General features: G+C 53.9%; 6 protein-coding genes across 6 annotated transcripts; 2 read left to right on the top strand and 4 right to left on the bottom strand.

Moving 5' to 3' along the window:
- Positions 1-12717: 12717 nt before the first annotated feature.
- Positions 12718-13785, bottom strand: LOC120708811 (zinc finger protein STOP1 homolog). The gene has a single exon (XM_039994229.1). The coding sequence runs from the start codon at positions 13783-13785 to the stop codon at positions 12946-12948; it is 840 nt and encodes a 279-aa protein (XP_039850163.1). The 3' UTR covers positions 12718-12945.
- A 4303-nt stretch (positions 13786-18088) lies between these two features.
- Positions 18089-19649, bottom strand: LOC120710277 (predicted GPI-anchored protein 58). The gene is made up of 2 exons (XM_039995915.1): positions 18989-19649; positions 18089-18099 (listed from the first exon to the last, which is right to left on the bottom strand). Exons 1-2 carry the CDS (start codon positions 19647-19649, stop codon positions 18089-18091), a joined length of 672 nt encoding a protein of 223 aa, XP_039851849.1.
- A 118-nt stretch (positions 19650-19767) lies between these two features.
- LOC120710796 (serine/threonine-protein phosphatase 7-like) lies at positions 19768-20989 on the top strand. Its single transcript, XM_039996372.1, has 3 exons — positions 19768-20314; positions 20397-20486; positions 20571-20989. Exons 1-3 carry the CDS (start codon positions 20228-20230, stop codon positions 20646-20648), a joined length of 255 nt encoding a protein of 84 aa, XP_039852306.1. The 5' UTR covers positions 19768-20227; the 3' UTR covers positions 20649-20989.
- Positions 20990-31361: 10372 nt separating this feature from the next.
- LOC120710276 (vegetative cell wall protein gp1-like) lies at positions 31362-37283 on the bottom strand. The gene is made up of 2 exons (XM_039995914.1): positions 36688-37283; positions 31362-31455 (listed from the first exon to the last, which is right to left on the bottom strand). The coding sequence occupies exons 1-2, from the start codon at positions 37281-37283 to the stop codon at positions 31362-31364; spliced, it is 690 nt and encodes a 229-aa protein (XP_039851848.1).
- A 640-nt stretch (positions 37284-37923) lies between these two features.
- Positions 37924-38776, top strand: LOC120708810 (serine/threonine-protein phosphatase 7-like). The gene is made up of 3 exons (XM_039994227.1): positions 37924-38101; positions 38184-38273; positions 38358-38776. The coding sequence occupies exons 1-3, from the start codon at positions 38015-38017 to the stop codon at positions 38433-38435; spliced, it is 255 nt and encodes an 84-aa protein (XP_039850161.1). The 5' UTR covers positions 37924-38014; the 3' UTR covers positions 38436-38776.
- A 15482-nt stretch (positions 38777-54258) lies between these two features.
- Positions 54259-55330, bottom strand: LOC120708808 (zinc finger protein STOP1 homolog). Its single transcript, XM_039994224.1, has one exon. The coding sequence runs from the start codon at positions 55324-55326 to the stop codon at positions 54487-54489; it is 840 nt and encodes a 279-aa protein (XP_039850158.1). The 5' UTR covers positions 55327-55330; the 3' UTR covers positions 54259-54486.
- Between the last annotated feature and the right edge of the window lie 844 nt (positions 55331-56174).

The raw sequence follows: 56174 nt of genomic DNA, 5'->3' as shown, positions 1-56174 counted from the left end.
GCGGTCGCCATTGCTGTCGCAGCTCACGGTAAGTGGAAGACACGACGGCGCCGACGAGCACGGTGGAAGGGGCCTGGAACGCGCATCTAGGGCCGTGGCGGCGATGTTCTGGTTCGGGGGGGGGGGGTGCGGTGGACGAAATAGCGTCGGGGGTGGACGGTATTTGAAATACCGTCCACCCTCAATCTCCAAAGACGTTGGATCTAAAATATGCGGTACCGATCAAAGTTAAGGTATCGAGACTTTTCCTTCTTCCCCGCTTGACCGCAGTCCTCCTCGACGACGCGCTGGGCTCCGGTGCGCGGGTGTGATGGTTATCTCGCCGGAGCCGACGAGGGGGGATCGAATGGTGGTGGTTCAAAAGCCATTGCTGCCCGTGTGGAGCAGGGCCGTGAGCGCGAGCGACGGCGTGCCGACGCAGAGGTCGACGAGGTTCGTCGCCGAGCTCGCGTGGACGGCCGCCGTCGCTCCGTATCGCCGAATGCGGAGGGCGGCGAGGAGGCCGCTCGCCCGGTGGCGCGACGGACCCGGTCACCGCCGCGAGGAGACCGCGGGCGTCGACATGCGTCAGGTCGAGCCGGATGCCACGGCCTGGCTTGCTGGGAAGTGTTAAGAACGGCAATTGGAACAGCAGGCAGAGGAGAAACCACCGCTTGGAGGCGATGAGACATGGTACGAAGGGTTTGGTCATTCCTGCTGTATGGATCGATTCTTGACGAGCATGGTTAAGGCAAATCGATTGACAGACAGCCGGACCTCGGTGCCGTGCGGCATCGAGCGCACGCTGTCTCATGGTGTCATGCTTGTGAAGGCTCTCGCCATCGCCGGAGGCAGGCTCGCCGCAACGCCGCCGGCCATGGCACCACCGTGCCATTCCACCTCCCTTGTCCGGCGGATTAAGCATCCCAGTACCTACAAAGCTTCTTGGAATTCGGAAGTGATTCTTGCAGCCGCCGTACTCTGGCTTGTTGGGCGACGCGCGGCTCGGAGAGTCGGATCTCACCGCGCTGTTTAGGAGAACATCGGCAGCAGCCGAGCGAGGAAGAAGGAAAGGGCCTCCTCTGTCATCGGAAATCTAAAGAGGATAGGTGGCCGTACGTGTACAACCTGACGGCCAGAAGAAGCCCAGGGGGTGGACGGTATTTGAAATGCCGTCCACCCGGACGGTATTTCATCTACCGTCCCCACAGGCGTCATCAGGCACCACGCGCCGCCGGGCACCTAGCCGGTATTGTCGCCGCTATGGGCTCGAACGCGAGCTCAAAACCTGCCACGAGCGCGTTCCAGGCCCCGTCCACCGTGCTGGTGCACAGGCCGGCGCGGCTCGTCGGTGCCGTCGTGACTCCCACTTACCGTGAGCTGCGACAGCAATGGCGACCGCGAGCTCCGCTGACGTTCCGCACTTCCGCTGCACAGACCGACGGTCGGGTCGAGAGCTCATCATCTCGCCATCCTGCCTGCGGATGCTGTTCCTGGCTTCCTGGTACCCTCCTCACTTTGCCAGAGGCATCCGATCCGGGTAACACCGCCGTCCAAATGTGCAGCTGCAGCGGCTCCGGCCTGGTCCATGTCGATCGATGTCGGGGACACGATCGCTGACCCGCCAAGGCTGCCTCTGTGTCGTGCAATGTCGGCACCATCTTTTTAGTGCCTGGTTCCACACTCCGGAAAGATAAGAGGCATCGAAAGAGGATTCACAGCACGGGCGACGGCTTGGCACTGTCCCTGGGCGTGAACTCCAACAGGCAACAAGATTGGGACATTGGACGGTGCCGAGAAGATGGGGATGTTGATTCGGATTCCTTTCTTCGTACAGGATGCTGTCGCCAACTCGCCATGACTCTTTGGTGCCACCAGAAGCTCAATGACCTTTTTATTGTCAACAGAGCTCTATGACTTCGGGGGTCATTTGATTGATCCAAAATCCATTCAATTGAACTAATCTAAGACTTTAAGGTAAGAAATGTGAAAATGAAATAGCTAACTGACACACTAAGCGCTACCCTTTGGTGTCACCACTCTATCTAGTTATCAGGATCTTAGGCCAAGCAAATATTCTATTTTGATGGTATCAACGAAAGTCGATACAGTAAGCTGTCATAAACTAAGGCCCCGTTTGGGAGGGTTTCTCCCAAAACGGCTTCACCTGTGAAGCTAAAGCCAGTGAAGCAAGATAAAAGGCTTCATCTGGCTTCTAGTTTATTTTTATCTCGATTTACAAGACAACTTCACGCTATAGTGATTCGACTTTCGTGAAACGGGTGAAGCCGAAGCTGGTAAAAGCCCTCCCAATTTCCCAAATGAGGCCCAAGTATTACATGTACTGCTTGAACTGCATAAATTCATAAAGCACTCCAAGAATTTTTTTTTTGGATAGCAGCACTACTAGAAAATTAAGAAGCAGACAATGCGACACTTCAGGCTGAATACAGAACAGCGACATGTATTACATGTATTTTCAGTTTCATTGTACTTTGATTTCTTTTTCCTAAAAGAAACTTTTGGACAATTGGACACAGCGGCACTCTTCCAATCTTGCTTTCTTCTTCTTTTTTCTGAGAAACTTCTTCCAATTTTGTCCCTCTGCCATTTTCAGCGCATTGGCAAGCACATTCAGGATAAGGCGCTGGCTAAATGGCTATATAATGAAAAGGCAAAATAGCCAATCTCATTCTCAAACTATTGCACGTGGGTCAACTTGGTCCCCAAACTTTCACGAAGTCCAAATCAGTCCCTCAACTTATACTCTCCGGACCAACTCTATCCTTGAGCCGAGCTGGACAACCACATCGGCTTACCACGCCGCCACGCCATCCCTCATCTTACAAGAAATATCCAATATGCCCTTCTTTCATTTGGTTTACCACAGCCGCCGGGCGAGCCCCACCGCGGCCGCCCGCGCCTTCCCCCGCCGGGTGAGCCCTTGCGGCGGCGCGGCAAGCTCTACCGAGCCATGCGCCAACGGCCTCATCGCCAGCCACTGCTTGCCTCTGTCCCTCCGCCTCAAACTCCGCGAGCTCCTACCCCCTCAGCCTCCGCCAGCCTCTGGCTCCCCGACGCAGGTGGCCTCCATGTCCGTGGGACCCTGCGTCGGCAGCCTCTACGGGCCCTGTGCCGCCACCTTCGCGAGCCCCTACGCCGGTGGCCTCCACAGAACCCTGCTCCGCGGCCTCCACCTCATCATTGCCACGCGAGTCCTGCTGTGGCACCCTGCTCTTATTAGGGTGTGTTCTTCGAGCAACCGTTGGAGCTGCCAACAGCAAGTGATTTTGGTATGAAACGTAGTACAGGAAGTAACCAATTTCAACGCCAATCAAGCTCGCAAATTTCCAGCTTGGGGCAAAAAAAAAATCAATGCCTAACCTCCGTATCTGCATGCATGTAGTCTGATTCCTCGACGCCATGTGGTCTTCCTTCCATTCTAGCACAAATCCATTCCTCCGACGGCCACCACAAGCCATCAGCGCTCTCGATTGGCACTACTGTGGAGGCGGAAGGGGAAACTGAGAGGAGAACAGAAAGGAGGCGTCTGCACGGGAGCATCCAGAAAATGAGAAGCGCATGCTGTGGTGGACCCATAGAGCTAAAGGGCAATATTGACTTTTAACACACGTATGAATACCCTGACATACAGCTGGATGACGTGGAACGCCGATGTGGCTGTCCAGCTCAGCTCGAGGATGAAGTTGATGCCGAAAACAGAAGTTGAAGGACTAATTTGGACTTTGCGAAAGTTAGAGGACCAAGTTGACCCGCAGACAAAAGTTAGAGGACGAGATTGGCTATTTTGCCTAACAAAACAACCAAACCTGTAAGAGATGCGCGCCTTCTTTCTCCAACCCGAGCATCCACGCCTCCTCGACGCTTCTCTCAGCCATGTCGAACGCCAGCAGCTTCCACGGCGACCACTGATACACCACCTCACTCTCCGGGTGGAACGCCATTCATTGGAAAGTGATGGCTGGGCTCGAGCCGCCGGGAACACCGTCACCGATCCCCATCTCGTGCTTCAGTGCCCACTCGCCCGCCCCCCGCATCCTGGAGCTCCCAGATCCTGGGGCGCGTGCCGACACTAGACGAGAACCGCTGGAGGCCACGGGCACACGCCACACGGCAGTGCTCGACATCTTGCCGGGCCCCGCGCCGCGCTCGGAGTCGAACAACTCCATGGCCGCGCACCAGCGCAGCCAACCCACGAAGCAGAGCACCTTGAAGCGCTGGGAGATGCAGGGGTCTGAACAACAGCACGGAGCACCGCCCTCGCGCGCGGCGCAGGAAGCGCGGCCCGCCGCCCGCCGCCGCGTGGTCGGGTCCACGACGTGGAACGCCGCCGGCCGGGTTGCGTAGTGGAGCAGCAGGCCGTTGCAGCCGTCATGGCTCGGGGGAAGAAGCCCATTTCGCCGGCCTCCGCGACGCCGCCGTCCGGTATACGGCGACGCGCTCCTGGCCGGGGCGGCGATCAGACCCGGCCCGGGGATGGACGGTAATAAATGAACCGAGGCGGGGGACGGTATTTCATTTACCGTTCACCCCCGATCTCTAAAGACCGTTGGATCTCAAATATGCGGCACCGATCAAGTCGCCGGGCTCGCGTGGACGGCCGCCGTCGCGCCGTGACCGCGGCGAGGATGCCCCTCGCCCGATGGCGTGGCGGACCCGTCAGCCGCCGCGAGGAGACCGCGGGCGTCGAGCCGTCGACATGCGTCAGGTCGAGCCAGATGCCACGGCCTGGCTTGCTGGGAAGGGTGAAGAACGGCAATTGGAATAGCAGGCAGCGGAGAAACCATCGCTTGGAGGCGATTGGTGGACATGGTACGAAGAGTTTGGTCAGTCCTGCAGTATGGATCGATTCTTGACGAACATGGTTAAGGCAACTAAATAGTCAGACAACCTCATGGTGTCATGCTTGTGAAGGATCTCGCCGTCGCCGGAGGCAGCCTCGCCGCAGTACTCAGAACGCCAGGAACCGCGCCGCCGCCGGCCATGGCACCACTGTGCCGTTCCACCTCCCATGTCCGGCGGGATAAGCATCCCAGTACCTACAAAGCTCTCGCAACTATTGGAATTCGGAAGTGATTCTTGCAGCCGCTAGACTCTGCCTCGTTGGACGACGAACGGCTCGCAGTGCGAGGTTAAGGAGACCAGCAATCGAGCGAGGAAGGAGGAAAGGGCCTTCACTGTCGTCCAAAATCCGATGGCGTACATGTGCGATCTAACGGCCACGAGAGGCCAGGGGTGGACGGTAATTGAAATACCGTCCACCCGGCCGGTATTTCATCTACCGTCCCCCCAGGCGTCAGGCACAACGTGCCGCTGGCCACCCGGTCGGGATTGGGGACCAGATGTTCGCCGCCACGGCCTCGAACGCGAGCTCAATACCTACCATGTGCGCGTTCCAGGCTCCATCCACCATGCTGGTGCACGGGCCGAGGCGGCTCGTCGGCGCCGTCGTGGCCTCCACCGTGAGCTGCCACAGCAATGTCGACCTCCAGCGCCGTCGCTCTGTACCATCGATGCGGAGGGCGCCGTGACCTCGGCGAGAAGGCCGCTCATCCGAAGACGCGGCGAACGCGGTCGGCCGCCGCGAGAAGATCGCGGGCGCGGAGGCGCGTCAGGTCGAATCGGATGCCACGGCCTGGCTTGCTGGGAACGGTGAAGAACGGCAATGGGAATGGGAACGGCAGGCACCAGGTAGGGAGAAACCATCGCTTGATACTGCGCTTGCTTGGGGATGGGTAGTTGTCATGCTTGTGAAGGCTCTCGCTGTCGCCAGAGGCAGGCTCGCCGGCTCGCCGCAGTACTCAGAAGGCCAGGAACCGCGCCGGCCACGGCGCCAAGGTGCCATTCCACCTCCTTTGTCGGGCGGGATAAGCACCCCTACAAAGCTCAGTAATGGTTGAAGATTCCATAAAATGTTTACTAAATTATGTGAAATGTATATACCTTAATGATAGCAGAAAGTCATTCATCTGCAGAGGACATAGAAAGAAATATGAAAGCTGGTATTTAGCTTAGAAACATCTTCTTGTATCTGAACTAGCTTGTCTGGTCCAGCGTCTGAGACTGATAGCAGCACAACGTGCTGACCACAACTCTCTTATGGTGCATGTTTTGTTGCTAGGCAACAGTGTGTGTACTAGTTTGTGCGCAAATGCATAGGCTGTGGTTAGAAACAAAATCAAAATTCCATGGATGTCTCCTTATGAGTTCTGAGCATTATGTAGCTATATGTCAGTATGTTCATCGCCGGGATGTGAACGTTGAGCATCTGCTTCTGCAGTGTCTTTCGATTGTTTTTTTTTACAAAAGCACACATTTACCCTCCTTGTCATATTTCCGATAAAATACAGCTTCCAATAAATATGAACCGTTTCTATGGAGCTACAGTATATTTAAGTATTTTAAGTAGATCGTTAACAAGTTGTCTGAACCATTCAAAGAAACGAGGACTAAGGCTAAGATTCCCAAACTGAATACTAATCAGTAAAGGTGTAGCACTTAAGGGCTTTGAAACACTCCACTGGGCATAATCTTCTCCGAAAAGAATGGTACATAAGACAATCCTTTGAATTTCTAGCTCATCTGTAACATTGCAACTTGCAACCTGAAGGATATGATATTTCGATCAGTTTATCCAGGGATATTGTTTACATGCACTTCTGTGCTGGGATTGCTTTCAAGATTTGCTTAAAGTAGTGTCTCCTACCAATCATACCCATTTGCAGGTCGCAGAACACAATAACTTATAATTGATTAATTACCATGGACGAACACTCTGCAGTTGGTGTGGGCTAATGCAATATAGAACCAATGCTGACTCCATTGCTGTATAATAAGCATACATTTAATTTCAAGTTAATAATGTAGGATCCTTTTTGTTCGCTTATTCATGCAACAATCAGTCTTAAGTGATTGAAGTTTCTCCTTTCAAATGGTAGCCTGTTTCACAGCTCCTCCCTGCATTGCAGTGCTGGAGCTTTGGCCAGAAAAAGGAAGAATAGAAAACCATGTAGAAGAGTAAAATTTTAGTCATGAGAAGAAAGGATCAATTTAAGTCTTTTACTAGATTTTTTTCAGAAGACATTAAGAAATTATAATGAAGTTTGCCACTCAAATGGAGCCTGCAACCCTTCTTGGACACACTGTTACATATATCCTGTTTCGAATGTATAGCCATAATTACGTATATAAAAGGGAAACGTCTTTCACAGCTTGCTCTGACTACACTTTATTGATTTTACTGAAATATTTTTTCGATTGCTCCTTTTGCAGCAACAGGCCACATCAGCTATACCATAATCATGAGTCTAGTTTGTCTAGTATGCCATGGAATGATTTCTCCCAGAACTTAGCCCGACTACCATTACAGATACTGACAACAGTGCTAACTCTGTGCTTTTCTCTTAATGAAAAACGTGCTCAGGCACGGTTGCGAAAAAAACAGTGCTAACTCTGAATAACTGGAGGTCAACATTGTCACAAGGTGGTGTAGTGCCAACCCAGGGTATGTCAGGTTCGAATTTTTTTAATACATTTTTTTACTCAAATTACAGATTAATACTCTGCATCGTAGGAATTTCAAAACTAGATCATGGTTGTCTGCTGGCTGGACGAAATCAGGAAAGTAATACACCCTCGCAGTACCAGTTATCCTTTATTTGTTTGCTCGACGCTCTACTCGGAGTTCCAGATGTAACACAATACTGTGACACACATATAAAACAACATTGAAATCGTCAAATTTGGGGGGGGGGGGATCAAACTAAATTTCGTCTAACGGGTAGACGAAATTTCAAATTTCATCTGCCCAACGGACGAAATTTAATTTCGTCTACCCATTAGACGAAATATAAATTTCGTCATGCAAAGGTACACGAAAACAGTAATAAATTGTTAATTCATGAATTTTCGTCTGCCCACTGGACGAAATATAATTTCGTCCGATAGCTAGACGAAATTCTTGTATTTCGACTACTGAAACGACGAAATCTAAATTTCGTCTGACGGTCAGACGAAATTACCGTATTTCGTCCTCCCACTGGACGAAAATCATATTTCGTCCAACCAGCGGACGAGTATAACCTAGTTTTGTAATTTGAAAATTTTATAGTATTTTCTGTAATTTGAGTAAAAATTTGTATTAAAAAAAACAACCCACTCAAACCACAACCATCTTACTATCTTAGTTGCAACGCCCTTCTGAAAGCCTGAAGATCAAGGACCCCTAGACGACCCATCTGTTTTGGTAGCAAAACTTTCTTCCGAGCAACAAGACTGTGACCCCCACTGGCATCCTCCTCTCCTTTCGACAGAAAGCTCCTTCTGATCCTATCAATTCTTTACAGAGCCCATATTGGTACTGAAGTCAGAACTGATAGCACTAGTGTTAACCTTCCAGCCTTGTCTAGTAATTTTCCCTTCCACGATGGTAGTCTGTCTTCAATCTTGTCTATCAATGGCTGAACTTCCACTCCTTTCAATTTTCTTATACTCAATGGCAGCCCTAGGTAAGTGCAAGGGAAGCACTTAACCTGACAGGGCAGACTCTGCAGAACTGTATCAAGATTTATTGCCTCACATCTGATCGGGTATTCTCCACTCTTGTCTAAATTTTTGCATAAACCTGAAGCTTCCCCAAAGGCTGCAAACACTTCTTTAAGCACTTCCGCATCTTCTTTCAATGGATTGATAAATACTGCCGAATCATTTGCATAGAGGCTAATCCTGAACCTCGCTGCTTTACATTGCATCGGTGTCATTGCAGATGTTGATCGTGCCTTCTCAAGTAACTTTTGTAAAGATTCTAGTGCTAGGATAAAGAGCATTGGTGAGAGGGTGTTGCCCTGTCTCAACCCCGTGCGATGTTTGAACTTTCTTCCTTTGGTTCCATTTGGTAAAACTGACGAAGTGGCTGTGGCCACCAAGTTTATGATCCATCCTCTCGACGTCACTCTGAAGCATCTAGTGGCGGCACCTGAAGAACATGTCTTTTTCGCTGAACCTGAACAACTGCAACCTGTAATTATTAGTACGGACCACCACAGCAGTTCTTATGCGGCACATCATCGGACATTGCCAAGATAGAAAAACCTCTGATGACAAACTTTCAACATTCATTTTGAATTGGGAACATGAGACTCCTTGGATGTTTGAGCAGCAATATCCATGTCACGGTAAACGCTTCAAAAATCTGAAGTCACATGGTGTTGGCTGCAGAATCGGAGCAGCTTAGCATCGAATCCCTTGCACGTGCTGGGCGAGATCAAAGCAGACAATCCCAGCAACGCCGGTCGATGCATTGCCGGTGCCCCCACCGGCCGCTTTCGCTGGCATGACAGCCTCCTCGCAATCAAATTTGTGATGGCTCTAGCTAGTTAGCCTTGCCGATGCATCCGAATCAACGTCGCCGCCGTCCACGGGGCATCAGAGGTCGCACCGCTGCTCGCTCTTGCTCCTCGGCCCTCGGCGGTGCTCTATCGGCGACTGCTACTTTTGGCCCTCGCCCTCGCCGGAGGCAGGCACACGCCGTAGAACTCAGAACACCTGGGACGGAGCCGGCCATGGCGCCGCCACACCGTTCCACCTCCCAAGTCTGGAGGGATAAGCATCCCACCTGCCAACGAAGCTCTCAAAACGCCGAAGTGATTCGTACGGCCACTAGACTCTGGCTCGCGTTGGTCGACGCGCGGCGGATCGGAGGCTCGGAGCTCCGCGCATTGTCGAGGTTTCCAGGTCCAGGAGAACGGACAGTCGAGCGAGGAAGAAGCAAGGGCCTTCTTCGCTGTCTTCGAAAATACGAAGGGGATCGGTGGCCGTACGTGTATGATCTGACGGCCAGGATACGCCCAGGGTATGGACGGTATTTGAAACTCCGTCCACCCGGACGGTATTTCATCTACCGTCCCCCCAGGGATCAGGCGCGTGGCCACCTGGCCGGGATTGCGGCCCAGAACTTCGCCGCCATGGCCTCGAATGCGAGCTCAAAACCTGCCAGGTGCGCGTTCCAGGCCCCACGCTGGTGCACTGGCCGGCGGGGCTCTTCGGCGCCGTCGTAATCTCATGCACTGAGGTTCTGCTGCCGCTAGCGGCCACGGCTGACGGCAGTGCCCGGCATCTGACGGGGCACGCCGCGCGCCACGCTTGCAGTCGAACACCTCGATGGTCGCGCCCCGAGAAAGCCAGCCCGCGAAGCAGAGCACCTTGTAGAGCTGGGAGACGCAGGGTTCGAACGACAACACGGAGAGCAGCACTCTCGCGCGCGGCGCAGGAAGCGCGGCGGCGTGGTCGGGTTCACTACGTGGAACGCCGGCGGCCGGGACGCGTAGTAGAGCAGCAGACTGTTGCATCCGTCGATGATGATCGACGCGTCGTGGCGCGGGAAGAAGCCCATGTCGCCGGCCTCCGCGCCGCCGCCGTCCGGTATACGGCGACGCGCCCGTAGTAGTGGCGGCGATCAGGCCCACCCTGGTGATGGACGGGGTGGACGGTATTTCATTTACCGTCCACCCTTGATCTCTTAAGACCGTTGGGTCTCAAATATGCGGCACCGATCAAGTCAAGGTAGGTAGACTTTTCCTCCTTCCCCGCTTGACGGCAGTCTTCCGCGACGACGCGCTGGGATCCGGTGCGCGGGTGTGATGGTTATCTCGCCGGAGCCGACGAGGGGATCGAACGGTGGTGGATCAAGCGCCATTGCTGCCCGTGTAGAGCAGGGCCGTGAGCGCGGGCGACGGCGTGCCGATGCGGAGGTCGACGAGGTTCGTCGCCCGGCTCGCGTGGACGGCCGCCGTTGCCGTGGCAGTGGAAGTGCCAGCGCCGCCGCTCCACATCATCGATGCGGAGGGCGCCGTGACCGCGGCGAGCCGGCCAGGAGGCCGCTCGCCCGGCGGCGCGGCGGACGCGGTCGGCCGCCGCGAGGAGACCGCGGTCGTCGACTTTCGTCAGGTCGAGTCGGATGCCATGGCCTGGCTTGCTGGGAACGGTGAAGAACGGCAATTGGAACAGCAGGCCGATGAGGAACCATTGCTTGGACACGATTAGACACGGTACGAAGGGTTTGGTCATTCCTGCTGTATGGATCGATTCTTGACGAGCATGGTTAAGGCAAATTGATAGACAGACAGCCGGACCTCGGTGCCGTGCGGCAGCGAGCGCACGCTGTCCAGCTGCCGAGCTACGGTAGCACAGAGTCTAGTGTCCAAGTCAATGTAGTGGTCGTAGCCAACAAGTAGCCTGTCATGCTTTTGGAGGCTCTTGCCATCGCCGGAGGCAGGCTCGCCGCAGTACTCAGAATGCCAGGAACAGCGCCGCCGGCGGCCATGGCACCACCGTGCCATTCCACCTCCCATGTCCGGCAGGTTAAGCATCCCAGTACCTACAAAGCTCTCGCAACTATCAGAATCGAACGTGATTCTTGCAGCCACAGGATTCTTGCTCGTTGGGCGACGCGCGGCTCGGAGCTCAGCGCGACGTCGAGGAGAACAGCAGTCGAGCGAGGAAGGAGGAAAGGGCCGTCGCTGTCTTCCGAAATCCAAAGGCGGTAGGTGGCCGTACATGCGCGATCTAACGGCCACGAGAGGCCAGGGGCGGACGGTATTTGAAATACCGTCCACCCGGACGGTATTTCATCTGCCGTCCCCCCGGTCGTCAGGCACCCCGCGCCGCTGGCCACCTGGCCGGGATTGGGGACCAGATGTTCGCCGCCACGGCCTCGAACGCGAGCTCAATACCTGCCAGGTGCGTTTTCCAGGCCCCATCCACCATGCTGGTGCACGGGTCGAGGCGGCTCGTCGGCGCCGTCGTGGCCTCCACCGTGAGCTGCCACAGCAATGTCGACCTCCAGCGATCGTCGCTCCGCATCGTCGATGCGGAGGGCGCCGTGAGCTCGGCGAGGAGGCCGCGGGCGCCGACGTGCGTTAGGTCGAGTAGGATGCCACGGCCTGGCTTGCTGGGAACGATGAAGAACGGCAATGGGAATGGGAACAGCAGGCAGGGAGAAACCATCGATTGGAGTTGGAGGCGATCAGAGCCACGAGGGGGGGGGGGGGGGGGGGGGGGGCGATGGGTAGTTGTCCCTCAGGCCTCAGCTTAAGGGCCGCCTGAGCAGTGGGCTTGCTTGGGGTACGACTGCTGTGAGTCCACGACCCGAGTTGCACTAGCGAGTCTGCAATAATGCAGTGGAATAGGAGAAGGTGGTGCAGCAATGGTGCTAGTTGGTGGGTGCGTGTTTTGTTAGGTTTGGGAGGTCGGAAAAATTAGGCTTCAATTTTTTCGTGATTTCCCCATCTCGCTTCGATTAGGCTTCAATTTCTACAAGCCTTCCTTATTAGCTGTCCAGAATGACCTTCCCTCCCCCCAGCACGCTTGCAAATTCACAGCGTTCAGTATTCAGACGTCAGCGAGGAAGTCAGTCAGAGAAAGAGCAAAAAGAACTCTCTGTATCCATCGTCATCATTATCAATTTGTCAGGTGCAGTAGCGAAAGGAAACTACACCATATCAAGCTCTGCACAAATCTAGCACCGCAATGTTTCGATAGAAAGATCACTCGCTGGTAACTCATGCAGCTCTTTACCAGCAATAACAGAACCAGATTAGCAGCTGGGCAACTTGTTATCGCTGATCTGTGTCATGGGAAATCACCCAGCTAAACGATAGTCTATTTGTCCTGCTATGACAAATTCCCGGCACTACAAACATGTCGCAAGGTCAGCAAAAATGACACAGTAAATCTTGCATGTATATACTGAAAATTGGGGCTATCTCGGTCCGTACGAAATGCTAAAAGTGCTCATTATTGATGACCACCAAATGAAGTACACTTAAGAAAAAAGAAGGCATAACCTAAAATGACTCTTGAATATAGCAAGAACCAGACTAGCATCATGCGTACGCCATACATAAAGGCTGCCAGTGCCCTTGTCGTCATTATCAACGGTGACCCCCATCAGTTGTCTCCATTCTGCTGTACATAACTGCATCCCGAAGGCAGAAAGGAGAAGGGATCCTCAGAGATGTCGAATCCAGGGCGAGTAAAGTCATCCAGTGCGCCAAAGCAAGGATCAAAGCTCAGTGGCGAGTAATAGCCGCGTGCATCATCAGCCATTTTCATGTCAAGGTTTGAAATGCCATCAGACGAGCTGCAAGTGAAGCACCCCATGCTCCTCGAAATTTCATTCATAGGCTCGCTGTCCTGCTGTTGCTCTGATGCTTCTGATACCTTGACGTCATCCATGGGGAGCGCAGGTGTGTGGCCCTGGAAAAGTGCAACATGCCCGAAAAGCTTGTCCTTCCTAGAGAAGGTTGTTCCGCAAGAACAGAGCCACTTGTCACGACCACAATGCTTCTCATGAGTCTTCAAGTCAGCAATCACAGAAAACTTTTTAGTGTTGCAACGGCTGCAGGTGTAGCTCTTGTCACAATGGCTTCGCTTGTAGTGATTCTTCACACACAAGATTGTCTTGAGAGGTTGGAACTTCTTGTGCTCTTTGTTCCGCTTGCAACCCACAAATGGGCATGAGTACCTTGTAACTGGTGCATGATCTGAACCAGAATCCTTCGTGGGCTTGGCAAGAGCTGCGGCAGTCTTGTACTCGTCTCCATGGCCCCTCATGTGCATCCTTAGGTTCGCATCTCTCTTGAAGCCCTTCCCGCAGATCAAGCAGAAATGAGTATGTGGTGCTAAAATCTCCTCCTTTTCCAATTGCAATACTACATAAGAACCAGGGGGTAGATTCTCTCCCTCATGTTCACCATCATCACTCTCCTTTACATCATGGTCTTCCATCGGCTCTGGTGTAGGCATCGCAGGAGCCTCCGGAGCAGGAGGCGACGCCGATGTCGGCACCGAACGACGCCGGTACACCTGCACCGGCTCAGCGTACCGCGGCGGCGCCGGTGTCGGCGCCGAACGCCGTCGGTACACCTGCACCGGCTGAGCGTACCGCGCAGGTGCAGGGGAAGGCACCGGGGCCGCGCGTGGCGCAGCAGGAGACACCGGGTCCGTGCGCGGCACGATCGGAGGTCCGGGGGCCGCGCGTGGCGCGACTGCGGGTACCGGGGCCGCGCTCGGCGCAGCAGGGATCACCGGAAATGGTGCCGGTGTATCGGGAAAATCTGCAGGGAAAGGACAGACAGGTAACGGTGGCTGAACCACCGGGTCAGTCGAAAATAGAGACTCCAACTCGGGGTCAGGAGAAGGTGTGGAGGAGGTGGAGTAGGGGAAATCCGACTCGTCAAAGACGACGTGTCGAGAGATCAGAACGCGGTGAGAGGTGAGGTCAAAGCATCGGTACCCCTTGTGGTCAGGGGAGTACCCAAGGAACACTCAACGAGTCGAGCGGGGCGCCAGCTTGTGAGAAGCGGTGGCGGAGGTGTTAGGGTAACACGCAAACTGTAACACCCAGGTGTTAATCACCTGTAATTAGGGTTAATCATATGTTTAACATAATGATTAGTATTAATGTTAATCATGTAAAGGCATCCAATAAAGTTTGTTAGTACTTTAACACATGAAATGACGAGTTCTTCAATTACAGTTTTTAAACATTTAATTTATATTTCAAACCGTAACAAATAGATTTAAAAATAAATTTCAAACTGTTGCTTAAATAGACTTTTGCCTAGAACCAATGTTATAGGTTTTCGAATGATGAACAACTTTCGTGTTCAAAATTTTTCGAGTTGCCACACAAAAGGCAGAAAGGAGAAGGGATCCTCATAGATGTCGAATCCAGGGCGAGTAAAGTCATCCAGTGCGCCAAAGCAAGGATCAAAGCTCAGTGGCGAGTAATAGCCGCGTGCATCATCAGCCATTTTCATGTCAAGGTTTGAAATGCCATCAGACGAGCTGCAAGGGAAGCACCCCATGCTCCTCGAAATTTCATTCATAGGCTCGCTGTCCTGCTGTTGCTCTGATGCTTCTGATACCTTGACGTCATCCATGGTCAATGCTTGTTTTAGTTTGTTTATTTAATATCTGCAGTTCTGGGCATCCAAAAATTATGAAATTTATGCAGTACCTTACACTTTGCATGTTTAGTTCATTGTAAAAATTTCATGTCCAGAAGCTATGTGCATGTTTGGAAATCTATTTTTGTTCAGTTTGTCTTGTTGAGGCTAAAATAAATGCTTTATGTTATCAATAAATGTTGGTTAATTGTTTTTACACTCTTTCTCAGTAGCTTATCGTGCTGGTAAAATTTGGTTACCAGTTTATGATTACAAGTTAAGTTTTTACTTTTTGTTTGGTTCCTAGTGTTAGTTTTCCTTTTATATTTGTTGCTAAGAAATATTTTCTGAATATTTAAATACAGCAACTAAATTCTTATTCATGTGTAAATCATGTTAACCTGGTTATGCTAGAATATGGTTGGTTTTATTTAACTTGCTTATGCTTGCTTATTAGTTAAATAAGGTCTCTAGTTAATCCTTCTTGCTTTATAGCATTGCTTGGCTTTTCTAAGTAAAGTTTAGTAATGCTTTTCGAAGGAATCACTTAAGGCTGAAGTGTTTGAAATCTGAAATCTTACATCAGCAACAAACAGTTTTCCTTTTGAGCTTGTTTGTTTTGTTGCTATGGTTAATCAGTAAATGTTGTCCTAGCCATGTCTGTTTGATTGCATTGTATTGCATCATGTGTTTTTTCTTATGTTTATACATATGCATTGTTGCATCTCATTTAGGTACAATAGATGAACCATGTGAAGGACGTGCTGTTGGAGCCGAAATCGAAGACGATGTTTGGTGGACATATCCAGAAGATGGATGGATGGATCTCGATGTGCATGACCGAAGGCAGATGCTCGCCAAGCGAGTATCATCTAACTAACACTGACTTAGTGTTAATCCCAGGCAAGCCCCGGAGCATAACCCCTAATTCGAGTATTCAATGGTTATTTATGTAATTGTGCATTAAGTTTTCTAGGAGTTGAATGAAACCATAGATGCATAATCCCTAGGGTTCCTCAGTTACTCTATTAGTGTGCAGGTCGTTAGTGCTGTCATGCTTAATCAGGATTCGGTAGAAGTCGAGTGATTCCTGTCACTCGCGAGATATAGGTCCTTGTTACTTATGGCAAAGTGGCTTGAGAAGGAATTAATGAGGAAGGATAAATGGAGGCCAGGCGGAGATGAATTTGGTTATGGATATGGAATGAATGGAAAGTGAGCCTCCACCTGTGTCGATTGAGGACCGTACCATTGTTGGCATTGTTGACCGAGGATTGAACAGTACTAACCACATGCCGGAAGTAGGAGGTAGTCGAAACCGGTAAGCTAATTACCTGATTTGCAACGATACTTTGAACTGCGACCTGCTACTCTGGGAGTGGGATGATGGCGGGTGATGGAATGTATGTCGCCTTCGGGTTCTCTGGGAGTTCGCCGTGAGGGGCCCATTCACTCGGGTTTTGGCAGGCGTGGTTCAGACGTCGGGGTAATGATGGGAACAATTGACATATGTGGTCCGGCGTGGCTGCACGTATCGTGTGAGTTAGGTCCACCTTGCAAGGTTAAATCGGATCGATTCACCGTGACTCGCGGATATGAGAGCCTTGGCCACTGTGTCGCATCGTAGTAAAAGATTGAAATGAGAATGGAAAGTTAACATATGAGATATGATTGTTGTACTTTGGAAAGATTAATGTGATCAACCATGCTTGCTTTAGATGTTCAGCCAAATCTAGTTGATACTTGTTAAATTAAATTTGAGCTAAAATATTAAAAGTAAGGATCCACTATTAGTAGCTTTTCAGCAAAATAAACTTCAGAGCCAAAAAGCTTTGCATGTCTAGGAGTCGGCTAAGTATATACCACTAGTCGGGTAAGTCTTGCTGAGTATTAGTATACTCAGGGTTTGTTGTTACCATGTTTTCAGGTAGCTGCTGCTGGTTGGAGCTAACCAAGATTCACATCGGTGGGCTCGATGTGACGTCCTCACGTCATCGTAGTTATCGTTGTTTTTCTAAACTAAACTTCTATTTAATTTTTGCTGTATTTTGAACTCTGATATTTTACGTAAACTTGTTTGTAAAACTCCGCATTGTAAATTAAATTTGAGAATTTTTGTCTGTTTGTAATTATTTGTGCTCATCTTCGTGCGAGACTTCCAGTGTTTTTCGATCCTTAACCCGACAGAGGACCGGATTACACCGTTTTAAGTGCGTGGTAACTTGATTAACCATTAAGATGATAGTTAGCACACTTAAGCCGATTTAATTTGGACGGTTCTGTTACACACACCCGAAGACCCGAAGGTGGTCGTAGGGAGGAGGGGTACCAAAGAGAGTGTGGTGTGGAGTGGGAGCAGGAGAAGCAGTGGACGGAAGGCGGTTGAGCAAGTAGGTGGCGGTGTGGAGGCTCTCAGTCCAGAAGCGTGGGGGACGTCGTTCGTCGTGCGAATCATTCGCTCAGCCTTGCCGTTCTGGGGAGAGGTATACGAACAAGACATACGCAGCTGAACACCCCGAGAGAGGAAGAAAGAACGGGAGGTGGAGTTGTCGAAATCACGCCCGTTGCCACACTGGACGGCCTTAATGGTGAGGCCGAACTGAGTAGACACCCAGGCGAAGAAGTGGAGGAGGGTGGGAAAGGACTCAGACTTGGCGCGCAAAGAGAAAGTCCAAGAGTAGTACGAGAAATCATCGACCACCACCAGATAGTACTTATAGCCAGAAAGGCTGAGAACAGGAGAGATCCACAGGTCACAGTGAACAAGATCAAAGGCATGCGCAGCATGCAAAGAAGAAGAAGAAAAAGGGAGCTGAACATGACGACCGAGCTAGCACGCATGGCAGAGGTGCTCAGCAGGAGCCCTAGTACTAGAAATATCGGTACTACGACTGAGCTGAGCCAGAACGTCGTGGCCAGGGTGACCAAGACGGTGGTGCCAGGTGGTGGAAGACGGCGTCGCGGCAAAAGTGGCAGACCAAGACGGCCAGGGCGAAGAAGAAGGCGAGAGTGGTGCAGTGGAAGAAGGAAGGCGAAGGGTGTAAAGGGGACCCGTGCTGTCACACCGGAGTATTGGACGCCGGGAGGCCGAATCCTTTACAGTGAGGCCAGAAGAATCAAACTCGATGGAACAAGAATTGTCAGCTGTAAACTGACGAATGAAAAAAAGATTATGAACCATCTGAGGAGCAACAAGAACATTGGGAAGACGAAAAGAGCCAGGAGCAGAACCCACGGCGGTGACAGGAAGGCAAGACCTGTCACCAACCATGATGGAAGAAGGACAAGAGGGGTGTGGGGGTCAGACAGAAGAGAGGATACCGGCATCAGGGGTGGTGTGGAAGGAGGCACCTGAGTCGGCGATCCACTCGGTGCTGACCGGCGGCGTCCACCCCATGGCGCTGAAGGACCGCGCTAGTGCGGCATGGTGCCACCCCACAGGCCAGGTCGGCTACTGGCTGGGTGGAGCGGGCGGGGTCCAGAACGGCGCGAACAGGGGAGCAGCAGCAGCGAGCATGGCCGCTGGCTGGGGCTGAGGACGAGGCCCCCTCCGACCCTAAAACGGCCACATCGGGATGCGCGCTGGCCATGGGGCGCTGAAGGATGGCCAGGGCGTACCCTCAGGGCCAGGAGCATGAGTGGGAGCCGGAGTCGGGGTCGGAGCCGGAGCAGTGCCGCCAGCACCACCACCACCACGTCCCTCCCCCCCCACCGGCGACGACGCTCGCGGCCTCCCCCACCCCCGGTCTGGCCGGTGAGAGGATCACCAAGGAGGGGGTCGGGCGGGTCAATCCGGGTCCAGATCTAGAGGGCGGAGCCTGGTGGGAGGACGAAGCGCCGTGCTCAAGGAAGGGGACGGGCTGGAAGTAGTGCTTCTCCGCGGCGGCCCGACGAGTGAGAGCGTCGGAAGCGAAGCGCTCGTGCTCCCAAGCGAGGGCAGCCGCGCAGACCCGCTCCTGAGCCGCCGCAGCCTCGGACATGGCGGCGAGGAGGGCCGCGGCGAGAGGAGCGTCGGCCGCAGCAAGCGTTGGGGGGCATACCGAACGCAGGCCACGCGGGCGCGTTCGGCGCGGGCGCGGGCACGCGCACCATGGCCAGCACGGCCGTCGCGGGCGCAGGCACGGTCGGTGCGAGGGGCGGCCACGCGCCCGCGGATCCAGCGGTAGGGGCGGCGACGGCGCCGTAGGGCGGCCACGCGTCGGACGCGTGAGGCGCAGGCGCGCGCCAAGGGGCGGTAGGGGCGGCGGCGGCACCCTGTGGCGGCCACACGGGCGAATGCGCATGTGCCGGCGCCCAGACCCGTATCTCGCGCGGCACGGACAGCCAGGCAGGCACGCAGGGTGCCGCTAGTCCCGTGGCCGGCGCGGGCTGCTCCGTATGTGCTGCGCAGGGACCCGCAGGGGCGCGGGCGGCTCGGCGCAGGGCTCGTGGGCGGCGCCGGCGCGCAGGGACGGGCAGGGCGGCCGGATCCAGGGCGGCGGCTGCGGTGCCCGCGCCCTGAAGCAGAGGAGGCGTCGGGACGCTGAAAAACAGAGGAGGGGCGGCCATGGCGGTGGTGTCCACGCCGGGCACGTCCGTGCCCGCGCCGGCCGATCCCGCGGTAGGGGCGGCGGCAGCAGCGACGGCGGCGGCGGCCCCGCCCTGGAGCAGAAGAGGCAGCGGCGCGCCCTGGAGCAGAGGGGGCGGCGGCGCCCTGCACATGGCGGCAGGAGCAGAGTAAAGGGGGGAAAGGAGGAGAGGGAGGGCGACGCTGGCCGGCCGGCCATGGGGCCAGCGGCGGCGGCGGCAAAGGGGACAACAGCAGCAAAGTTGGGAAGGGAAGGAGGCGCCGGTGGCCGGCCAGCCATGGTGGCAGCGGCGGTGGCGGCTAGAGGAAGGAGAATCTAGCTGATACCATGTAGGAGAGAATAATAGATGTATTTCTCCAAACCCTAGAAGAGTGGGTATATATAGTTCTTATACATGGGCCTCTAGATGGGCCTCTATACATGGGCTCAGATATACACCAACAGGACTATACAGTAAAAAGAGACAAGTGAGGAAAACATGCCCTGCGATCACTAGACTAGAGTACTACCATGGCAGAGCTACTGTACTAGTGACCGAAATACAGGGCCAACCGATACAAGCGAGCTTCCTAGCCCCAACCGAGGAAACTGATTGATATTTTGTTACAGGCTCGATTTAACTCATTTATTTTATTGTATATCTTTTTACAGCTCATTGTTAGGTCCCATGAAGGACCAGATGCAAGGGACCAGCGTATTGATATTTCAGGAATGAATAATGGATTCACAATTGATCATCAGGTGAATTCTGGGAAGTTGATTACTGTTTTCAGTGCACCTGATTATCCACAGTTTCAGGTTAGCACTTATTGTCGTAGTTCTTTTAACATTACTAAGCATGCCGTTTGGATAACATCATCATGTCAATATTTCAATGTTGGCTTCAGAGGAACGGTACAATAACCTCGGAGCATATCTTGTGCTCCGTGCTCCAGATTTTGCCACACCAATGTTCTGCAGCTTTGAGTCTGTCTGTGAATCAAAATCAGCAATGCATGTTTACTACGCGCCCAGATTTAGGCTACAATTTGACATGTATCTACCTTTGATGCAGGCGCCTGCATACTACGACTACAAGGAAGTGATGGACTCCGATGAAGAACTTGATTATTCTGCCATGGATCGAGATTGAAGATGCATGCATCACGTATTCTACTTTGCAGAAGACCGGTCGTTCTCACCACTGCAGAAGACCGGAGGACTACCCCCTTTGGCCTTTGCAGCAGAAAATGGGACACTGGTCACCTCGGGACTGTACAGGATGATCAATGCAAGCAGAGACCCAAGTCAGCAGACAAAAAACACTTTCTGGAACTCGAGAGCACCACCCCGGGTCCAATTCTTCACCTGGTTGCTCCTACATGGCAGCCTACAATGCAAAACAAATCTCTTCCAGAAAAAATATCGTTGATGTTACTTGTGATCTTTGTACGGGGCACCTGAGACTGTGGAGCATTTGCTGTTCTTCTGCCCCTTTTCAACGTCCTTTTGGGAGCGTCTGGGCGTCCAAGTGAGATCGGATGCCACCGAACGCGACCAGCTCCATCGCCACAGGCCGGAAACTCTGTCGATGGCTGTGCTGTTGGCAACTGTGGAAGCGGCGCAATGTGGGATTGTTTTCAGGCAGGAGATCATGTCCCTCGCAACCATCGCCCATCGGTGGAGATTCTTACGACGACCGGGCTCTGCTATGTTGGGCGGCGCACGGATCATCAGCGCTCAGCGCGTCGAGGATAGGAGAAACAGGAACAGCGGCCGAGCGCCATTGTGACCGTACATATCCGATTTAACGGCCACATGAGGCGCAGGGGGTGGACGGTAATTCTTCCAATTCAAACACGGTCCACCCGGTCCGGTCGCGGACTCGCGGTAGGTATCTCCTTTTATTTTACCATCTCCCAAGAGATTAGATGCCTCGCGCCGCTGGCTCGGCCTGGGCATTCGGTTTAACCGAACCGAACCGATCGGTTCTTCGGTTTTTTTAGCAAACTTCGGTTCTCCAGAAATGAGAACCGTTCGGTTCCTAGAAAATCTGAGAACCAAGCAATTCGGTTTCGGTTTTTTTCGGTTTCGGTTTCGGTTCCTACCGAAAGAACCGAGCGTGTTCAACGCTCGTCGCTGCTCCGCCGTCCCTGCTCCACCCCACTGTCGCTGCTCACCCGGGCCGAGGTAGGAGGGTGCCACGCCGTTGTAGCTTAGGCGGAGTCCGCCGTCGTCGCGCATCCTCGCCCACCGGCCGCCACGGAGTCCGCCGTCACCGCGCATCCCCTCCTGCAGTGCATCCTCCTCTACAGGGAACCAGGGACGGCTGGAGCCGCCGTCGTCTCCCTCGCCAGGGATTGGAGGAGCCGCCGCCACCGGATCCCGATGGAATTGGAGGAGGAGGAGGAGGAGGAGCCGCCGCGGATTTGAGGAAGGGACGACCCCGGCTTGCTGCATGCTGTAGCGGGGAAGCCTCGAGGCGGCGCAAGCTTGCGAGGGACGAGGGGCGGAGCCGGCGTGGCCGTGTGGGTGGGACCGAGGGAGGCGACGACCGCCGTGCATGGTGCCGCCGCACTGGTAGGGAGGGAGGGGGACGGGGGCGGGGCAGGGCGCCGCCGCGCCGAGACTCCGAGAGGGAGGGAGGAAGACTGGGGCGGGGCGGGGCGCCGCCGACTGCCGCGCCGTGAGGGAGGGAGACGGGGCCGGGGCAGGGGCGCCACCGCGCCGGGAGGGAGGAAGACGGGGCGGGGCAGGGCGCCGCTGCGCCGGGACTCCGAGGGGGAGGGAAGCTGCCTTGCCGAGACGAGGGCGGGGCGGGGCGAGGCGGGTGGGACTGGGGAGGGGCGCTGGTGCGGGCTCTGTAGCCGCCGGCCGCGGGGTTTGCTATTGGGCTTAGGGTTTGCTACTGGGCTGATGGGCTGAATGTCTGGTTGTGTATTAATTTCGGTTCTTTTGGTTTAACCGAGAACCGAACCGAATTAACCGAGTAAATTCGGTTCCTGAGAATCTGGAACCGAATGGGAACCGAAATTCTCGGTTTCAGTTCGGTTCGGCTTCGGTTTTCGGTTTTTTCGGTTCGGTCCTCAGTTTTTGGTTTTTCGTGCCCAGGGCAACCGCTGGCCGCCAGATAGAACCACGCCGCCATGGTCTCAACCGTGAGCCCGTATCGCATGGAACGCCGCCGGCCGGGACGTGTAGTAGAGCAGCAGGCCGTTGCGGCCGTCGATGATGGTCGACGAGGTTCGTCGCCGGGCTCGCGTGGACGGCCACCGTTGCCGTGGCAGTGGAAGTGTCAGCGCCGCCGCTCCCCATTATCGATGCGGAGGGGCGGAGGGCGCCGTGACCGCGGCGAGCCATCCAGGAGGCCGCTCGCCCGGCGGCGCGGCGGACGCGGCCGGCCGCTACGAGCAGACCATGGTCGACGACATTCGTCATGTCGAGTCGGATGCCACGGCCTGGCTGCTGGGACTCTGGCTCGTTGGGCGACGCGCGGCTCGGAGCTCAGTGCGACGTGGAGAAGAACAACAGTCGAGAGAGGACGAGGAAGGCTTCCGAAATCCAAAGGCGGTAGATGGCCGTACACGCGCGATCTAACAGCCACGAGAGGCCAGGGAGCGCATGGTATTTCAAATACCGTCCACCCGGACGGTATTTCATCTGCCGTCCCCCCCCGGTCGTCAGCCACCACGCGCCGCTGGCCACCTGGCCGGGATTGGGGACCAGAAGTTCGCCTCCACGGCTACATGAACCCTACCAGAGCCACTGCAGCTGCACCTTTGGACGGCTGTGTCGATCGGATTGGATGTGTCCGGCAAGGTGAGGAGGGTACCAGGGGCGCGTGCCGACACTAGACGAGAGCCGCTGGAGGCCATGGGCACACGCCACACGGCAGTGCTCGACATCTTGCCGGGCCCGCGCCGCGCTCGGAGTCGAACAACTCCATGGCCGCGCACCAGCACAGCCAACCCATGAAGCAGAGCACCTTGAAGCGCTGGGAGATGTAGGGGTCGAACAACAGCACGGAGAGCACCGCCCTCGCGCGCGGCGCAGGAAGCGCGGCCCGCCGCCCGCCGCCGCACGGTCGGGTCCACGACGTGGAACGCCGCCGGCCGGGTTGCGTAGTGGAGCAGCAGGCCGTTGCATCCGTCGTGGCTCGGGGGAAGAAGCCCATTTCGCCGGCCTCCGCGACGCCGCCGTCCGGTATACGGCGACGCGCTCCTGGCCGTGGCGGCGATCAGACCCGGCCCGGGGATGGACGGTAATAGATGAACCGAGGGGGGACGGTATTTCATTTACCGTCCACCCCGATCTCTAAAGACCGTTGGATCTCAAATATGCGGCACCGATCAAGTTAAGGTACCGAGACTTTTCCTCCTTCCCGGCTTGACCGCAGTCCTCCTCGACGAAACGCTGGGTTCCTCCGCTCTGGTGCGCGGGTGTGATAGTTATCTCGCCGGAGCTGACGAGTGGATCGAACGGTGGTGGTTCAAGCGCCATTGCTGCCCGTTTCGAGCACGTCCGTGAGCGTGAGCGACGGCGTGCCGATGCGGAGGTCGACGAGGTTCGTCGCCGGGCTCGCGTGGACGGCCGCCGTCGCGCCGTGACCGCGGCGAGGATGCCCCTCGCCCGATGGCGTGGCGGACCCGTCAGCCGCCGCGAGGAGGCCGCGGGCGTCGAGCCGTCGACATGCGTCAGGTCGAGCCGGATGCCACGGCCTGGCTTGCTGGGAAGGGTGAAGAACGGCAATTGGAATAGCAGGCAGCGGAGAAACCATCGCTTGGAGGCGATTGGTGGACATGGTACGAAGCGTTTGGTCAGTCCTGCAGTATGGATCGATTCTTGATGAACATGGTTAAGGCAACTAAATAGACAGACAACCTCATGGTGTCATGCTTGTGAAGGATCTCGCCGTCGCCGGAGGCAGCCTCGCCGCAGTACTCAGAACGCCAGGAACCGCGCCGCCGCCGGCCATGGCACCACCGTGCCGTTCCACCTCCCATGTCCGGCGGGATAAGCATCCCAGTACCTACAAAGCTCTCGCAACTATCGGAATTCGGAAGTGATTCTTGCAGCCGCTAGACTCTGCCTCGTTGGACGACGAACGGCTCGCAGTGCGAGGTTAAGGAGACCAGCAATCGAGCGAGGAAGGAGGAAAGGGCCTTCACTGTCGTCCAAAATCCGATGGCGTACATGTGCGATCTAACGGCCACGAGAGGCCAGGGGTGGACGGTAATTGAAATACCGTCCATTTCATCTACCGTCCCCCCAGGCGTCAGGCACAACGCGCCGCTGGCCACCTGGTCGGGATTGGGGACCAGATGTTCGCCGCCACGGCCTCGAACGCGAGCTCAATACCTACCATGTGCGCGTTCCAGGCTCCATCCACCATGCTGGTGCACGGGCCGAAGCGGCTCGTCGGCGCCGTCGTGGCCTCCACCGTGAGCTGCCACAGCAATGTCGACCTCCAGCGCCGTCGCTCTGTACCATCGATGCGGAGGGCGCCGTGACCTCGGCGAGAAGGCCGCTCACCCGAAGACGCGGCGAACGCGGTCGGCCGCCGCAAGAAGATCGCGGGCGCGGAGGCGCGTCAGGTCGAATCGGATGCCACGGCCTGGCTTGCTGGGAACGGTGAAGAACGGCAATGGGAATGGGAACGGCAGGCACCAGGTAGGGAGAAACCATCGCTTGATACTGCGCTTGCTTGGGGATGGGTAGTTGTCATGCTTGTGAAGGCTCTCGCTGTCGCCAGAGGCAGGCTCGCCGGCTCGCCGCAGTACTCAGAAGGCCAGGAACCGCGCCGGCCACGGCGCCAAGGTGCCATTCCACCTCCTTTGTCGGGCGGGATAAGCACCCCTACAAAGCTCAGTAATGGTTGAAGATTCCATAAAATGTTTACTAAATTATGTGAAATGTATATACCTTAATGATAGCAGAAAGTCATTCATCTGCAGAGGACATAGAAAGAAATATGAAAGCTGGTATTTAGCTTAGAAACATCTTCTTGTATCTGAACTAGCTTGTCTGGTCCAGCGTCTGAGACTGATAGCAGCACAACGTGCTGACCACAACTCTCTTATGGTGCATGTTTTGTTGCTAGGCAACAGTGTGTGTACTAGTTTGTGCGCAAATGCATAGGCTGTGGTTAGAAACAAAATCAAAATTCCATGGATGTCTCCTTATGAGTTCTGAGCATTATGTAGCTATATGTCAGTATGTTCATCGCCGGGATGTGAACGTTGAGCATCTGCTTCTGCAGTGTCTTTCGATTGTTTTTTTTTACAAAAGCACACATTTACCCTCCTTGTCATATTTCCGATAAAATACAGCTTCCAATAAATATGAACCGTTTCTATGGAGCTACAGTATATTTAAGTATTTTAAGTAGATCGTTAACAAGTTGTCTGAACCATTCAAAGAAACGAGGACTAAGGCTAAGATTCCCAAACTGAATACTAATCAGTAAAGGTGTAGCACTTAAGGGCTTTGAAACACTCCACTGGGCATAATCTTCTCCGAAAAGAATGGTACATAAGACAATCCTTTGAATTTCTAGCTCATCTGTAACATTGCAACTTGCAACCTGAAGGATATGATATTTCGATCAGTTTATCCAGGGATATTGTTTACATGCACTTCTGTGCTGGGATTGCTTTCAAGATTTGCTTAAAGTAGTGTCTCCTACCAATCATACCCATTTGCAGGTCGCAGAACACAATAACTTATAATTGATTAATTACCATGGACGAACACTCTGCAGTTGGTGTGGGCTAATGCAATATAGAACCAATGCTGACTCCATTGCTGTATAATAAGCATACATTTAATTTCATGTTAATAATGTAGGATCCTTTTTGTTCGCTTATTCATGCAACAATCAGTCTTAAGTGATTGAAGTTTCTCCTTTCAAATGGTAGCCTGTTTCACAGCTCCTCCCTGCATTGCGGTGCTGGAGCTTTGGCCAGAAAAAGGAAGAATAGAAAACCATGTAGAAGAGTAAAATTTTAGTCATGAGAAGAAAGGATCAATTTAAGTCTTTTACTAGATTTTTTTCAGAAGACATTAAGAAATTATAATGAAGTTTGCCACTCAAATGGAGCCTGCAACCCTTCTTGGACACACTGTTACATATATCCTGTTTCGAATGTATAGCCATAATTACGTATATAAAAGGGAAACGTCTTTCACAGCTTGCTCTGACTACACTTTATTGATTTTACTGAAATATTTTTTCGATTGCTCCTTTTGCAGCAACAGGCCACATCAGCTATACCATAATCATGAGTCTAGTTTGTCTAGTATGCCATGGAATGATTTCTCCCAGAACTTAGCCCGACTACCATTATAGATACTGACAACAGTGCTAACTCTGTGCTTTTCTCTTAATGAAAAACGTGCTCAGGCACGGTTGCGAAAAAAAACAGTGCTAACTCTGAATAACTGGAGGTCAACATTGTCACAAGGTGGTGTAGTGCCAACCCAGGGTATGTCAGGTTCGAATTTTTTTAATACATTTTTTTACTCAAATTACAGATTAATACTCTGCATCGTAGGAATTTCAAAACTAGATCATGGTCGTCTGCTGCCTGGACGAAATCACGAAAGTAATACACCCTCGCAGTACCAGTTATCCTTTATTTGTTTGCTCGACGCTCTACTCGGAGTTCCAGATGTAACACAATAAATCAACTGTGACACACATATAAAACAACATTGAAATCGTCAAATTTGGGGGGGGGAATCAAACTAAATTTCGTCTAACGGGTAGACGAAATTCCAAATTTCATCTGCCCAGCGGACGAAATTTAATTTCGTCTACCCATTAGACGAAATATAAATTTCGTCATGCAAAGCTACACGAAAACAGTAATAAATTGTTAATTCATGAAAATTTTCGTCTGCCCACTGGACGAAATATAATTTCGTCCGACGGCTAGACGAAATTCTTGTATTTCGACTACTGAAACGACGAAATCTAAATTTCGTCTGACGGACAGACGAAATTACCGTATTTCGTCCTCCCACTGGACGAAAATCATATTTCGTCCAACCAGCGGACGAGTATAACCTAGTTTTGTAATTTGAGAATTTTATAGTATTTTTCTGTAATTTGAGTAAAAAATTGTATTAAAAAAAACAACCCACTCAAACCACAACCATCTTACTATCTTAGTTGCAACGCCCTTCTGAAAGCCTGAAGATCAAGGACCCCTAGACGACCCATCTGTTTTGGTAGCAAAACTTTCTTCCAAGCAACAAGACTGACCCCCACTGGCATCCTCCTCTCCTTTCCACAGAAAGCTCCTTCTGATCCTATCAATTCTTTACAGAGCCCATATTGGTACTGAAGTCAGAACTGATAGCACTAGTGTTAACCTTCCAGCCTTGTCTAGTAATTTTCCTTTCCACGATGGTAGTCTGTCTTCAATCTTGTCTACCAATGGCTGCACTTCCACTCCTTTCAATTTTCTTATACTCAGTGGCAGCCCTAGGTAAGTGCAAGGGAAGCACTTAACCTGACAGGGCAGACTCTGCAGAACTGTATCAAGATTTATTGCCTCACATCTGATCGGGTATTCTCCACTCTTGTCTAAATTTTTGCATAAACCTGAAGCTTCCCCAAAGGCTGCAAACACTTCTTTAAGCACTTCCGCATCTTCTTTCAATGGATTGACAAATACTGCCGAATCATTTGCATAGAGGCTAATCCTGAACCTCGCTGCTTTACATTGCATCGGTGTCATTGCAGATGTTGATCGTGCCTTCTCAAGTAACTTTTGTAAAGATTCTAGTGCTAGGATAAAGAGCATTGGTGAGAGGGTGTTGCCCTGTCTCAACCCCGTGCGATGTTTGAACTTTCTTCCTTTGGTTCCATTTGGTAAAACTGACGAAGTGGCTGTGGCCACCAAGTTTATGATCCATCCTCTCGACGTCACTCTGAAGCATCTAGTGGCGGCACCTGAAGAACATGTCTTTTTCGCTGAACCTGAACAACTGCAACCTGTAATTATTAGTACGGACCACCACAGCAGTTCTTATGCGGCACATCATCGGACATTGCCAAGATAGAAAAACCTCTGATGACAAACTTTCAACATTCATTTTGAATTGGGAACATGAGACTCCTTGGATGTTTGAGCAGCAATATCCATGTCACGGTAAACGCTTCAAAAATCTGAAGTCACATGGTGTTGGCTGCAGAATCGGAGCAGCTTAGCATCGAATCCCTTGCACGTGCTGGGCGAGATCAAAGCAGACAATCCCAGCAACGCCGGTCGATGCATTGCCGGTGCCCCCACCGGCCGCTTTCGCTGGCATGACAGCCTCCTCGCAATCAAATTTGTGATGGCTCTAGCTAGTTAGCCTTGCCGATGCATCCGAATCAACGTCGCCGCCGTCCACGGGGCATCAGAGGTCGCACCGCTGCTCGCTCGTGCTCCTCGGCCCTCGGCGGTGCTCTATCGTCGACTGCTACTTTTGGCCCTCGCCCTCGCCGGAGGCAGGCACACGCCGTAGAACTCAGAACACCTGGGACGGAGCCGGCCATGGCGCCGCCACACCGTTCCACCTCCCATGTCTGGAGGGATAAGCATCCCACCTGCCAACGAAGCTCTCAAAACGCCGAAGTGATTCGTACGGCCACTAGACTCTGGCTCGCGTTGGTCGACGCGCGGCGGATCGGAGGCTCGGAGCTCCGCGCATTGTCGAGGTCTCCAGGTCCAGGAGAACGGACAGTCGAGCGAGGAAGAAGCAAGGGCCTTCTTCGCTGTCTTCGAAAATACGAAGGGGATCGGTGGCCGTACGTGTATGATCTGACGGCCAGGATACGCCCAGGGCATGGACGGTATTTGAAACTCCGTCCACCCGGACGGTATTTCATCTACCGTCCCCCAGGGATCAGGCGCGTGGCCACCTGGCCGGGATTGCGGCCCAGAACTTCGCCGCCATGGCCTCGAATGCGAGCTCAAAACCTGCCAGGTGCGCGTTCCAGGCCCCATGCTGGTGCACTGGCCGGCGGGGCTCTTCGGCGCCGTCGTAATCTCATGCACTGAGGTTCTGCTGCCGCTAGCGGCCACGGCTGACGGCAGTGCCCGGCATCTGACGCTTGCAGTCAAACACCTCGATGGTCGCGCGCCGAGAAAGCCAGCCCGCGAAGCAGAGCACCTTGTAGAGCTGGGAGACGCAGGGGTCGAACGACAACACGGAGAGCAGCACTCTCGCGCGCGGCGCAGGAAGCGTGGCGGCGTGGTCGGGTTCACTACGTGGAACGCCGGCGGCCGGGACGCGTAGTAGAGCAGCAGATTGTTGCATCCGTCGATGATGATCGACGCGTCGTGGCGCGGGAAGAAGCCCATGTCGCCGGCCTGCGCGCCGCCGCCGTCCGGTATACGGCGACGCGCCCGTAGCAGTGGCGGCGATCAGGCCCACCCTGGTGATGGACGGGGTGGACGGTATTTCATTTACCGTCCACCCTCGATCTCTTAAGACCGTTGGGTCTCAAATATGCGGCACCGATCAAGTCAAGGTAGGTAGACTTTTCCTCCTTCCCCGCTTGACCGCAGTCCTCCGCGACGACGCGCTGGGATCCGGTGCGCGGGTGTGATGGTTATCTCGCCGGAGCCGACGTGGGGATCGAACGGTGGTGGATCAAGCGCCATTGCTGCCCGTGTAGAGCAGGGCCGTGAGCGCGGGCGACGGCGTGCCGATGCGGAGGTCGACGAGGTTCGTCGCCCGGCTCGCGTGGACGGCCGCCGTTGCCGTGGCAGTGGAAGTGCCAGCGCCGCCGCTCCACATCATCGATGCGGAGGGCGCCGTGACCGCGGCGAGCCGGCCAGGAGGCCGCTCGCCCGGCGGCGCGGCGGACGCGGTCGGCCGCCGCGAGGAGACCGCGGTCGTCGACTTTCGTCAGGTCGAGTCGGATGCCATGGCCTGGCTTGCTGGGAACGGTGAAGAACGGCAATTGGAACAGCAGGCCGATGAGGAACCATCGTTGGACACGATTAGACACGGTACGAAGGGTTTGGTCATTCCTGCTGTATGGATCGATTCTTGACGAGCATGGTTAAGGCAAATTGATAGACAGACAGCCGGACCTCGGTGCCGTGCGGCAGCGAGCGCACGCTGTCCAGCTGCCGAGCTACGGTAGCACAGAGTCTACTGTCCAAGTCAATGTAGTGGTCGTAGCCAACAAGTAGCCTGTCATGCTTTTGGAGGCTCTTGCCATCGCCGGAGGCAGGCTCGCCGCAGTACTCAGAATGCCAGGAACAGCGCCGCCGCCGGCCATGGCACCACCGTGCCATTCCACCTCCCATGTCCGGCGGGTTAAGCATCCCAGTACCTACAAAGCTCTCGCAACTATCAGAATCGAACGTGATTCTTGCAGCCGCAGGATTCTTGCTCGTTGGGCGACGCGCGGCTCGGAGCTCAGCGCGACGTCGAGGAGAACAGCAGTCGAGCGAGGAAGGAGGAAAGGGCCGTCGCTGTCTTCCGAAATCCAAAGGCGGTAGGTGGCCGTACATGCGCGATCTAACGGCCACGAGAGGCCAGGGGGCGGACGGTATTTAAAATACCGTCCCCCCGGACGGTATTTCATCTGCCGTCCCCCCGGTCGTCAGGCACCCCGCGCCTGCTGGCCACCTGGCCGGGATTGGGGACCAGATGTTCGCCGCCACGGCCTCGAACGCGAGCTCAATACCTACCAGGTGCGTTTTCCAGGCCCCATCCACCATGCTGGTGCACGGGTCGAGGCGGCTCGTCGGCGCCGTCGTGGCCTCCACCGTGAGCTGCCACAGCAATGTCGACCTCCAGCGATCGTCGCTCCGCATCGTCGATGCGGAGGGCGCCGTGAGCTCGGCGAGGAGGCCGCTCACACGAAGGCGCGGCGGACGCGGTCGGCCGCCGCGAGAAGACCGCGGGCGCCGACGTGCGTCAGGTCGAGTAGGATGCCACGGCCTGGCTTGCTGGGAACGATGAAGAACGGCAATGGGAATGGGAACAGCAGGCAGGGAGAAACCATCGATTGGAGTTGGAGGCGATCTGAGCCACGAGGGGGGGCGATGGGTAGTTGTCCCTCAGGCCTCAGCTTAAGGGCAGCCTGAGCAGTGGGCTTGCTTGGGGTACGACTGCTGTGAGTCCACGACCCGAGTTGCACTAGCGAGTCTGCAATAATGCAGTGGAATAGGTGAAGGTGGTGCAGCAATGGTGCTAGTTGGTGGGTGCGTGTTTTGTTAGGTTTGGGAGGTCGGAAAAATTAGGCTTCAATTTTTTCGTGATTTCCCCATCTCGCTTCGATTAGGCTTCAATTTCTACAAGCCTTCCTTATTAGCTGTCCAGAATGACCTTCCCTCCCCCCAGCACGCTTGCAAATTCACAGCGTTCAGTATTCAGACGTCAGCGAGGAAGTCAGTCAGAGAAAAGAGCAAAAAGAACTCTCTGTATCCATCGTCATCATTATCAATTTGTCAGGTGCTGTAGCGAAAGGAAACTACACCATATCAAGCTCTGCACAAATCTAGCACCGCAATGTTTCGATAGAAAGATCACTCGCTGGTAACTCATGCAGCTCTTTACCAGCAATAACAGAACCAGATTAGCAGCTGGGCAACTTGTTATCGCTGATCTGTGTCATGGGAAATCACCCAGCTAAACGATAGTCTATTTGTCCTGCTATGACAAATTCCCGGCAACTACAAACATGTCGCAAGGTCAGCAAAAATGACACAGTAAATCTTGCATGTATATACTGAAAATTGGGGCTATCTCGGTCCGTACGAAATGCTAAAAGTGCTCATTATTGATGACCACCAAATGAAGTACACTTAAGAAAAAAGAAGGCATAACCTAAAATGACTCTTGAATATAGCAAGAACCAGACTAGCATCATGCATACGCCATACATAAAGGCTGCCAGTGCCCTTGTCGTCATTATCAACGGTGACCTCCATCAGTTGTCTCCATTCTGCTGTACATAACTGCATCCCGAAGGCAGAAAGGAGAAGGGATCCTCAGAGATGTCGAATCCAGGGCGAGTAAAGTCATCCAGTGCGCCAAAGCAAGGATCAAAGCTCAGTGGCGAGTAATAGCCGCGTGCATCATCAGCCATTTTCATGTCAAGGTTTGAAATGCCATCAGACGAGCTGCAAGGGAAGCACCCCATGCTCCTCGAAATTTCATTCATAGGCTCGCTGTCCTGCTGTTGCTCTGATGCTTCTGATACCTTGACGTCATCCATGGTCAATGCTTGTTTTAGTTTGTTTATTTAATATCTGCAGTTCTGGGCATCCAAAAATTATGAAATTTATGTAGTAGCTTACTCTTTGCATGTTTAGTTCATTGTAAAAATTTCATGTCCAGAAGCTATGTGCATGTTTTGGAAATCTATTTTTGTTCAATTTGTCTTGTTGAGGCTAAAATAAATGCTTTATGTTATCAATAAATGTTGGTTAATTGTTTTTTACACTCTTTCTCAGTAGCTTATCGTGCTGGTAAAATTTGGTTACCAGTTTATGATTACAAGTTAAGTTTTTACTTTTTGTTTGGTTCCTAGTGTTAGTTTTCCTTTTATATTTGTTGCTAAGAAATATTTTTTGAATATTTAAATACAGCAACTAAATTCTTATTCATGTGTAAATCATGTTAACCTGGTTATACTAGAATATGGTTGGTTTTATTTAACTTGCTTATGCTTGCTTATTAGTTAAATAAGGTCTCTAGTTAATCCTTCTTGCTTTATAGCATTGCTTGGCTTTTCTAAGTAAAGTTTAGTAATGCTTTTCGAAGGAATCACTTAAGGCTGAAGTGTTTGAAATCTGAAATCTTACATCAGCAACAAACCGTTTTCCTTTTGAGCTTGTTTTTTTTGTTGCTATGGTTAATCAGTAAATGTTGTCCTAGCCATGTCTGTTTGATTGCATTGTATTGCATCATGTGTTTTTCTTATGTTTATACATATGTATTGTTGCATCTCATTTAGGTACAATAGATGAACCATGTGAAGGACGTGCTGTTGGAGCCGAAATCGAAGACGATGTTTGGTGGACATATCCAGAAGATGGATGGATGGATCTCGATGTGCATGACCGAAGGCAGATGCTCGCCAAGCGAGTATCATCTAACTAACACTGACTTAGTGTTAATCCCAGGCAAGCCCCGGAGCATAACCCCTAATTCGAGTATTCAATGGTTATTTATGTAATTGTGCATTAAGTTTTCTAGGAGTTGAAATGAAACCATAGATGCATAATCCCTAGGGTTCCTCAGTTACTCTATTAGTGTGCAGGTCGTTAGTGCTGTCATGCTTAATCAGGATTCAGTAGAAGTCGAGTGATTCCTGTCACTCGCGAGATATAGGTCCTTGTTACTTATGGCAAAGTGGGTTGAGAAGGAATTAATGAGGAAAGATAAATGGAGGCCAGGCGGAGATGAATTTGGTTATGGATATGGAATGAATGGAAAGTGAGCCTCCACCTGTGTCGATTGAGGACCATACCATTGTTGGCATTGTTGACCGAGGATTGAACAATACTAACCACATGCCGGAAGTAGGAGGTAGTCGAAACCGGTAAGCTAATTACCTGATTTGCAACGATACTTTGAACTGCGACCTGCTACTCTGGGAGTGGGATGATGGCGGGTGATGGAATGTATGTCGCCTTCGGGTTGTCTGGGAGTTCGCCGTGAGGGGCCATTCACCCGGGTTTTGGCAGGCGTGGTTCAGACGTCGGGGTAATGATGGGAACAATTGACATATGTGGTCCGGCGTGGCTGCACGTATCGTGTGAGTTAGGTCCACCTTGCAAGGTTAAATCAGATCGATTCGCCGTGACTCGCGGATATGAGAGCCTTGGCCACTGTGTCGCATCGTAGTAAAAGATTGAAATGAGAATGGAAAGTTAACATATGAGATATGATTGTGGTACTCTGGAAAGATTAATGTGATCAACCATGCTTGCTTTAGATGTTCAGGCAAATCTAGTTGATACTTGTTAAATTAAATTTGAGCTAAAATATTAAAAGTAAGGATCCACTATTGGTAGCTTTTCAGCAAAATAAACTTCAGAGCCAAAAAGCTTTGCATGTCTAGGAGTCGGCTAAGTATATACCAATAGTCGGGTAAGTCTTGCTGAGTATTAGTATACTCAGGGTTTGTTGTTACCATATTTTCAGGTAGCTGCTGCTGGTTGAAGCTAACCAAGATTCACATCGGTGGGCTCGATGTGACGTCCTCACGTCATCGTAGTTATCGTTGTTTTTCTAAACTAAACTTCTATTTAATTTTCGCTGTATTTTGAACTCTGATATTTTACGTAAACTTGTTTGTAAAACTCCGCATTGTAAATTAAATTTGAGAATTTTTGTCTGTTTGTAATTATTTGTGCTCATCTTCGTGCGAGACTTCCAGTGTTTTTCGATCCTTAACCCGACAGAGGACCGGATTACACCGTTTTAAGTGCGTGGTAACTTGATTAACCATTAAGATGATAGTTAGCACACTTAAGCCGATTTAATTTGGACGGTTCTGTTACACACACCCGAAGACCCGAAGGTGGTCGTAGGGAGGAGGGGTACCAAAGAGAGTGTGGTGTGGAGTGGGAGCAGGAGAAGCAGTGGACGGAAGGCGGTTGAGCAAGTAGGTGGCGGTGTGGAGGCTCTCAGTCCAGAAGCGTGGGGGACGTCGTTCGTCGTGCGAATCATTCGCTCAGCCTTGCCGTTCTGGGGAGAGGTATACGAACAAGACATACGCAGCTGAACACCCCGAGAGAGGAAGAAAGAACGGGAGGTGGAGTTGTCGAAATCACGCCCGTTGCCACACTGGACGGCCTTAATGGTGAGGCCGAACTGAGTAGACACACAGGCGAAGAAGTGGAGGAGGGTGGGAAAGGACTCAGACTTAGCGCGCAAAGAGAAAGTCCAAGAGTAGTACGAGAAATCATCGACCACCACCAGATAGTACTTATAGCCAGAAAGGCTGAGAACAGGAGAGATCCACAGGTCACAGTGAACAAGATCAAAGGCATGCGCAGCATGAGAAGAAGAAGAAGAAAAAGGGAGCCGAACATGACGACCGAGCTGGCACGCATTGCAGAGGTGCTCAGCAGGAGCCCTAGTACTAGAAATATCGGTACTACGACTGAGCTGAGCCAGAACGTCGTGGCCAGGGTGACCAAGACGGCGGTGCCAGGTGGTGGAAGACGGCGTCGCGGCAAAAGTGGCAGACCAAGACGGCCAGGGCGAAGAAGAAGGCGAGAGTGGTGCAGTGGAAGAAGGAAGGCGAAGGGTGTAAAGGGGCCCCGTGCTGTCACACACCGGAGTATTGGACGCCGGGAGGCCGAATCCTTTACAGTGAGGCCAGAAGAATCAAACTCGATGGAACAAGAATTGTCAGCTGTAAACTGACGAATGAAAAAAAGATTATGAACCATCTGAGGAGCAACAAGGACATTGGGAAGACGAAAAGAGCCAGGAGCAGAACCCACGGCGTTGACAGGAAGGCAAGACCTGTCACCAACCATGATGGAAGAAGGACAAGAGGGGTGTGGGGCTCAGACAGAAGAGAGGATACCGGCATCAGGGGTGGTGTGGAAGGAGGCACCTGAGTCGGCGATCCACTCGGTGCTGACCGGCGGCGTCCACCCCATGGCGCTGAAGGACTGCGCTAGTGCGGCATGGTGCCACCCCACAGGCCAGGTCGGCTACTGGCTGGGTGGAGCGGGCGGGGTCCAGAACGGCGCGAACAGGGGAGCAGCAGCAGCGAGCATGGCCGCCGGCTGGGGCTGAGGACGAGGCCCCCTCCGACCCTGAAACGGCCACATCGGGATGCGCGCTGGCCATGGGGCGCTGAAGGATGGCCAGGGCGTACCCTCAGGGCCAGGAGCATGAGTGGGAGCCGGAGTCGGGGTCGGAGCCGGAGCAGTGCCGCCAGCACCACCACCACCACGTCCCTCCCCCCCCCACCGGCGACGACGCCCGCGGCCTCCCCCACCCCCGGTTTGGCCGGTGAGAGGATCACCAAGGAGGGGGGTCGGGCGGGTCAATCTGGGTCCAGATCTAGAGGGCGGAGCCTGGTGGGAGGACGAAGCGCCGTGCTCAAGGAAGGGGACGGGCTGGAAGTAGTGCTTCTCCGCGGCGGCCCGACGAGTGAGAGTGTCGGACGCGGAGCGCTCGTGCTCCCAAGCGAGGGCAGCCGCGCAGACCCACTCCTGAGCCACCGCAGCCTCAGACATGGCGGCGAGGAGGGCCGCGGCGAGAGGAGCGTCGGCCGCAGCAGCGTTGGGGGCATACTGAACGCAGGCCACGCGGGCGCGTTCGGTGTGGGCGCGGGCACGCGCGCCATGGCCAGCACGGCCGTCGCGGGCGCAGGCACGGTCGGCGCGAGGGGTGGCCACGCGCCCACGGATCCAGTGGTAGGGGCGGCGACGGCGCCATAGGGCGGCCACGCGTCGGACGCGTGAGGCGCAGGCGCGCGCCAAGGGACGGTAGGGGCGGCGGCGGCACCCTGTGGCGGCCACACGGGCGAATGCGCATGTGCCGGCGCCCAGACCCGTATCTCGCGCGGCGCGGACAGGCAGGCAGGCACGCAGGGTGCCGCTAGTCCCGTGGCCGGCGCGGACTGCTCCGTATGTGCTGCGCATGGACCCGCAGGGGCGCGGGCGGCTCGGCGCAGGGGTCGTGGGTGGCGCCGGCGCGCAGGGACGGGCAGGGCGGCCGGATCCAGGGCGGCGGCTGCGGTGCCCGCGCCCTGAAGCAGAGGAGGCATCGGGACGCCGAAAAACAGAGGAGGGGCGGCCATGGCGGTGGTGTCCACGCCGGGCGCGCCCGTGCCCGTGCCGGCCGCGCCCGCGGTAGGGGCGGCGGCAGCAGCGACGGCGGCGGCGGCCCCGCCCTGGAGCAGAAGAGGCAGCGGCGCGCCCTGGAGCAGAGGGGGCGGCGGCGCCCTGCACATGGCGGCAGGAGCAGAGTAAAGGGGGGAAAGGAGGAGAGGGAGGGCGACGCTGGCCGGCCGGCCATGGGGCCGGCGGCGGCGGCGGCAAAGGGGACAACAGCAGCAAAGTTGGGAAGGGAAGGAGGCGCCGGTGGCCGGCCAGCCATGGTGGCAGCGGCGGTGGCGGCTAGAGAAAGGAGAATCTAGCTGATACCATGTAGGAGAGAATAATAGATGTATTTCTCCAAACCCTAGAAGAGTGGGTATATATAGTTCTTTTACATGAGCCTCTAGATGGGCCTCTATACATGGGCTCAGATATACACCAACAGGACTATACAGTAAAAAGAGACAACTGAGGAAAACATGCCCTGCGATCACTAGACTAGAGTACTACCATGGCAGAGCTACTGTATTAGTGACCGAAATACAGGGCCAACCGATACAAGCGATCTTCCTAGCCCCAACCGAGGAAACTGATTGATATTTTGTTTCATGCTCGATTTAACTCATTTATTTTATTGTATATCTTTTTACAGCTCATTGTTAGGTCCCATGAAGGACCAGATGCAAGGGACCAGCGTATTGATCTTTCAGGAATGAATAATGGATTCACAATTGATCATCAGGTGAATTCTGGGAAGTTGATTACTGTTTTCAGTGCACCTGATTATCCACAGTTTCAGGTTAGCACTTACTGTCGTAGTTCTTTTAACATTACTAAGCATGCCGTTTGGATAACATCATCATGTCAATATTTCAATGTTGGCTTCAGAGGAACGGTACAATAACCTCGGAGCATATCTTGTGCTCCGTGCTCCAGATTTTGCCACACCAATGTTCTGCAGCTTTGAGTCTGTCTGTGAATCAAAATCAGCAATGCATGTTTACTACGCGCCCAGATTTAGGCTACAATTTGACATGTATCTACCTTTGATGCAGGCGCCTGCATACTACGACTACAAGGAAGTGATGGACTCCGATGAAGAACTTGATTATTCTGCCATGGATCGAGATTGAAGATGCATGCATCACGTATTCTACTTTGCAGAAGACCGGTCGTTCTCACCACTGCAGAAGACCGGAGGACTACCCCCTTTGGCCTTTGCAGCAGAAAATGGGACACTGGTCACCTCGGGACTGTACAGGATGATCAATGCAAGCAGAGACCCAAGTCAGCAGACAAAAAACACTTTCTGGAACTCGAGAGCACCACCCCGGGTCCAATTCTTCACCTGGTTGCTCCTACATGGCAGCCTACAATGCAAAACAAATCTCTTCCAGAAAAAATATCGTTGATGTTACTTGTGATCTTTGTACGGGGCACCTGAGACTGTGGAGCATTTGCTGTTCTTCTGCCCCTTTTCAGCATCCTTTTGGGAGCGTCTGGGCGTCCAAGTGAGATCGGATGCCACCGAACGCGACCAGCTCCATCGCCACAGGCCGGAAACTCTGTCGATGGCTGTGCTGTTGGCAACTGTGGAAGCGGCGCAATGTGGGATTGTTTTCAGGCAGGAGATCATGTCCCTCGCAACCATCGCCCATCGGTGGAGATTCTTACGACGACCGGGCTCTGCTATGTTGGGCGGCGCACGGATCATCAGCGCTCAGCGCGTCGAGGATAGGAGAAACAGGAACAGCGGCCGAGCGCCATTGTGACCGTACATATCCGATTTAACGGCCACATGAGGCGCAGGGGGTGGACGGTAATTCTTCCAATTCAAACACGGTCCACCCGGTCCGGTCGCGGACTCGCGGTCGGTATCTCCTTTTATTTTACCGTCTCCCAAGAGATCAGATGCCTCGCGCCGCTGGTTCGGCCTGGGCATTCGGTTTAACCGAACCGAACTGTCACAGAACAGTCCAAATAATACCGATCAAGTGCACTAATTAACCTTTTAACTTAATCCTCCAATAATGCACTTCACCAGTACACTCAGACTGCCTGCTTTAACCAGGATCGGTTGCACAGAAACTCTCGCCAAAAGACGAGCACAGGTGATTACAAGCAACAAAAGTTTTCAAACTTAACTTACAGCCAGAGTTAAACCAAAGTCTCCCAATTAATTTACAATAAAGTTTTACAAGCCAGAGTTACATTTCGAATACAGAGTTCAAACGCAGCGGAAAATACAAACAGTTTGAAACAAGCTTCAAAATACTGTACGGTAGATAACGTCGATGACAAAAGACGAGCTTCACATCTTGCCCACTGATGTGAGGCTCACCTGCCAGCACTTCACGGAGAAGGCGGAACCCACTCGACCGCCCAACCTGGAGGAAGAGGCTGACCACTCCAGGACGCACTGATTTCCTCGAAACCTCCCGGAATAAAGCCTGCTCAGAAGGGTTATAACCAAACCCTGAGTACTCTAATACTCAGCAAGACTTGCCCGTCTATGGGTATACTTAGCCCATTATCTAGACATGCACAGCTCTTTGGCTCTGGAGTTATTTTGCTGAAAAGCTACTAAAACTGGATCCTTACTTTCAATATTTTAGCTCCAATTGTGTTGATAACTAGAAACTAGGTTTGCCTAATTCTCTAGAGCACACATGGTTAATCATATTATCTTTTCAAGAACATCAACACAAATTAATCTTTTCTCTTTCTGCCTTTCAATCCTTACTACGATGCGACGCATTGACCAAGGCTCTCATATCCGCGAGTCACGGCGAATCGATCCGATTTAACCTTGCAAGGTGGACCTAACTCACACGACACGCGTAAACCCCGTCGGGCCACACACGTCAACTGTTCCCATAATTACCCCGAAGTCTGAATCAAGCCCGCAAGCACCCAGATGATGAGCCCCGCACGTGCGAACACCCAGTGAACCCGTGGGCTACTTCACCATCCGTCAACCCTACCCAGCACCGCAGGTCGAGACTCAGATTCTGACGCAATTAAGGTAATTAGCTTACCGGTTTCGACTACCTCCTACTTCCGACATGTGGTTAGTACTGTTCAATCCTCAGTCAAAGGGCCAACAACGGAACGGTCCTCAATCGACACAGGCGGAGACTCAACTTTCTTTAATCAATATTCATGTCCAACTTTCCCTCCGCCCGGTCTCCAATTTCCTTCTCATTGCACTATTTCTCAAAACACTGCCTGAGGTAACAAATCTACATCTCGCGGGTGACAGGAAATCACCCGTCTTCTACCGAGTTTAATTAAGCATAGCGGTGCTAGCGATAACTGCACCAGTAAGGACACTGGGTATACAAGATTATGCATCTATGGTTCCAATCAATTCCTTGAACGTAAATGCACAATATTTTAAATATAACATGGAGTAATTAAAATAAGGGATATGCTCCGGGGCTTGCCTTGCAGGTCAGCAGGGTTAGTGGTTTCTCCGGGAGCTTGATTAACGACTTCTCCTGGCTGCGGTTCTCCTGCGAAAGGCTCCTGGGTCGGCTCAACGATCAGCTCGTAGGCGGTTTCGGGTTCAGCGTCTACACGAATAAAATATGCCATGCAAAAGTTAAAATGGTGCAATGAAATGATGCAAGGCACTCAGGATGCAAAACGCCAATTAAAAGAAAGAAACGACTTGACAACGATTTATTAAAGATTCAAAATACGACAAGCAATCAGAACCAAATATTTCTCAAGGGTAACCTATTTTGATCCTACTGCAAGAACAAAGGTTAAACTGGAACCAAGCCAAAATTAAAAGATACAAAGTAGAAGTAAATTATTTTGGCCCTAGCATAACAAATTGAGGAACAACAGATCCACGAACATGCACACAGGATATGCACCTGGAAATTTTTCAGTGAACTACACATGCAACAAGTAAGCTACCATAAAATTTTCAGGATTTTTAGATAAACCAAACAACCGATACAAAATAATCTAGCTTAACGCAAACCCTAAATTTAGCAGGGGCAAAAGTGACAATTCCCAAGCAAGAGTATTTTTCTATTGAAGATATTGATTTTAGAAACCTAACAAAATTTGGTTTGCATTTTTAGGATTTTTCTGCATTTTTCTAGGATTTATCAAACTCTCAGCCAAAATAACAAAAAATAAATAACTCCTCCCTTAACCTCTGACCCGTGGGCCCCACTCGTCATTGGAACAGAGAGAGCCAAAAGGGGGGGCGCTCCTCTGTTTTTGCCCCGGCCGCGCACCAGGGCCGTGGCCGCGGCGGTGGCGGCGCTGCCGCCCGCCCACGGCTCGCCGGCGGTGGGGGCTGGCCCGGCCGCAGCCAGGGCACCCGGCGGGGCTAGCGCAGGGCGGAGCAGGGGGGGCGGCCGCGGGGTGCACGCGCGGCGGGGGCGGGAAGCGTGCGGGGCGGCGCTGGCATGGGCGGCGGCGCGGCGTTCTCGCCGGCGGCGGCGCAGACCGGCGAGGGGGCGGGGCGCGTCGCGGTCAGGAGGCTCCGGCGGAGCTAGGGCGCGCGGCGGTGGCGAGCAAGCTCGCGCAGGGGTGGCGCGCGACGCGCGCCGGCGGCGCAGCATGCCATCCGCGGCGGCGCGGCGGCGCTCCGGCTCCGGCGGTGCGGGATTCGAGCGGGGAAAAGGCCGGAAAGGAAGAGGGGCGCGCGGAGAAGCTCACCGGCGACTCGATTTGAGCGGAGGGAGGTCGGGGAGGGGAGCTCGATGGGAGGGGCGGAGCTCGACGAAGCTTCAATGGCGGCCGCGGTCTGCAGTTTCGATTCCGGCCGGCGGAGGGCTCAATCGAGCACGAGATGGAGCAAGAAGGTGTAGGGCGAGGTTGCGCGGCTTGCAACGCGAGGAATTGAGGCACGGCGGCGAGAGGTGGCCGGAATCGGCACCGGCGCGGCGAGCGGTAGCTAGGGTTGCTCGGCTCTGCTGTGCACTCCGTGCGACGCGAGGAAGGGGAACGGGGAGGCGAAAACGAGCACGACTCCGTGCAGATAAGGATGGGAGTGTGTGCACGATGGGCGAGGTTCGTCGGCGCGACGCGTGGCGACCCCAACGTCGAGGCCGGCGAGGCACTGACCAAACCGGGGCACAGTAACCGAATTTGTGTGATTTTAGCCGACTTTGACCGTCCAAAGCTCCAAATTTTACATTGGAACATGAAATTTGGCCAAAATAAAAGTTGTAGAGGACGATAAGAGCTACAACTTTTGTTTTGGGCGAAAGTTGATTTGAAGCATAGATCACGGAGAAAAATGAGATCGAACACTGCTAAACAAGGTTTTACCACGAACTCGATTAACGCTAACAATGAGCTTGAGTCCATAATTAGCAGTTTAAGCACATGATTAGCATCGCGATTAACACTAGGGTGTTACACGAACCGATCGGTTCTTCGGTTTTTTAGCAAACTTCGGTTCTCCAGAAATGAGAACCGTTCGGTTCCTAGAAAATCTGAGAACCGAGCAATTCGTTTTCGGTTTTTTTCTGTTTCGGTTCCGGTTCCTACCGAAAGAACCGAGCGTGTTCAACGCTCGTCGCCTATGTTGCCCGGATACGCGGATACGGATACCGATACGCGATACGGGGATACTCCGATACGCCATTTTTCCAAAAACAAGGATACGGGAATACGCCAATATATATAAAAAATAAAAATAAATAAAAGTTTCAGGAACTAGAATATGAGAAAATAGAAGTTCCAAGGACTATAATGCGTCATAAACTCATATATTCATATGTTCTATAATTATTAGAAAAGGGAAGGGGCAAAGGAAAAAAGAACCAATCTTATCTTACCTGTTCGTCTGTTCCAAGAATGGATGTCGGTCGTCTTCTTCCCCAACCTCCGGCACTCTCTCTCTCTTTCTCTGTGTAGCGGCCAACTCCGGCGGCCGCGGCTCCTCCTCTCCCACTTCGGAGGCCGCGGCTCATCCTCTCCCTCTCTAGCTGCCGCGCGGACCGTCCAGAGGCGCGCTCCGGCGGCCGTGGCGGCCCGCCCGCGGCGAGCTCCAGCAGCACAGCACCACCCTAAATAGTGCTTTAACAGATGTGCGGGCCTCTGTCTGGACAGGCCGCGCAGCCGCTGGAGCAGTAGGAGGCACGGACGGGTGGGCGGGCGGAGGTGACGGCAAAGCGACGAGCGATGGGGAAGGAGCAGGAGGAGGCACGGGCGGGTGGCCGGGCGGCGGTGACTGCAAGGGAGCGATGAGCAGCGGGGAAGGAGCAGGAGGAGGCGTGGGCGGGTGGCCGAGCGGCGGAGACAGCAAGGGAGCCGTGCGAGGCTGCTGCGGGCCTGCGGCTGCGCGAGTGGGGATGAGAGGGTGGCACAGCTGAATGGAGGACTTTTATACGAAGCGATTGAGTGGTGTTGTTAGGGTTTGAAGGTATCGGACAGGTATCCACAGGTATCCCACGAGTATCCGATTTATTTTTTTATTTGAAAATACCTAAATAGTCCGATACTTACGGGATACGTATCCGGGAGTATCCGTGGAGTACGGGTATCCGATATGGTATCCGATACCGGTACGTGAGTTTTGAAAAGTATCCGCGTATCATAGCTCGTCGCTGCTCCGTCGTCCCTAATCCACCCCGCTGTCGCTGCTCACCCGGGCCGAGGCAGGAGGGTGCCACGCCGCTGTAGCTTAGGCGGAGTCCGCCATCGTCGCGCATCCTCGCCCACCGGCCGCCGCGGAGTCCGCCGTCACCGCGCATCCCCTCCTGCAGTGCATCCTCCTCTGCAGGGAACCAGGGACGGCTGGAGCCGCCGTCGTCTCCCTCGCCAGGGATTGGAGGAGCCGCCGCCACCGGATCCCGATGGAATTGGAGGAGGAGGAGGAGGAGCCGCCGCGGATTTGAGGAAGGGACGACCCCGGCTTGCTGCATGCTGTAGCGGGGAAGCCTCGAGGTGGCGCAAGCTTGCGAGGGACGAGGGGCGGAGCCGGCGTGGCCGTGTGGGTGGGATCGAGGGAGGCGACGGCGGCCGTGCATGGTGCCACCGCACTGGTAGGGAGGGAGGGGGACGGGGGCGGGGCAGGGCGCCACCGGGCCGAGACTCCGAGAGGGAGGGAGGAAGACTGGGGCGGGGCGCCACCGACTGCCGCGCCGCGAGGGAGGGAGACGGGGCCGGGGCAGGGGCGCCACCGCGCCGGGAGGGAGGAAGACGGGGCGGGGCAGGGCGCCGCCGCGCCGGGACTCCGAGGGGGAGGGAAGCTGCCTTGCCGAGACGAGGGCGGGGCGGGGCGAGGCGGGTGGGACTGGGGAGGGGCGCTGGTGCGGGCTCTGTAGCCGCCGGCCGCGGGGTTTGATATTGGGCTTAGAGTTTGCTACTGGGCTGATGGGCTGAATGTCTGGTTGTGTATTAATTTCGGTTCTTTTGGTTTAACCGAGAACTGAACCGAATTAACCGAGTAAATTCGGTTCCTGAGAACCTGGAACCGAATGGGAACCGAAATTCTCGGTTTCAGTTCGGTTCGGCTTCGGTTTTCGGTTTTTTCGGTTCGGTCCTGGGTTTTTGGTTTTTCGTGCCCAAGGCGACCGCTGGCCGCCAGATAGAACCACGCCGCCATGGTCTCAACCGTGAGCCCGTATCGCATGGAACGCCGCCGGCCGGGACGCGTAGTAGAGCAGCAGGCCGTTGCGACCGTCGATGATCGTCGACGAGGTTCATCGCCGGGCTCGCGTGGACGGCCACCGTTGCCGTGGCAGTGGAAGTGTCAGCGCCGCCGCTCCACATTATCGATGCGGAGGGGCGGAGGGCGCCGTGACCGCGGCGAGCCGTCCAGGAGGCTGCTCGCTCGGCGGCGCGGCGGACGCGGCCGGCCGCTGCGAAGAGACCATGGTCGACGACATTCGTCAGGTCGAGTCGGATGCCACGGCCTGGCTGCTGGGACTCTGGCTCATTGGGCGACGCGCGGCTCGGAGCTCAGTGCGACGTGGAGAAGAACAACAGTCGAGCGAGGACGAGGAAGGCTTCCGAAATCCAAAGGAGGTAGATGGCCGTACCCGCGCGATCTAACAGCCACGAGAGGCCAGGGGGCGCACGGTATTTCAAATACCGTCCACCCGGACGGTATTTCATCTGCCGTCCCCACCCCCCCCCGGTCGTCAGCCACCACGCGCCGCTGGCCACCTGGCCGGGATTGGGGACCAGAAGTTCGCCTCCACGGCTACATGAACCCTTCCAGAGCCACTGCAGCTGCACCTTTGGACGGCTGTGTCGATCGGATTGGATGCGTCCGGCAAGGTGAGGAGTGTACCAGGGGCGCGTGCCGACACTAGACGAGAGCCGCTGGAGGCCATGGGCACACGCCACACGGCAGTGCTCGACATCTTGCCGGGCCCCGCGCCGCGCTCGGAGTCGAACAACTCCATGGCCGCGCACCAGCGCAGCCAACCCATGAAGCAGAGCACCTTGAAGCGCTGGGAGATGTAGGGGTCGAACAACAGCACGGAGAGCACCGCCCTCGCGCGCGGCGCAGGAAGCGCGGCCCGCCGCCCACCGCCGCACAGTCGGGTCCACGACGTGGAACGCCGCCGGCCGGGTTGCGTAGTGGAGCAGCAGGCCGTTGCATCCGTCGTGGCTCGGGGGAAGAAGCCCATTTCGCCGGCCTCCGCGACGCCGCCGTCCGGTATACGGCGACGCGCTCCTGGCCGTGGCGGCGATCAGACCCGGCCCGGGGATGGACGGTAATAAATGAACCGAGGGGGTGGACGGTATTTCATTTACCGTCCACCCCCGATCTCTAAAGACCGTTGGATCTCAAATATGCGGCACCGATCAAGTTAAGGTACCGAGACTTTTCCTCCTTCCCGGCTTGACCGCAGTCCTCCTCGACGAAACGCTGGGTTCCTCCGCTCTGGTGCGCGGGTGTGATAGTTATCTCGCCGGAGCTGACGAGTGGATCGAACCAGGGCCGTACCGGCAAATTCGAGGGCCCTGTGCGAAACAATGGACTGGGCCCTAGTGGCCTAGTGCTGGATCGCGAATACCAAACGATAGCAGTCGGCAAGCGCGATGTGCTGTGTGAAATCACAAATGTTAGAAGTCACCCGTGTGATTGGCAGTTAAATCATCACAAAAAGTCTAATAACTATTTTTTGTTCCGGAATAATTTCTTTTATTGCTGGAACAATTGTTATTGTTTGAGCAACAAAAAAAATTTCCAAAAAAAAAGTTTGTTCTAGCAACGAAGCATTGAGGGTCCTGGTTTATTTGGCCAATTTTAGGTTCAAAACATGGAATCCTGGAGAGGTTGTGGTGCTGTGATAGGTCCACTCGAGATCACACACGTGACCCCGAGTAGCACCCATGTAAAAGGAAGTGACATGTGATACGCCTACAACGATTTATCTTTTAGGAGCAATTTGGGCCATATTTTGCCACAAAATGGATCAACAATCAACTAAATTAAAGTCTTTACATGACTATATCTAATGTATATCTAAAATTTTGGGGCCCTTTAAATTTGGGGGCCCTGTGCGGTCGCACGGCCCGCACGGGCCTAGATACGGGCCTGGATCGAACGGTGGTGGTTCAAGCGCCATTGCTGCCCGTTTCGAGCACGTCCGTGAGCGTGAGCGACGGCGTGCCGATGCGGAGGTCGACGAGGTTCGTCGCCGGGCTCGCGTGGACGGCCGCCGTCGCGCCGTGACCGCGGCGAGGATGCCCCTCGCCCGATGGCGTGGCGGACCCGTTAGCCGCCGCGAGGAGGCCGCGGGCGTCGAGCCGTCGACATGCGTCAGGTCGAGCCGGATGCCACGGCCTGGCTTGCTGGGAAGGGTGAAGAACGGCAATTGGAATAGCAGGCAGCGGAGAAACCATCGCTTGGAGGCGATTGGTGGACATGGTACGAAGCGTTTGGTCAGTCCTGCAGTATGGATCGATTCTTGATGAACATGGTTAAGGCAACTAAATAGACAGACAACCTCATGGTGTCATGCTTGTGAAGGATCTCGCCGTCGCCGGAGGCAGCCTCGCCGCAGTACTAAGAACGCCAGGAACCGCGCCGCCGCCGGCCATGGCACCACCGTGCCGTTCCACCTCCCATGTCCGGCGGGATAAGCATCCCAGTACCTACAAAGCTCTCGCAACTATCGGAATTCGGAAGTGATTCTTGCAGCCGCTAGACTCTGCCTCGTTGGACGACGAACGGCTCGCAGTGCGAGGTTAAGGAGACCAGCAATCGAGCGAGGAAGGAGGAAAGGGCCTTCACTGTCGTCCAAAATCCGATGGCGTACATGTGCGATCTAACGGCCACGAGAGTAGGCATGGCACCCGCTGATGTGGGTGCGGGTTTGATGAAAACCCGCCCGTAGGCAAACCCGTGGGGTTGGAAAAAACCCGCCCGCAGGTAGACCGCGGGTGCATTTGTGCACCCGCACCCACACCCGCGGGTTTCGGGCGGGTTTCGGGTGCCCGCGAGTGTGACAAAAGATATAATAAAAATGTACAAATCCGTCGATTTAAATAGTCAAACATTACATTTCTATAAGTAATAAGGTTAAACTAACAACAAATTCCCAAATTCAAAGTATTAACGACAAACTAACAATAAACCTATAAATTTTTGTGCTCATTTTATAGTTAGGATAGTTGGAATAAGCCTTACCTAAGCACGTTGGGTTAGAGTTTCTTTGTTTGCGGATGGGTGCGAGTCCACCCGCGGGTGGAATCTCAAACCCGCACCCGCACCCGCAATAGTCGGGTGCGGGTGCGGGTCCACCCACGGGTGGAATATCGAACCCGCACCCGTCGGGTCTAAAATCCGCAGATACCCGCATCCGCGGGTGCAATTGCCATCCCTACACGAGAGGCCAGGGGTGGACGGTAATTGAAATACCGTCCACCCGGACGGTATTTCATCTACCGTCCCCCAGGCGTCAGGCACAACGCGCCGCTGGCCACCTGGTCGGGATTGGGGACCAGATGTTCGCCGCCACGGCCTCGAACGCGAGCTCAATACCTACCATGTGCGCGTTCCAGGCTCCATCCACCATGGTGGTGCACGGGCCGAAGCGGCTCGTCGGCGCCGTCGTGGCCTCCACCGTGAGCTGCCACAGCAATGTCGACCTCCAGCGCCGTCGCTCTGTACCATCGATGCGGAGGGCGCCGTGACCTCGGCGAGAAGGCCGCTCACCCGAAGACGCGGCGAACGCGGTCGGCCGCCGCGAGAAGATCGCGGGCGCGGAGGCGCGTCAGGTCGAATCGGATGCCACGGCCTGGCTTGCTGGGAACGGTGAAGAACGGCAATGGGAATGGGAACGGCAGGCACCAGGTAGGGAGAAACCATCGCTTGATACTGCGCTTGCTTGGGGATGGGTAGTTGTCATGCTTGTGAAGGCCCTCGCTGTCGCCAGAGGCAGGCTCGCCGGCTCGCCGCAGTACTCAGAACGCCAGGAACCGCGCCGGCCACGGCGCCAAGGTGCCATTCCACCTCCTTTGTCAGGCGGGATAAGCACCCCTACAAAGCTCAGTAATGGTTGAAGATTCCATAAAATGTTTACTAAATTATGTGAAATGTATATACCTTAATGATAGCAGAAAGTCATTCATCTGCAGAGGACATAGAAAGAAATATGAAAGCTGGTATTTAGCTTAGAAACATCTTCTTGTATCTGAACTCTGTGCTTTTCTCTTAATGAAAAACGTGCTCAGGCACGGTTGCGAAAAAAACAGTGCTAACTCTGAATAACTGGAGGTCAACATTGTCACAAGGTGGTGTAGTGCCAACCCAGGGTATGTCAGGTTCGAATTTTTTTAATACATTTTTTTACTCAAATTACAGATTAATACTCTGCATCGTAGGAATTTCAAAACTAGATCATGGTCGTCTGCTGGCTGGACGAAATCACGAAAGTAATACACCCTCGCAGTACCAGTTATCCTTTATTTGTTTGCTCGACGCTCTACTCGGAGTTCCAGATGTAACACAATAAATCAACTGTGACACACATATTAAACAACATTGAAATCGTCAAATTTGGGGGGGGGGAATCAAACTAAATTTCGTCTACCGGGTAGACGAAATTCCAAATTTCATCTGCCCAGCAGACGAAATTTAATTTCGTCTACCCATTAGACGAAATATAAATTTCGTCATGCAAAGCTACACGAAAACAGTAATAAATTGTTAATTCATGAAAATTTTCGTCTGCCCACTGGACGAAATATAATTTCGTCCGACGGCTAGACGAAATTCTTGTATTTCGACTACTGAAACGACGAAATCTAAATTTCGTCTGACGGACAGACGAAATTACCGTATTTCGTCCTCCCACTGGACGAAAATCATATTTCGTCCAACCAGCGGACGAGTATAACCTAGTTTTGTAATTTGAGAATTTTATAGTATTTTTCTGTAATTTGAGTAAAAAATTGTATTAAAAAAAAACAACCCACTCAAACCACAACCATCTTACTGTCTTAGTTGCAACGCCCTTCTGAAAGCCTGAAGATCAAGGACCCCTAGACGACCCATCTGTTTTGGTAGCAAAACTTTCTTCCAAGCAACAAAACTGACCCCCACTGGCATCCTCCTCTCCTTTCCACAGAAAGCTCCTTCTGATCCTATCAATTCTTTACAGAGCCCATATTGGTACTGAAGTCAGAACTGATAGCACTAGTGTTAACCTTCCAGCCTTGTCTAGTAATTTTCCTTTCCACGATGGTAGTCTGTCTTCAATCTTGTCTACCAATGGCTGCACTTCCACTCCTTTCAATTTTCTTATACTCAGTGGCAGCCCTAGGTAAGTGCAAGGGAAGCACTTAACCTGACAGGGCAGACTCTGCAGAACTGTATCAAGATTTATTGCCTCACATCTGATCGGGTATTCTCCACTCTTGTCTAAATTTTTGCATAAACCTGAAGCTTCCCCAAAGGCTGCAAACACTTCTTTAAGCACTTCCGCATCTTCTTTCAATGGATTGACAAATACTGCCGAATCATTTGCATAGAGGCTAATCCTGAACCTCGCTGCTTTACATTGCATCGGTGTCATTGCAGATGTTGATCGTGCCTTCTCAAGTAACTTTTGTAAAGATTCTAGTGCTAGGATAAAGAGCATTGGTGAGAGGGTGTTGCCCTGTCTCAACCCCGTGCGATGTTTGAACTTTCTTCCTTTGGTTCCATTTGGTAAAACTGACGAAGTGGCTGTGGCCACCAAGTTTATGATCCATCCTCTCGACGTCACTCTGAAGCATCTAGTGGCGGCACCTGAAGAACATGTCTTTTTCGCTGAACCTGAACAACTGCAACCTGTAATTATTAGTACGGACCACCACAGCAGTTCTTATGCGGCACATCATCGGACATTGCCAAGATAGAAAAACCTCTGATGACAAACTTTCAACATTCATTTTGAATTGGGAACATGAGACTCCTTGGATGTTTGAGCAGCAATATCCATGTCACGGTAAACGCTTCAAAAATCTGAAGTCACATGGTGTTGGCTGCAGAATCGGAGCAGCTTAGCATCGAATCCCTTGCACGTGCTGGGCGAGATCAAAGCAGACAATCCCAGCAACGCCGGTCGATGCATTGCCGGTGCCCCCACCGGCCGCTTTCGCTGGCATGACAGCCTCCTCGCAATCAAATTTGTGATGGCTCTAGCTAGTTAGCCTTGCCGATGCATCCGAATCAACGTCGCCGCCGTCCACGGGGCATCAGAGGTCGCACCGCTGCTCGCTCGTGCTCCTCGGCCCTCGGCGGTGCTCTATCGTCGACTGCTACTTTTGGCCCTCGCCCTCGCCGGAGGCAGGCACACGCCGTAGAACTCAGAACACCTGGGACGGAGCCGGCCATGGCGCCGCCACACCGTTCCACCTCCCATGTCTGGAGGGATAAGCATCCCACCTGCCAACGAAGCTCTCAAAACGCCGAAGTGATTCGTACGGCCACTAGACTCTGGCTCGCGTTGGTCGACGCGCGGCGGATCGGAGGCTCGGAGCTCCGCGCATTGTCGAGGTCTCCAGGTCCAGGAGAACGGACAGTCGAGCGAGGAAGAAGCAAGGGCCTTCTTCGCTGTCTTCGAAAATACGAAGGGGATCGGTGGCCGTACGTGTATGATCTGACGGCCAGGATACGCCCAGGGCATGGACGGTATTTGAAACTCCGTCCACCCGGACGGTATTTCATCTACCGTCCCCCCAGGGATCAGGCGCGTGGCCACCTGGCCGGGATTGCGGCCCAGAACTTCGCCGCCATGGCCTCGAATGCGAGCTCAAAACCTGCCAGGTGCGCGTTCCAGGCCCCATGCTGGTGCACTGGCCGGCGGGGCTCTTCGGCGCCGTCGTAATCTCATGCACTGAGGTTCTGCTGCCGCTAGCGGCCACGGCTGACGGCAGTGCCCGGCATCTGACGCTTGCAGTCGAACACCTCGATGGTCGCGCGCCGAGAAAGCCAGCCCGCGAAGCAGAGCACCTTGTAGAGCTGGGAGACGCAGGGGTCGAACGACAACACGGAGAGCAGCACTCTCGCGCGCGGCGCAGGAAGCGTGGCGGCGTGGTCGGGTTCACTACGTGGAACGCCGGCGGCCGGGACGCGTAGTAGAGCAGCAGACTGTTGCATCCGTCGATGATGATCGGCGCGTCGTGGCGCGGGAAGAAGCCCATGTCGCCGGCCTCCGCGCCGCCGCCGTCCGGTATACGGCGACGCGCCCGTAGCAGGGGCGGCGATCAGGCCCACCCTGGTGATGGACGGGGTGGACGATATTTCATTTACCGTCCACCCTCGATCTCTTAAGACCGTTGGGTCTCAAATATGCGGCACCGATCAAGTCAAGGTAGGTAGACTTTTCCTCCTTCCCCGCTTGACCGCAGTCCTCCGCGACGACGCGCTGGGATCCGGTGCGCGGGTGTGATGGTTATCTCGCCGGAGCCGACGAGGGGATCGAACGGTGGTGGATCAAGCGCCATTGCTGCCCGTGTAGAGCAGGGCCGTGAGCGCGGGCGACGGCGTGCCGATGCGGAGGTCGACGAGGTTCGTCGCCCGGCTCGCGTGGACGGCCGCCGTTGCCGTGGCAGTGGAAGTGCCAGCGCCGCCGCTCCACATCATCGATGCGGAGGGCGCCGTGACCGCGGCGAGCCGGCCAGGAGGCCGCTCGCCCGGCGGCGCGGCGGACGCGGTCGGCCGCCGCGAGGAGACCGCGGTCGTCGACTTTCGTCAGGTCGAGTCGGATGCCATGGCCTGGCTTGCTGGGAACGGTGAAGAACGGCAATTGGAACAGCAGGCCGATGAGGAACCATTGCTTGGACACGATTAGACACGGTACGAAGGGTTTGGTCATTCCTGCTGTATGGATCGATTCTTGACGAGCATGGTTAAGGCAAATTGATAGACAGACAGCCGGACCTCGGTGCCGTGCGGCAGCGAGCGCACGCTGTCCAGCTGCCGAGCTACGGTAGCACAGAGTCTAGTGTCCAAGTCAATGTAGTGGTCGTAGCCAACAAGTAGCCTGTCATGCTTTTGGAGGCTCTTGCCATCGCCGGAGGCAGGCTCGCCGCAGTACTCAGAATGCCAGGAACAGCGCCGCCGCCGGCCATGGCACCACCGTGCCATTCCACCTCCCATGTCCGGCAGGTTAAGCATCCCAGTACCTACAAAGCTCTCGCAACTATCAGAATCGAACGTGATTCTTGCAGCCGCAGGATTCTTGCTCGTTGGGCGACGCGCGGCTCGGAGCTCAGCGCGACGTCGAGGAGAACAGCAGTCGAGCGAGGAAGGAGGAAAGGGCCGTCGCTGTCTTCCGAAATCCAAAGGCGGTAGGTGGCCGTGCATGCGCGATCTAACGGCCACGAGAGGCCAGGGGGCGGACGGTATTTCATCTGCCGCCCCCCCGGTCGTCAGGCACCCCGCGCCGCTGGCCACCTGGCCGGGATTGGGGACCAGATGTTCGCCGCCACGGCCTCGAACGCGAGCTCAATACCTACCAGGTGCGTTTTCCAGGCCCCATCCACCATGCTGGTGCACGGGTCGAGGCGGCTCGTCGGCGCCGTCGTGGCCTCCACCGTGAGCTGCCACAGCAATGTCGACCTCCAGCGATCGTCGCTCCGCATCGTCGATGCGGAGGGCGCCGTGAGCTCGGCGAGGAGGCCGCTCACACGAAGGCGCGGCGGACGCGGTCGGCCGCCGCGAGAAGACCGCGGGCGCCGACGTGCGTCAGGTCGAGTAGGATGCCACGGCCTGGCTTGCTGGGAACGATGAAGAACGGCAATGGGAATGGGAACAGCAGGCAGGGAGAAACCATCGATTGGAGTTGGAGGCGATCTGAGCCACGAGGGGGGGCGATGGGTAGTTGTCCCTCAGGCCTCAGCTTAAGGGCAGCCTGAGCAGTGGGCTTGCTTGGGGTACGACTGCTGTGAGTCCACGACCCGAGTTGCACTAGCGAGTCTGCAATAATGCAGTGGAATAGGTGAAGGTGGTGCAGCAATGGTGCTAGTTGGTGGGTGCGTGTTTTGTTAGGTTTGGGAGGTCGGAAAAATTAGGCTTCAATTTTTTCGTGATTTCCCCATCTCGCTTCGATTAGGCTTCAATTTCTACAAGCCTTCCTTATTAGCTGTCCAGAATGACCTTCCCTCCCCCCAGCACGCTTGCAAATTCACAGCGTTCAGTATTCAGACGTCAGCGAGGAAGTCAGTCAGAGAAAGAGCAAAAAGAACTCTCTGTATCCATCGTCATCATTATCAATTTGTCAGGTGCTGTAGCGAAAGGAAACTACACCATATCAAGCTCTGCACAAATCTAGCACCGCAATGTTTCGATAGAAAGATCACTCGCTGGTAACTCATGCAGCTCTTTACCAGCAATAACAGAACCAGATTAGCAGCTGGGCAACTTGTTATCGCTGATCTGTGTCATGGGAAATCACCCAGCTAAACGATAGTCTATTTGTCCGGCTATGACAAATTCCCGGCACTACAAACATGTCGCAAGGTCAGCAAAAATGACACAGTAAATCTTGCATGTATATACTGAAAATTGGGGCTATCTCGGTCCGTACGAAATGCTAAAAGTGCTCATTATTGATGACCACCAAATGAAGTACACTTAAGAAAAAAGAAGGCATAACCTAAAATGACTCTTGAATATAGCAAGAACCAGACTAGCATCATGCGTACGCCATACATAAAGGCTGCCAGTGCCCTTGTCGTCATTATCAACGGTGACCTCCATCAGTTGTCTCCATTCTGCTGTACATAACTGCATCCCGAAGGCAGAAAGGAGAAGGGATCCTCAGAGATGTCGAATCCAGGGCGAGTAAAGTCATCCAGTGCGCCAAAGCAAGGATCAAAGCTCAGTGGCGAGTAATAGCCGCGTGCATCATCAGCCATTTTCATGTCAAGGTTTGAAATGCCATCAGACGAGCTGCAAGTGAAGCACCCCATGCTCCTCGAAATTTCATTCATAGGCTCGCTGTCCTGCTGTTGCTCTGATGCTTCTGATACCTTGACGTCATCCATGGGGAGCGCAGGTGTGTGGCCCTGGAAAAGTGCAACATGCCCGAAAAGCTTGTCCTTCCTAGAGAAGGTTGTTCCGCAAGAACAGAGCCACTTGTCACGACCACAATGCTTCTCATAAGTCTTCAAGTCAGCAATCACAGAAAACTTTTTAGTGTTGCAACGGCTGCAGGTGTAGCTCTTGTCACAATGGCTTCGCTTGTAGTGATTCTTCACACACAAGATTGTCTTGAGAGGTTGGAACTTCTTGTGCTCTTTGTTCCGCTTGCAACCCACAAATGGGCATGAGTACCTTGTAACTGGTGCATGATCTGAACCAGAATCCTTCGTGGGCTTGGCAAGAGCTGCGGCAGTCTTGTACTCGTCTCCATGGCCCCTCATGTGCATCCTTAGGTTCGCATCTCTCTTGAAGCCCTTCCCGCAGATCAAGCAGAAATGAGTATGTGGTGCTAAAATCTCCTCCTTTTCCAATTGCAATACTACATAAGAACCAGGGGGTAGATTCTCTCCCTCATGTTCACCATCATCACTCTCCTTTACATCATGGTCTTCCATCGGCTCTGGTGTAGGCATCGCAGGAGCCTTCGGAGCAGGAGGCGGCGCCGATGTCGGCACCGAACGACGCCGGTACACCTGCACTGGCTCAGCGTACCGCGGCGGCGCCGGTGTCGGCGCCGAACGCCGTCGGTACACCTGCACCGGCTGAGCGTACCGCGCAGGTGCAGGGGAAGGCACCGGGGCCGCGCGTGGCGCAGCAGGAGACACCGGGTCCGTGCGCGGCACGATCGGAGGTCCGGGGGCCGCGTGTGGCACGACTGCGGGTACCGGGCCGCGCTCGGCGCAGCAGGGATCACCGGAAATGGTGCCGGTGTATCGGGAAAATCTGCAGGGAAAGGACAGACAGGTAACGGTGGCTGAACCACCGGGTCAGTCGAAAATAGAGACTCCAACTCGGGGTCAGTAGAAGGTGTGGAGGAGGTGGAGTAGGGGAAATCCGACTCGTCAAAGACGACGTGTCAGGAGATCAGAACGCGGTGAGAGGTGAGGTCAAAGCATCGGTACCCCTTGTGGTCAGGGGAGTACCCAAGGAACACTGAACGAGTCGAGCGGGGCGCCAGCTTGTGAGAAGCGGTGGCGTAGGTGTTAGGGTAACACGCACATTGTAACACCCAGGTGTTAATCACCTGTAATTAGGGTTAATCATATGTTTAACATGATGATTAGTATTAATGTTAATCATGTAAAGGCATCCAATAAAGTTTGTTAGTACTTTAACACATGAAATGACGAGTTCTTCAATTACAGTTTTTAAACATTTAATTTATATTTCAAACCGTAACAATTAGATTTAAAAATAAATTTCAAACTGTTGCTTAAATAGACTTTTGCCTAGAACCAATGTT

This window comes from Panicum virgatum, chromosome 5K (assembly GCF_016808335.1).
Source record: "Panicum virgatum strain AP13 chromosome 5K, P.virgatum_v5, whole genome shotgun sequence".
NCBI lineage: Eukaryota > Viridiplantae > Streptophyta > Magnoliopsida > Poales > Poaceae > Panicum > Panicum virgatum.
The sequence above is the reverse complement of the archived record's forward strand: the minus strand, read 5'-3'. Positions and strand labels throughout refer to the sequence as shown.

Bases quoted from the DNA above. Each gene is read 5' to 3' on its own strand.
- LOC120708811 (XM_039994229.1), bottom strand. From the start codon at position 13,785: ATGGAAGACCATGATGTAAAGGAGAGTGATGATGGTGAACATGAGGGA.
- LOC120710277 (XM_039995915.1), bottom strand. From the start codon at position 19,649: ATGTGCAGGGCGCCGCCGCCCCCTCTGCTCCAGGGCGCGCCGCTGCCT.
- LOC120710796 (XM_039996372.1), top strand. From the start codon at position 20,228: ATGAATAATGGATTCACAATTGATCATCAGGTGAATTCTGGGAAGTTG. The intron at 20,315-20,396 runs GTTAGCACTTAT...ATTTCAATGTTG, and splicing joins CTGATTATCCACAGTTTCAG to GCTTCAGAGGAACGGTACAA. The intron at 20,487-20,570 runs GTCTGTGAATCA...CCTTTGATGCAG, and splicing joins TGTTCTGCAGCTTTGAGTCT to GCGCCTGCATACTACGACTA.
- LOC120710276 (XM_039995914.1), bottom strand. From the start codon at position 37,283: ATGGCCGCCCCTCCTCTGTTTTTCGGCGTCCCGATGCCTCCTCTGCTT. The intron at 31,456-36,687 runs GTCTGCGCGGCT...CATCGTTCCCAG, and splicing joins CTGCGGTGGCTCAGGAGTGG to CAAGCCAGGCCGTGGCATCC.
- LOC120708810 (XM_039994227.1), top strand. From the start codon at position 38,015: ATGAATAATGGATTCACAATTGATCATCAGGTGAATTCTGGGAAGTTG. The intron at 38,102-38,183 runs GTTAGCACTTAC...ATTTCAATGTTG, and splicing joins CTGATTATCCACAGTTTCAG to GCTTCAGAGGAACGGTACAA. The intron at 38,274-38,357 runs GTCTGTGAATCA...CCTTTGATGCAG, and splicing joins TGTTCTGCAGCTTTGAGTCT to GCGCCTGCATACTACGACTA.
- LOC120708808 (XM_039994224.1), bottom strand. From the start codon at position 55,326: ATGGAAGACCATGATGTAAAGGAGAGTGATGATGGTGAACATGAGGGA.